We start from the raw sequence: 72,089 nt of genomic DNA, 5'->3' as shown, positions 1-72,089 counted from the left end.
ACAAACATAAAATCTGAGAAAAATGGAAAACTATTCACTGTGTTGCCACGAAATTTGGCACACAGGTACACTACAATGGAAGAAAGAACATAGACACATAACAACATGGAAACGATTTTAATTGGGAATTGAGAAACAGGGTATATCAAAAAGTGTTACATTATGAATCAGAGATAAAGCATTTATCTGGGGAAAAGCTTGTCTAATATGGAATGTGACCACCGTGCACTGCTATACAGGCTTCACAACGAGCTTTCGTACTGTTTATGAGGGTGTCAATAAATGCTTGGGGCAACAAAGCCCATTCTTCCAAAAGCGCGGCTTTTAACTCTTGGAGGGTATTAGGAGGGGGTTACGCTGTGCAATGGCTCTTCCGAGACCATCCCAAACATGTTCAATAGGATTGTGATCCGGAGACCTCGAGGACCAGTCCATACGTCGAATATCCTCTTCCTCAGGAAAAACATCAACGATCTGGGCTCTGTGTGGACGCGCATTATCGTCCATAAATATGAAGTCCCGTCCAAAAGCACCCCGGAACAACCTCACATAGGCTTCAAGGATCTCATCTCTATAGAGATGTGCATTGACAGTACCCGCATCGAAGACATGCAGTGGTGTACGACCGCCCAACATTATGCCATCCCAGACAAGAATTTCTCTGCCATCAAATCTGTCGATTTCTTTTGCGTAGGAGGGATGATAACGAGCTCCTCGCTCTCTCCAGATGAAGATTCGACGAATGTAACTCTGTGTGGTAAATCTCGACTCATCGCTGAAAAGAACACGCCCCCATTCTTGCTCTGCCCAAGACTGCTGTGTTAGGCCCCACAAGAGCCGGGTTTTTCTGTTGTATGCAGTTAAAGGGACGAACTGAACTGGTCACCGGGCATAAAGGGCCCTCTCTGCTAGACGTTTGTATACTGTTTGTCTGGAAATTCTTATTCCAGACGCAGCAGCAAGGTCAAGAGCAAGTTGAGGAGCCATTGTCAGCCTATGCCGTCGTGCACTTAACGCCAAATAGCGATCCTGTGCAGGCGTCTTTGTTCTGTGACGGCCTTGGCCAGCCTTCCTGGTTACAGTACCACTTGTTTGGAATTGATTCTATAGCCTGGATACCACTTTCGGTAACACTTGTAATCACCGAACCACCTCCGCTTGAGAAGGCCCAACTTCAAGCCTGCCGACGGTTCTCCATCTCAATGAATCGTCTAAACGATTATGAGAACTCATTCTCGCTGGAAACATGTTAATTTTTTGTTTTAATTCAATATTCACAAAATTTCAGACAAAAGTCCCAGATTTCTAAACGGTCTACTTTCAGTAGTTCCTCAAAAACTAATGCTAAATAAAAATTTATCTCACAACAAAGGTTAATATCGTGTTGCTGGTCCTTCACAATATAGAAAATATAATTTGTTTAAATTTTGCTGGTCGTCATTTAGAATTACTTTGAAAAACCTTTTTGTGACCTTAATTTTGGACATGAGTGTACTTAGCGAAAGAATTTCGTTTGTAAGTCTTAACAAAACTATTGTAGATTTCCATCAACAGTTTTTTTTAATCAAATTTTCAATGAAATCCATCTGAGTGAAAATTTTTCCACTTGTCTGTCCGAGTACAATTGGACAGTATTATTACAAAAGGTAAAATAGCAGACAGATAAAGGTGGTATACAGATTTAGTATCTAAAGTAAAAATGTGTATCAAATTTTAAAGTAATGTGTCGAGAAGTTGAACGTATGTCGGCTTTAATTTCACATGCATGTAAACATGAAAGATCGAAATTATTAAATAAAGGAAATTTGGCGTGCGTTTTTTTCTAAAATTGTAGATCTATGTAATTCTTGGTTTTGATCAATCAAAAAAGGTTAGGTTTTTTCAATATAATACATAGCACAAAACTCTGTTGTGAGAGAGATAGAATTCTGAGAACTCCTTGAGGGCACGGCCATGGTCAATCTCCACAAAGTTAGAAAAGAAGAAAACTCTTTTATTAGAATCTATGTGTGGAAATTGAAATTTTAAGGAAATCATTGGCATAGTTTTAGCTTATACTATTTAGTAAGCCGTTAATAAGATACTAATTAATTCAATTCGATTCATTAACCAGTAATGAATCAAAATATAATCAATGATGAAAAAATTATTAGTTAATATCATACGTCTTTCTCGACCTACTGGTTCATCGGGACTCTTGCACACTAAAAGTTTTAATTAAATATTTTGTATATCTTGATCTCTCAATAATTTTTCAGCAAAATTTTTTTAAATATTGATACTTTATACAACTTATAGTACGATAGAAGGCATATGCCGTTTCTGTTCATTGTGCTGTGGATCTCTTTAAAAATCACTATGTATACATGTATGTGCATGAAAATAAAATCCTAATCCAGATGACGCCATAAATAGGTTAAGGCATTTATTATCTACACAAAATATTATAAGAAACAGATAATACTTTCGTACAAACCAAAACTCTCCATTTACTAACTGCTCAGCAATTCTTTGTAACGCTCAATCGAAGTCACTATTTGAGTGACTTTCATATTTTACCCAGATCTCGAGAGAGTTTCTTTTATTAACTGGGGCTGCTCTTTCAGGTCTTAGAGAATGCTACCACAACATTAAGAACTGCAGAAAAATTCGTAAGGTAACTGAGAAGAACGATTTGAATCACTTTCAGAATGGTTTAGTTTATCAAAAGCAGTAAGACTCATTTGCAGAAGAATCACGTTTTTAGTGAAAGAATTAAGAGATAAATCCACTTTTGTGAAAGTGCGACTTCATCATTTCTTTCCACCTTTCTTGACTTTTACTGGAGCATTAATGGTAAGTTCATGATAGAGAAAAAAATAATACGGGAAGACTGGATAGGATACTATTAGAAGTTATAATATGGCAGTCGCAGCTTTTGCCTATTAGACTCTGTTACCTAATTACCACTGTTAAATTACCTAAGCATATTAGTATGTATATGTTATGTGCCATCTTTCAAATGCTAAAATCTATAGTCTTACAACATATATTTTTGATTTTTTTTTACAAATTTGAACCCTTAATTCTGCTGTAGATAATGTTTATATGATTAATATAATATAAAAAAGTTCAATACATCTGTATTATTTAATATATAGGACAAACAGTGGTGGACATTTTTGGCGAAAAATATCATACTTGATTTTACAAAGAGTAAGGTGTAATATGCATGTAAAAAGCTAAGCATATTACCAAATAATGCACTTTAATTGTATAATTATGAAAAAACTGCAGAAATTTGCGTTTTTCTTATGGATCAAATTTTTAAAAATAAGCTTTTTGAAGTCTCAAATTTATAAGGAATTAAACCGACAACATAACACTATGATTATATAATTTAAAAAATTCCAAGATTTTAATCACTTGTACGGAAAATTATCTTAATGAATTATATTATGAATACTTAGCTACCGCCATTGAATTAAATATTTTTCAATGATCTGTTTACAAAGAAAAATAATTTATTGATTATCATAGTCAACTGAAAATTAAATTATAGATATTTTTTTAAATAACAACTTCAACTATACTTCTTTTATTATGACTTCTTCTATTTTGATATTAGAACAGTAATATATGAAAAATCAACGACATCGATTTTTTTCTTTTTAGATTTTAAAACAATATATTTACAAAAAATAAAGGAAGATGTGTGTCTCTCTGTTGATGCTGCATAGAACAGACTGTATGAAACATAGCTGCAGTATTCAGCACAAATATATTTTTAAAGAGGGAGATATGCATCTTGGAAAGAGTTTTCAAAAACTTTTACCAGAATTTCAATTAATTAAAAATTAAATCAGTTTTTGTTGCTTTTCTGAATTGCATCAAAAAGTATTATTGCATAAAATAATTTTTAGGGCATGTTAAATTGAAAAAAAAAAAAGAAATGAATTTTTAATGTTAACCCATTTTTATGGCATTCAATTTTTTATTTTATCAACTTTTAGGCATATTTTTTTATTGTTGTTGTGAACTGCAAATAGTTTTCGCTTAGTTCATCAAATATATGAGCTCAAGTTTTTTATCCCATAGTTAAAAATATTTGTTTTAAACAGAATCTAAAAAGACAAATTTGAATGCTATGTGGAAAAAAAAGGAAAAGACAGACTTGAAAAAAATATAATTCAGATTTATTTATTTTTTTTAATAAAATCGTTTTCGAGTGCATATACTTTTATCCGAAGAATGCTTGTAACAAATTTAGCATTTTTAAATCAAACAACCTGGCACATACAAAAAAAAACTTGATATATTTTTCTTTAAATTTATGTATCACTTATTGTAATATGTGCAGTAGTTTCAAAAATATGATATTTTTAAAATCGGGTCATCATTTGAACTCACCCTGTATAATGCAAGTAAGGTTAAATAAAATGTATATAAATATTCTGCAGAATAAAAATTCGAAAGACATCATGTATTGATTCCACCACTTGCTTATTACAAGTGGTAGACTTGAATTCCAAAATGCTTCTGGAATTTAGTGGTCAAAGTAAAAAAAGAAATATTTATGTGTAGAAGTGCTTATTTTCTTGTGTTTTGAACCTTACAAAAGTTCTTTGTTTTTACCGTGTAGTGAATACTAATATGAAATGGGTAGTAAAAAAACGGCGTGTTTGAATGATATAAAGAAATAGCAGGAAACGAAATATTTATATCTGCAAGGGACCACTATTTCTTCTCTATATATAAATTTTTTTCTGTTTGTGGTTCTTAGACTTTAACCGCGAAATAGTAGTTTTAGAATGAAAGAGAAAATGGCTGGGGAAAAAATGAATAGAAGAAAATAAAAGAATACAGCAAGAATATCAGATACAGGTGGGTAAAAACTTTGACCAGGATATCAGTAATTACTGTGCTAAATTTGTTTTTTAAAACATAGTATGTAAAATTCTATTAAGACACTAAAAAGGAATAATTTAGTTTTACATTAGAATTTATTAGAGTATCTATTCAAATTTTTTTAACATCGAAGTGAAAGTTTTTTTTCTTCAGTTTTTGTAAGTGTAATTACTATGCATTTCTTGGAAAAAAATTCAAAAATATTTTTACAAAATAATTCATTAAATTGTTATCCGGAAATAACGACATCACATGTAATAACTTATTATAACCACACTAATAATTGTATAGGTAATATATTTATTTAAATCATTTTCAAAATAATTCAGCTGGTATTCAAAAAGTCTTAAATTTGAATACACTGGATATACCGAAAATTCCGCACCATTCTCAACTTTTATTTAAAAAAAAACATTTATACATGCAAGTGCTCTGTTCATTTTATAGTATTTGTCGTTTTATTTGAGAATTTTTTTAAAAAACATTTACGTATTTTTTAGTTTTTCTTAAACTTATTTGTGAAAACGTTTTTGAATTTGCGGTTAAAAAATTACGAGACAACTCTAACAATATTGATTATAGGTGGCGCTGCATTACACTTATACGCCGATTTATTAAAAATGGCGCTTCTCAAAGAGAAAGTGCCACGTATGACAGGGTTTATTAAAACAAAATTTAGTATTCGAAAACAACGGAATTATGCATTTTTCTTATGATATGATTAAAAATATTTTAGGTTGGGCTATCAGCTGACCTGTCATATTTTTGACTGATAGCAGTTTTTAGTTATGATATCACAAAACATCCGTCTTGTTACTTTAAAACTGAAAGTTAATTATAGTAATTACATTAAGCCAACTAACTTAATTTTATTTCTTTTGAAAAAGTCTTACGGAACAAATATGTAAAAAATAATAATTGTTTGAACAAACGTTATTAATATCAATATTAAAAAATGTATCATTAAAATTTAGTATTAATAATTAAACATTAATTATCTTTTGAATTCATTATTTTTTTTAATTCAGTCACTTTTTCTAAACTAATTTGTCAAGCAATTAATCTAAGCTTAGAAAATAAAAAAAATCGAAATAAAACAATTTCTGGCTAAGAAATTAATTTCAAAATATGTGTTAAAATGGAAGAACTATTTAATTTTTTTAAAGATTTGAATCAAAATTTATATTAGAAAACCTAGTTTATATCAAAGAAATGCTTCATTGGAAATTTATGTCTGAAATTTCTTTCATTTGCATTTCTTTAAGACTTTAAAATTAAACCTGACGCTTTTGAAAGCCTTTTTATACAACAATGGCTTAGCGTAATTCCATGTGACATCAGGGCTTACTTGAAAAACCCAGTAAAAAGTAAAAGAAAATTTAGTAGAAAGGCAGAAAACTTAATGCTAGAAAGCTATAAAGTTCATGAAGAAAACGAATGCATTAATTTGAAAAGTTCCGAGTTCAAGAAACTTTTGTTTTCAGATAAGTTTCTGTTGTATTGAAATAATAGAATGTAAGTTTTATATTAATAAATACTAATAAAAATTTAATAATAAGTTTTAAAAATGCAGATTGTTCTAAAGAATAGGAATATTATAATTATATCTTACTCTTTATTTTTTTAATATTTATTTTCTTGTTATGAATATTATGGATCTTTAAATAGATTTTTTTTGTTGAATTCACCAGTAGGTGGAACCACAAGAATCAAAAAAAAAAAAAAAATACTTAATCAATTATCCTGTAACTTACATTTCTGAAAATTTTATAATAAGGCGTTGTCATCGAGAAAAGAAGAATATTAAAATATTCAAAGTTTAGGATGCCAGGAAGTGGTTGAAAAGTTGTTGACAAAATTTTCTCTATACTTACAAAAAATGATGTTAAGGTAAGTAAACGTTTCAAAAATTATTTCCTTAGACACATTTTTATTAATATACTAAATTTGTTTAAGAGAGAATTCAATTTTTCTACTTTATTGTTAAGGTAAGTAAACGTTTCAAAAATTATTTCCTTAGACACATTTTTATTAATATACTAAATTTGTTTAAGAGAGAATTCAATTTTTCTACTTTATTTTAATCTATAGAACATTTGCATAAATGTTTGGGAATTTAGTAAACTTTTTTTTTCTCTTACCAGATTGCGAAAATCGTGTGGAATTGACTGTTAAATTAAATTAATTGATCAAACTCGTATTTCAATAAAAGAAAAACATTAAAATATTATATCGCAATTCAGTATAGAAAAGTGATTAAAATTTAAAAAAAAATCTATTGCGAATTTTCATTTTTATAGAAGCAAAACAAATATAAACGTAAAACAAGTTAAATAGTTAAATGAATATATAGAACCTCGAAAAGAGGATGAGATACTACCCGCATGATGGTTGAATCTCGCCACCCTGGTGGGTACATAAATAGGTGGGGGATCTGGCTCCTCCCATCGATGACGGAACGTGGTTCCTTTGGGAAGGGTTGTACCGTGGTCGGTGATGGCCCTTAGGACTCAACCACAGTTACCGCCAATGTTGCTGTTGCGGCGGTCCGGTTATTCACTTTTCTTTATCTGTGTGCCTTCGGGCGGGTCGGAGAATCAGTTATATGACTTACTTGAACAATTAGACTGGAGCAGTAAATTCATTCAGAACAAGAGTCTGAGTGGAGTTTGTGAAAAATTTAATAGCCATTTTTTCGACAAGATCTCATACCAGATTTCATTTACCTAATTCAAATCGGTTTTGAGTGACCGTATCCACAGACCTTCAGACATAATTGGAAAAATTGGTTATTCCAACTCTGGAAGGCCGGATTCATATAGATTCGGTAAAATCTGGGGTTTGAATTTTGTATTGACTTTTACTCTGTATTGTAATTTTGTATTGTACTTTCTTTCTGTATACTTCATATACCAGAAAGTAATTTTTTTTTCGTACAAGGAAATCTAGCATCTAAAAATTCATTAATATCTCGAGACTGATTTTTTTTCGCTGAATACAATAGTTTTTCTTCAAATACTTTGTATGCAGGAAAGCAACAGAAAAAAATAGATGCTTTTTATATTTAAAACTGAAACTACAAAGGGGATCTTCGTTTTTTTATATGGTCTCTTCAAAACCTTTAGGGACTTCACTACAATAGTAGAGAAGATATAAACAGTTTTCTTGCAGAGTCAGTGAGAATTTCAAAGACTGTATTGACTTGTTTATCGAAAATAGTTGAAGTAAAATTGTTGTAGGGTCACGTTTGCTGAGGGCCAACTGAAGAAAGATATATTGATATGCTCAAAGGGTACTTTGTTACTGTTGTTTTGTCTGAAATATCTTGACTTTAACCGTGGAGTGAATGGGAATGTGAGGAAAAAGAGAAGCAACTGAAAAAATATAAACAGGAGTTTTCAGGAGACTACAAAACGTGGTGCAGAATATAAAAATATGTGTGATAAATTCCGGTTTTTGAAGTTATATCTTCATCTTAAGTAAATTTAAGAAGCATTTCATCATCCAAATCAATGAATGCAACTAATAATTTGATATTAAAAGGCGTAATGATGCCTTCTAAAAGCATATAATTATTTGTAGAAAAAGTGCACCTTTTTTGAACACTGAGTTGTTTGACTTACATAAATATATGTATTGAATTTCAGATAAATCTGAAAAAAAAATCTGATGTCAAAAGAAACAATAACAATGTTTGTAGAAGCAATTTATTAAATCTTAAATGCGATCAAAAATATTTGGAAAGTATAATATTGTAGGTCAGGTTTTATATCTTAACAATTGGAATTGAATTGTTATGGAATTGTGATACATTACATCAATTATTATTATTTCGGTTTCATTAACTTGAACTGTAAATTTGTATTATATTTCTTTTTGTCATGGGCTTTCATTATGTCTCATAATATAAACATAACAGTTATTTAAATTTTAAAGAACTGTTATGTTTATATTAAAGTTTAAAATACAGACTGTAAAATCAGTAGATAACTAGCTGGAGTGTCTTCTCAAAACTTTCTCGCATACTTGTTAATAAATACCGAGAGCGCCTTGCATGGCATTGGCGTACAAAAGTTATTAAATGTTAGCCTTTGGAGTGCATTTAGCAATTTTACTGAATCGATCGTGCCATCCTTGGCAAGTTATTTGGCAATTAATACCTGGTATGCGGTTAATACAAAAGTATCCAAAAATCGAATATGGGATTTTAGGTGTGTTTTTCCCAATTATCTAAAACATAAATTTGGCAGAAAACTACACTTGTAGTCACAAATTTGAATACCAAATTTAATATATTTAACTCAATGCGTCTTTGAATAAAAATGGCGCTTACATATTTCTGAAAATACGGGCCCAATCCCTTGCTAAATATGGTTCAAAATTTGGAAAGTGTCTATATTATAGATGAAAATTCCGTATATCAATTTTTTTCTAACCAGCTTCCTTTGTTTTGTAATTATCGTGTTAAATTATATTCAAACAGTTAGACAGACGGACTTCCTCTGAATGGATTTTGCTCAACATTTGATAGAAATCTGCAAATTTGGTGTAAAGACTGTATGCCAAATTTAATCCATCAAATCCATGAAGTTTTTTAGTTATCTTTGTCGCAGACAGACGGACAGTTTCCAAAAATGTATTTTTCGAACTTAGGGAGGTCTAAAATGTGGAAATTCGTGAAAATTTTGGAATGCGAATTTTTATTTTGATTATTCTACTTTCTCTATACTAGTATACGAAAAATTAAAAATGTATACGAGTGTGCGTAATTACTCATTTGATAATGATTTGATTGAAATAACACAGAATAAGCGATAGGGAAAAAGAGTTGCTGAATTTTAATTAGCAATTCAAAAACATTTAAATCAACACACACTTCAACGAAAACAAAATTAGTTGCTCAGAAAATATTGTTTGCTCCCGATTCTCTTTCTAACGTTGATAAACGTATAAGGGGTCATAGTAGCTGTTTCTGAGGGGGGGATTCAATTTTTTTAAGTCTTTGATGCTGGGAAGTATCTAGAGATAGAATAGGGAGAATGTGAAGGCCACCAAAGTGGTCTATCAATCCACAAATCTGAGAATGCTTCATTAAAAAAAAACTAGGGATGACGAATCATTTTACGAGCGGTTATTACGTAACCAATATCAAAAAGTCACAAATACCAGTGATCAATACTTTTCAAAGACGGGTGTGATTCAAATCCTTGATACGATCTTACTGGTGGTATTTCGATTACAGGTCTTGCATCACGATATTAAGTAAGAATCGATACTGTCTGTGAATGGGTTGAAAAGTGAACGAACCGGTTATTCTTGGAATCATCGTATCATTGAATTGCATATCACTGCTCCACTTCATGGGAGTGACCTTGACTCGCCGATATTCGCATTTGATGATGCACTATTCCATAAAGATTATTTTTAATGGCTTGTGACATAACTGCATATATTCTGGTTACTGCTGGCGCCACCTATTGGTAGTATATAGAACTAAAGTAAACATTTTAAAGAAATGACATATATTTTTAATTCAAATTTTTCAGAAAATTGTTTACTCCAATAAAGAAAAATAAATAGTTTTGAAAAAAAATCAAATTTAAGAAGTAAGCTGAAATAGATAAATTAATTCAATCGCACGGTGCTTAAATTAGTAAATTAAGTATTAATTATAATGAGTAAATTTTATATTTAATACTAATTAATAATTTTTAATTAATAATATGATTGAAATAACAGATATTTGGAACCGATATTGAAAAATAACAATAACAAAATTATTTGTTATTAAAAAAATCATGGATTATGCATCTCTCTAAAAAAAAAAAAACGGCAGCGCTACCTAGAGGCAAACCATATCCGCTCTCTTGAAATTGTTTTAATCATATTTTAATTAATTGCTCGGTTCATTAAATCCATGTAAGCCTCTATAGAGTGGCCTCTGAACTATTCTTAGAAATTTCGCATCCCATGACAACAGAGCTTACCTAACTTACTAACTTACCTTAAGAGAACTTACCTGTTTTTCACTGCATGATGCTGTCTCGTCTATACAGTAACAAGCATTCCTGTTGCGAAACGTAAATATGAGGGAAATTGAAATTTATTGAAATAAAGATTATACAGATATATATCTCCATTCTAAATATTTGGAAACTTATGTTTCAATTTAATTTTATTATCTTGGTCAATAATTAGGGTCACCTCATAATTCAATTGCTAAAAAAATGAAAAAAATCGAAATAGAAAATGGAAATTTCATGACAAAAGAATATTTTTGACAGGTACTTGTTCAAATCGCATATTATTATATCTACCGTATAAATTCTCCCAAATTTCTATTCAGCTTTAAATATTGCAACTCTATGCTGTTTTTTTTTTTTTTTTTGCGTGTGTGTTTATATGAATTGAGTATTTTGAGATATCATTCATAAGAAATGTTTATAAGATTCTTAATAATATCTTATCATAATCTTAACTGCTCATCTCCTTAAGAAATTCAATCGATATAATCTTACAATAAATAATTCACTCTCATTCACTCAAAGAACTTGGATTCCCTTTTAATACGTTCTCAATTCATCTCAAAGTAGTTTATTTACTTCATGATTGTTTTAAATTATTACTTCTGGAGGGAAACGGAAACAATGAAGTTTTTTTTTTTTTTTTTTTCTTGTCCTTAATGCTCGAGAGAGTTTTCTATGTAACCGCTATTTTTCGATTTCCCAGATGGCGCTGCAAAAGTTGTTCAGAAGAAATGGATATATTTCTTGTTAAATGTCAACTCATCTACTACATGCCGTGCCTAAATTTTCCATTTGCATTACTTTTTGAATTATATTTTTGATGTAAACAGAAAAGTAAGATGGAGTAATCTTAAAAACTTAATAGTTATGGAAGTTTTCCATATTAATATATACTTTTCAAGTCCCAGGAGAACATCATTGGCCAAATGAGGAATTAATCATTCCTTGAATGGCAACTGGAATGGTATTCTGAATTGATTTGTTAGTCAAAGGATGTGAGGATTGAATTTTAGATACACCATGTCGAAATGGAAAAAGACATATTCATATGTAAGAGGGATTCATTTTTATTTTCTATATCTTTCGAAGTTTCTTGAGTTTAATTGCTGTGCCAATTGGGAACTCTCCCAAGACGGAAAATGAATAAAAAATAAGAAAAATGTTAAAAACGATATAAAAATACAGAGTAGGCTAGTTTTTATTCATAGCATTTATATTTCCTAAAATATAAATGAAATAAATTAGTTTTGGAACAACTTGACAGTTGCAGTTTATTGTAATACTGAAAATCCATTTTAACTATAATTCATTCGACATAATCTAAAAAAGTGGTATAGATTTTTCTACTTTAATCGAATAGCACATTCTACTCTATATATTTCCCATATACTTGCAGAATATTTACCATGATTCGCAAATGTAGCAAATTTTACATTTGTGCAAGAATAACGGTCTTTTTTCTCCAAATAAATAATCTGGTTGTGCTTCAGTCAATTGACTGATCATTGTGATCTAATATGAGATGACTATATGGGTTGATTATAAGAACAAAATGAAATTAATTATTCCACAAATGATTAAGACAACCTATAGATTTTAACTTACAATTACATAAAAAGTGAGAAAGAACATTTTCCTCCCTCTCACAATTAGAAGATATTTAAATTGTTCTATTGCTCGTTATCAAAAGATAAAAATAATTTCATCTTTAAAGGACAAAATACTGTGGGGAATTGCATATAAGCCAGTAACAGCGCTTCTACCCCAACACCTGTTTTGGTATAATCGGTTACTTACTGGGCTGCTAACCAAAAGGTCTCAGGTTCTATCCTCCCGCGTCTCATACCGCTAAATTGGTAACCTCGGACGCTGAACCTTCATCCTTCATACAGCTGCTGTGGCGCCATCTACCCGCAACTAAAGTCGTCAGACTCACGTGACGCAGCAAATTAAAGTCGTCAGGCTCACGTGACGCAGCAACCCATAAAGCCATCAGACACACTTGGCCCATCAGCACCCACACACGCTCGCCATAACGCTTGGCGCTATTCAAACTGGGTGCAGGCCCAATAAGACAACAGCTACTAATAATAATAACTCAATACATCACCACTCAACATCCGCATCGTTCGTCTCCCCTTCGACTCACTGGAGGGAGAGTAGTGGTGAATTGCATATAAGCTAGTAACAGCGCTTCTACCAGAACAGCTGTTTTGGTATAATCGGTTAGTTACTGGACTGCTAACCAAAAGGTCCCAGGTTCTATCCTCCCGCGTCTCTTACCTCTAAAATACTATCATATATATTTTGCAGCAAACATGCATTTTTACATTTGCGATACACGTTTCTTAATCTTTATATGATTTTAAAAATTTATGCAATATCTGTAACTTTATTAAATTAATTTCAAATATGACTGTCTACTTTTTATTCTGAATAAAAAGGGGAACATTGTGTGATCTAGAGTTATCAAATCTAGAAGAATAAAAGGAATTAAAAGTAATTTTTAAAAAATTCTATTTAAAATTATTAAAAATTAAGCAAAATGTTGGTATTTTTTTAGTTTAGTTTACTTACATTAACGTCCCGTTTTAAAGCAAACTATTACTATTATGAAAAGAATATCAGAATTTTGAACCACGGTCAAATGATGAGGACGACACCTGAGCTGTCACCTCCCTTCCCAAATTTCCACATCATACCAGTCGGAGGACGTTTGGACCGACAGATTTAACGTGCACCAGACCCGCTTACACGACAGTTCTGCGGTAGAATCGGACCTCGAACTTGAAATTTTCCCATACCGAAATCGAGATCTTGCCACCGCGACCTCCTTGGTATTTTTTAATTATAAATTTTATTTCTAAATCTTAAAAAGTTTTTTTACAAATGCTAATATCGAAAATGTTTTTTCAGTAACACCAAATGAGCTGCTGACTAATTTTTTCTCTCTAATTTCCATACAATCTTTATTTAAGTTGATCTTCAAACATTTATCTTGAACATTATTATCTTTCTGAAGCAGTACCACCATGTTATGATTTTAATTATGACATATTTTGAAATTGAATAAATATATTTCGAATATTCAACACCGGGAGATTGAGACATTCGAAGACAATGCTTCAATTTCCAATTTCACTATTGTAGATATCACTTTGCAGCGGCCAAACAGGCGATAAATGACTGTTTGTTTCGCCAACTGGCAATAAGCGTCAATCATACCTTTGGAGATGAACTTTGCTCTCCAACGGATACGAGTAACTCACTTCCTGCCTTCGCCAACTGGCTTAGAACTTCAGCCTCGTGCTGGTCGATGGAATTACGGCCAATGTATCATATTCTATATTTGTTAATTTCATTTGTTATTTACATGGCTGGCAGTTTTCATTAAGTAAAAATGTTTTAATACTTTAATTTAAAGTAAATTTGGAAATGCGTGTTAAACGACGCACCAAAACTTCTAAAGTTTTAGAATTCTTCATAAAAACTTGTTCTTATTAAAGATGCAAGCATTTGCTTGAAAAATCTTGATTTACTCATCCTTATGTATGTGATGTACGTCATTAGGCAATAAAGTGAATCATTAATTGAAACACATCTTTAATTTTCTTCTTCAATCATTCAAAAACAATCATCTTCAAAATGATTTTAAAAAGCTTTACAGATTCACAACAATCATAGTAACATTCCATTTTAAAGCAACACTTGGGGAATTTCGAGGAGACCTCATAAATTTGAACCACGGACAGAAGACGAGAACAACAATTGAGCTGGCAGCAATTCTTCAAATCTCAGCACCGCACCAGCTGGAGTACATTTAGCTTAATGGATTTAACACGCTCCTGGCTCGCTTACACGGTAGCTTTTGAATGGAATCGCGCCCCAACTTGAAACTCTTCCACCTCGATACAGGGATCTTTCCATCAGGTCAACATAACACTGCTACGTTGATGATCCTGCGAAGTGTACTTATAGTATCAACGCAGATGATAAAAAAAAAGGTACTGGAAACAGATTTTAACTTTTCATGTTGTCAAGAAGGAATTTTCCCAGTAAAAGAATCGACCAGACATTTCTTTGAGATTTGTGATTTTTTCATGATGCACAAAACAATGATATATAATCATATTTGAAGTAATTAGACTAAGAAGTGTAAGAAATAACTAAAGTCAACACACTTTAGATAGAAAATAACATAGCTTATATATTTGAATTTAAGTGAGAAAATTAATTTTAAAGTCGATTAAAGTTAGTTTACAAATATATACAAAAGAAAAACAAATTTAAATAAATATAAAAAAGAATTGAAATATCCTCATGAAAGAGGTATTATATAAAGACCATCTTATAAAAGTAAAAACAAACTGCAGAAAAAAAACCAAAAAATATCTATAAAAAAGATGTTTTGATTACTTTTGAAAATCGTGTCACAAATTGATATCGCAGTGCTTCAACTGATCTTTATTATTTTTGAAAGTGACATTCTCATTTTATTAGCTTCTTTTGAGTTTTTAGGAGAAAAAAGGAGTAAAAAAAAGAGCACAGAAATAATAATAAACAACTGAAAACATTTCAAACTTTATTCCAGAGGAATTCTTTGTGAAATGTTAGATAGCTGTCAAATAATATTATCAGTTAGTGGCACTAATAAATGTCACAAAAGAGTAAAATCACTACATGAAATAAAATAAATCGAATGGTCATATGTAATTTTGTTGATTTCTAGGTATGCAGTTTTCAAATATGTAGTTTTCTGCTTCTTTTTATTACGAAAAAAATCGAAATATTACCAATTTTGGTTTGAGCTTCAGAGTTTTATTAAACTGTATTCAAGAGGATTGGAATAAGTTTCATTATCATTTTGACTTGTTTAAAAAGGAAGACTTCGAATCGGAAATTATATAGGGATTGTCTCATTCTCTGGTATTTTCGAATCGCTAGAATATCTGGGAACAGAATGTAATTATGAATTTTTGGACATTGTTTCAAAATAGAGATTTTAATAAAGTAGCAGTCAAATATTTATGAACTGAAAATTTGTATTTATTAAAATTTGATTAAGATATTTTCATGTTGTTGATTCTAGTCGTAAAGGCTAATTTCCAAATCGTTAGAGATAAATAGATGTAGGGTCGTGTTCCCAATCGAAAGAAGACTTCATGTTTGCCTTTTCCATATTTTAATAGACGAACACAGGACTACACGAACATTAAGCAAAAGAACAAAAGTATAGGATTGGTTGCAGTTTAGGCAAATATAGAATGGCTGTTATCATTCAACTCCGACGATCACACTCTTCCACTCCAAGCGTCTCCTTTCTGCCGTTTGCATCACTTCTCCGTCTAGTCGGAACACTACTGCCATCTACAGGCGACGGAGAGAGAATACCATAGGGGCTCATACTACATAGATAGTTCTTGTTTAGAATGTGTGTTCTTCAATCACTGAAGGCAGTTCTAAAAGATTAAAAAAGAATCCAAATTTTTATACATTTCTCTGGTTCTATCAATTATATTAAATAATAATAAAAAAAATGGAACATTGATGTGTTACTCTCTCTCTCTCTCTCTCTCTCACCCACACACACACAATCTGAATCTTCTACGATCAGAACTGAAAAAAGAAAGACCCAGTTATAAAGATTTGAATATTAGTGATTTAGACCAATTAGTAAACTTCTCAAAGAAATGGAGTTATTTCATTTAATGACCCTTGAAGGGAGCATTGGAAGAATCTAAGATATTGATACTTAAGACTTCATAAGTCAGTAAGTTTGTTTGTAATACGAATGCATTCATATGGATTTAAAGAAAACATATATTGAAATCAAATATCACATTCCTTAGTTTTAATATTTTGCAATTGAAAGCAATAATTAGTAGAAAGCAGATTTATTGATATACTAAATTAAAATTTTGCCTTCAGAGGTGTAATGAAAATGAAGTATGCATTTTATTTGTTAATTTCAAATGCTGTTCTCAGAAACTTGTGACATTTTCAAAGACTTTGTAGATGGTTTAGGTTATAAAATATACACGATTGGGAAACCTTACGAAAGCAAGTTGTTTATAAATTTGCTTCAAGTAATATATAAGAAAATAATTAGACACTCAGAATGTGTTGTGTGTAGCTATATCAATAATTTTTCATGTTCTTGTGATTATTTTGTAATGCCCTGATCTAGACTGATCAAATAACGAAGCAGAATTTCCAGACAATTCTTCATTTTACAGCCCTATATATACAAAGAACAACTTGTTCTAATCTTTGTTAAATAAATAGTTATTTACACCGGTAGTAGGAGATACAAAAGGTCAAAATCGAAGGGTTTCTTGAAACTCAGTTGGTTCACTGACTCCGAACTCGTGGGCGTAGTCCAACAGTCTCCTGCAATTCGTTTCTTCTTTCCTCATAAAAAAAAATATCCGCGCTTTATTTCGGCGGCAATCTCCGCCTCTTAATTTACATTAGTCATTTGAGCTCTCTTTCGGCCAATCGGGGTTCAGCAATATGCTCTCTCAGCGGCGCCAGTGGGTCGTGGGAAGGTCCTTTCACAAAGAGAAACATCTAGCATCCAGATGTTTGCACACCCCTTTCTCTTTGAAGGTACTATCAATACCTCTTGGACGAGGCATTCCACATGTGGTCTTTCATTGCAGCCACTAATGAGCAAATGCGAGACCACCCAGGTGTAAAGATCCACCATCTGGCTATCTCGAGGCGTTTAGTAAGTAACAGCGACGACACAACTGGCTGTATATGTCTTACCAGTACTGGGAAACGGACAATGTTACAATTTTCATATAGAAGAAGAAAAATATGCTTTGCAATAGGAAAAAAACCCCTCTACTAGGAGTTATTAATAAAAATCAACAATCAACATGTTCGAGGTTCTTTTGGATGCAAAATGGCATGAATAATGGTGCAGTACCGAAATTTATAAGATACATTAGCATGTGTGAATCCTATATAGACTTTTTTTTTTCAATATTTCAGTTCATATTCTTTACAAATTAAAGAAATAGCTTCTGTGTAAGAAAAAATTGTTCGAAATTTTTTCCGGATGATTTTGAAATCAGAAAATGGGACATGCTAGTAAAATAACTAAAAATAAAATAAAAAATATATACAAAATATGCAAATAATAATAAAAAAAAATTACTAAAAGTAACTATTTTTAAAAGGTTAGTGCAAAATATATGCCTATTCAGTAGTCAAAGGAATAATGTATTATAGAAGAAAACTCTTGAAGTTATCTCCCCTAAATTTTTACGTATATTCTCTAATAAATATATTTGTATATTAATAATTGAATGCCATTTGCGAACAATAATTATAAAACCACATGCAATCACGTGACCTTCAGAAATGTTTCCGTAATTAATCTAGGAGTGCGGCTAATACACAGGTATCAAAAAAAGAATTGCATTTTAGATGCCTTTTTTCCGAAGGATTGAAACCAGATTTTGACACAAAATTACAACTATTATCATATCGCATAAATAATTTCATATATTTAATTCCTTACGTTTTTGAGCTATCGCGTTTATATGCTCATGAAAGTAACGACATACATACTATCAAATCCTTGACGGTTAAAGTTCTAAATTTGAGGGATATATATATATATATATATATATATATATATATATATATATATATATATATATATATATATATATATATATATATATTAAATTAAAATAGTTTAGATTATTACATTTTATTTGACGAACTCGTTGCATTCTGTAACTATCATATAAACTTACAATCAAACAGAAAGCCAGACAAAGACAGACCTCCTTTAAAGGAATTTCGTTCAAACTTTGAAAGTCTACGAAGTTTGTTTAGAGATCATATAATAAATTCCGTCTGTCTAGCTTAAAAATCTTTTGAGCTATCGTGTTCTAATTCCAAAAATATGTGTTTAGAACTGAGGGAAAAATGTGGGGGATTTCTAAAACATAGAATATTTATCAGAATCTCGAATCCGAGGGGTTTTTTTTCTTTTGACGATTACAATATTTTCTTATTGTATACTTCGTGTACGAAAAAGTAGAAAGATCAATTCATGTTGTCATAGTGTGCGCAAGACGACAAAAGTCGGGTAAATTGCTAACAAGGAAGCAAAACTGCTTAGTTCCTTTTATTTATACATAATGAGTAATTAATGTACCTAGTGAGTGGATAGATGAAATTAAATACAATGCTAAAATATGTCTCTTTCTGTGCTAAAAAAAGGATTAGTTTTCTTTTTTTGCTATATATCAATAATTGTTTAGTTATTATTAAAATAATATGACACTGGAAATGCATGATGTCGTGATTTTTATTGATGCATTTTGTTTCCCATTCCTTTTCTTTTAAGGATACATCTTTTCAGTTAATAACACAATTTTTGTTTAACCCTTTCTAGGGCCGTGGGAAGTATGCTTCCCACCAAATTTATGAATCTTTGTATGAAATTATGTAGGTTGGTATAAGTTCTGACAAATTTTTTTTAGTAATTCAGAAACTTAGATGCTTCAGTTCTTTATCTCACACAAAATGATGTGTCTTGATTTGTTACTTAACTATTAATTAACCAAATTAATCAAATTAAATTTGTCTAATAAGCTAAATGAATCCCTTTTCTTATTCTAATTTAAAGTCTAAAAATATTTTAACATAATATGACTAGAAAAAAGTGGCCCTTTAAAGGGTTAAAAAATGTTTCAAAATTGTATCGATGTCTATTACGAATACGCTCATGTTTATTATCAATAAAAGTACATTTAGTATTAGTTTTTAATGTATAAGTTGTATTATCACTAAAATGCTACTTGGGACAAACTTGATGTTTTACATCAATGTTTAAAATGCTGTATAAAAAAATTCGGAAACCGAATTTTAAACGCAGTGGCTTTTTAGTTATTCAATATTCACTAAAAACTATTTTAGGATTTTAATTAAATTTTTGTTAAGTTTTATTTAAAAAACTAACTTTTTTTAATTCAGTAACTGGAGTTTCCTATTTCACAAAATTTTTTTACACCAATAACAAATTCAAAATTAAGGTGCGTTTTTTTAATTATCGATTTTATTTTTACGGTATATTTTCTTTATTTTAAATTGAGGGCATTACTTGTATGTGCTTTGATTACTTGATTCGCCCTCAGGCATGTTGCGACAATACTAAAAGTATTTTTTTGCAATATGCACAACAATTAAATTTTTTTAAAATTAAATATAATTAAATGCTTCAAACTGTTTCAGAACGATTGATTCAATAAAAGTAAATTTAAAACGCAAATCAATATATATATATATATATATATATATACATTGCTGAAAATAACCCATTATAATAGACCGAATTTTCCCATGTTTCTTACAAATGCTGAATTTTGATATTTTGCAAATACTTCTGCTGCAGTTAATATTGTGTTTCATGTATTGAATGTACGGATTCTTGACTCAAAATTTGAATATTTCCTCGAATTTTTATAACATATCAGATTATTAGGTGAACAGGTATTTACGAATCGATATTTGAGAGATATACTGATGGCATAAAATTATGCACGAAATATTTAAAATATAATTTTGAGAAATGTTTGTCGTTCAAAAAATATTAGGTTATTCAAACAGATTTCATTTTAATCGAAATATACAGGTTCCTCTATTGGAAGCTGGAAAACACTAAATTGTTTATCAGTTTTAGATTCTTCCGGCTCCATATTTTAATTTTGAAGCTTTATCATCTTTGTAAACGTTAATATTTCCCATGCTTTTGTAAATAGCGAAAAACTAAATTCAATTACTTGAATTTTTGATAACTTACTCGGTTAGAAGAATTAAATTTGATGTTTCAAGTTTGAAAATTAACATAATAAATCTGAATGGAATGGCATGGATTAAGATAAATTAACGAAACATTTTTAAGCAACACTGAGGTTATTTTAAGACAGATCACATTTTTGAGCTGTGTTCAGATGAAGAAAATGTCACCCTCTTTCCAATATTTAACACCAATTTGAGCATTTGATCTCGACGGATCAGACGCGAACCAGACCCCACTAACCCAGCAGACCATACACGGAATAGAGTTTGAAACTTGAAAATCTAATCGGTGCGCAGCAAATGGGATGGAAGGGAATATTTTCGAATTTCTGCAACGTAGAAGTAATATCAACATATTTCCGATAACTAGGCATATTATATTCTAAAAATGCTTCTGTTTTAAAATACAAGAAGTTTTGGTTTTGGAATTAAGAACGAGTGAAGGGTTTTCATACGATATTTCTTTACTTCATTTTAAACGACTTCCACAATTGTTGAGAATCGTCTGCTCTTGATTTATCGCCAGGCTGACTAACTTCAACCGTTTTTATAATTTCGATTAAACTATTTAAAAAGCAAATAATCTTGGATAGCTATTACTTGTCCATAAATTTAATGGATTCTTTTCCGATTTAAATGAAGAATATACAAGAAATTTTTTTGGGAATGGTAGAAAATTATTTTACTTTTTAACAGGTTTGAGTTGAAGGGTTCCTTAGTTGACATTTTTTACCTCCGAATTTACATAAAGATTTCATCACTTTGACCATTTATCAAGATTTTAATCTAACTCAAAATATGTTAAGTATTCAAATGTAATTATATATCTAAGGTTTAAGAAAATTTGCATCTCTTAAATGAAATACACAAAATATAAAAAAAAACCTTTATTCGATATACAAATCAAAACTTTAGAGAAAATAAAAATACAGAACATTACACATATATACAATAATTTCATATAACATAAAATAAGCATTGCGTTAACATATCACAAAACACTTCACAGTTTTCACAAATGAGAATTAAATACCCATGATATAAAAATTGAGTAATTAAGAAAATATCGGCACATTTATAGGAAAGACAATTCAGGATATATTATAGTCAAATAATAAAAATAGAGCAAAAATGATTGAGTGACTGAATAATTACAAATTTTAAATTCATGCATTGACAAAAATTATATCACCTAAATATGAATTTATCCGATTCCGTTTATACCGAAAGAGATCCAGTTACATTATTTCATATTTTTCTTTGTAGAAGTACAATTAGATGGAAATAAAGGGAATAAAAATCAAATTTGTTCACAAAATTTAATATGCTGCCTTAAATTAATTAGTTTGGCTCAATTTTTAAAAAATATATTTAATATATAAAATAATACTTAAGCTTTTATAATATTTGTATATACCGCTGAATTATGAATAATTAGATCTGGAAATTAGCAGTGATGAAATAATTAAAATCCATCTTTAAACATTAAAGTAATTAACAAGAATTTTAAATATTTCCAACATTTTATGTTCAGATCAATTTCCCTGGAACTTATCACCAACTGAAGTAATTACAATCAGATCAATTTCATTAGTGTTTCATTTATAAACTAATTCTGAAAATATTAAAACAGTTTATTACTACCTCCATAATGCATATTTAAAAACGGAAGGACATTACAAAGTAAAAGGATAATTGAATTCAAAATTATCTTTATAAATAAGAAACTAAACAAAATGTAAAAAGTACTCAAAAGGCAAATTTCATGTACACAAAAGAATTTATCGCATCCATTTCTTTATCTTTTAAAAAAATTTTATTGTGAAAGCCGACGCGTATTTAAAATTCCTATTTTCTTTAAAACAATTTTAATTATTCCGCGTCAAATGAAACACACCGATCACCATGGTGATCAGGCATGGTGATCGAGTAGTGTTTCCGTAGAATCGGAAGATACCTGAATCGTTGGCCGGCCGAACCATTAGTTACCTTCCGATCCATGTAAGATCCAAGTCTGAGAAAGCAGAATTTTAAGGGATAAAGTTAAATTTCTAAAAAGTAAAAATTTCCTGGGAAATAGAGGCACAACTCTATTTCGGATATAGAATCTAAAGATTTTGAGTAAATAAATGACATTTAAGTTTAATTACAAATAGAAAATTATCTGAAATTACAAATGGATGCGACAAGGATGCTCTAAAATATTAACATGGGTTTTACAAACAAGACACAAACAAAAATGCATAGAAATTTACAAAAATTAAATTTCGGAAATATCTAATTTTATATTGATTATTATAACAAAAGTTTTCTAAACCTTTCAATATGCATGAAAAAGAAAATTCAAAAAATTACGAAAAAAATTTTTTTTGGAAAATTATCAATGTACTAAAAAGCAGAATTTAATCAATTTGAATATTTGAATTTTAAAATTATAATTCATTTCTATAGTTTCTCAGTGGAGTCTTTAGTTTCTGAAACTTAGCACCAGACAGAGCACCCAGAACTGAATGAAGATTTAAATTAATAGATTAATCCATAATAAAGAAACTGCCATCAAGAAAATTTATACAGAATTCCATGATTTTAGCGCGTTAGATCGTGAGAAATACCTATAAAAAATTTCCAAGATTTCAAATATGAAATAATTGAAATTAAACAAATGTGCCAATAATAATTTCTAAACATTTCTAAAAATACATTCTTAGGCCTACACAAAATTCTGAATATTTTGCAAGAACATATAAAAATATACACTTAAATATAATAATTATCACATATATATATATATATATAGAATTATAGTAATTATATTATTGTGTATCAAAAATATAACAAATGACCAAAATGATAAAAATTCTCAAGGTCTTTTTAAATTTAATTAATAAAATGCAATAATTATTGATCGAAATTCAGAATATTTTAATCTGAAATTGAAATTAAAATCATGTAAAAAATTTCCTTAATTCTTTTATAATCTTTATAAATGTTAATTCGTAACAAATAATAAAAAATTAAAAACAGACAAATGATTTTTTTTAAATGCACAAGGAATAAATTTCTTATAACTAATTTCATAATTTTATTCTTGTGGCTTTATTTGGTTCAATTAAAAATTGCACTGAATTCTGTAAACGCATGAAATAAATACATTAAAAATCAAGCTAAAACACTTAACTGAGAATATAAATTATATCAGTCTTCTGGTTGATTCAAATATTTAAGAAATCCGTAACTTATAAAATTTGAAAACAATATACAGATTTCAATGAATGTAAATTTTGTAGTTTTACCTCTAAAAGTGGATTTTATTGTTCTTTAATGTTACATTTAATGAATACAGCTAATTTGTTGTGGAGATATATTGACTTAATATTGTTCGGCAACAAAAACGAAAAAATTCTAACAAACATTATACATTATAAACAATTTTAACAAAATACTTTAAAGATTTATAGAAATTACGAGGCTACTTTATATATTCACTTTATTTGGATGAGATATTCATATATTGTTAATTCAGTTGGAAGAGCAAATTCAGTTTCTGCATTAACTTCTTTCATAAAATGATAAAAATGAATTTATAAAAAAATCTGTTCATTTCTTTATAATTTTATGAATGCAGAAATAAACCAATTACTTATTTAATTCATTTCCACTTTTAACATATTTTAACATTTTCATTCGTGTAAGCTGCCATTAAATTAAATGTAAAGCCAGCAATGTAAATTTGAAGAAACATGAAATCTAGAAACACAATGTTTCAGAATTAAAGTACAACTTCCATAAAACTAGAAATATGCTGAATAACTCAAAAAGCAAATTGAAAAACGATTATTCTAACTAATCATTTAATGAACAGTTTCGTATAATTCGATCATTACTTTCAAATCCGAAAGCTGGTTTAAATATAGTAACTATTTGTTTATACATATAGTATAAATGTTTTACAAAACTGCTCTAGAAGAAAAGTATTTGATAATTTATCAAAACTTCCATTACAGTACTTTAATGTATAAGATAAATTTAGAGAAGAACGTTTTGTGTAATAAGAATTTTCCAAATATAGCAGAGAAATCATTGTTCATACAGCTACGGTCCTTAAAATGATGGAAACGAGATGATTTTTGTACTACGATCCAATTTTCCAAGACTTAAAAAAAATTGTACACGAAATAGTGCATTTGTATATCTTGTAGCAATAATGGTTTCTTTATATACGGATCAGTCCAAGTAGCAACGAGCTAATGACGTATTCACAACATGGAAGTATTTGAAGGGAACGTTTGTAGAGAAATGGAGCCCATGAATTAACTTTAACCATTTTGTAATGACAAGAATTATCCAAGAACAAGTTACACACTTTTTCACAATATCATTCTTATTATGCTGGAATCACGTTCGTGTTCTAAAGAGGTGAAAACTTAAGCGTCATCTATAAAGAAATTGTGTAGATAAGAGAGTGCATAGCAGTAGATTGTTTAAAATTCATTTTTTAAAAATAAATCAAAATGTATATCAACATTTTATACAATCTAAACCAGTATTTATCCAAAAAATTCACTTTTGATTTCAATATCGATGCAACCGCATACAATATAAACTTTCCTTGTATTGAAATAGTTACTCAAGTTTGTCGGCATATTTACTGTGAATTTTCGGAAATTAATGATGCGCCGTTTCGACGTCACAGTTTCCACTTTCCACAGTTCCACACACTTTCCGTCACAACTTCCTTTCATTTCTCATTTCAAAGAACGACCAAGATCTGTAAAAGAACAATAAAGAGCAGTTTAAATACCGGATGGTCATTAATTGTACCATTCATTAAAGCATCTTGTTTTCTATTGTAATTAAAATTCTCCTTGACAGTTGACTGTACAAATTAGGAAGTTTGCATTGTTATTTCTAATTTCAAAGAATACGCTATAAGAACCAAAGAATATCTATAAAAAAATAGAGATGTTTAAATACCTGACGGTCATTAAGTACCATTCATTAAAACATCTTGTTTCTATAATAATTAAAATTCTACTTGCTATCTTCTTTCTATGGTAGATGGCTGCACAAGCTAGGAAATTTGCTCCATATCTAATTGATTCACATGAATCAATTAAACCAGATTCGTTTAGAGATTTAGAAGGATCGCTGCTTGAAATGAAATATTTTAAAAATCCATTCAAACTTATTGAGATTTTAAGGTAACTAAACGTATTCGATATATTTTGGCAACTCCTTCAATGCACAACATCAATTTTTCATATTCTATTGATATTTTAGGAATTGTTTGAGACGCGAGTTTTTTTTTTTTTTTTTTTTTTTGAACTTTTAGAGACATATTTGCCTTCATATTGCAAATCAAAAATTGCTGGGATACTTTACTCTTGAAAATCATTATATTAATATTACTCTTGAAAATTATTAACTATATTAAATATATGAAAATTATTTAACTTAAAATTATTTTTTTCATTTTATCATTCATAAGCATATCAGATCCATTTTTTTTCTTATTCCATGTCCAAATTTATTACATTAAAAATTTTCAAAACATGTTCAGGGACGAAATAAGATTCATTCTTAAAAATTACAAACACAGAATTAAGAAAATAGATGATATAATGTCTGAGAATTTGGCATTGAATTCTACAGGTATTGGAAGAAATTGATCAACAATAATTCTATGACAAAAATGTTACACTAAAGATTTTCCTCTTTGAAATGTTAATCTCAATGTCTTTCTGAACATTTTGGAATTCAATTTAGGAACAATTTCTCAAGAGTGCTTATTACATCGATTCCAGATGCAAATATATCGAAATTATTAATTTTTTTTTGGGCCGGCATATTAAATATTTACCTATATTTATAAAACAATGCATGTGCTGTGGCAATACTCAATAGTGTTTCTTCAGACACAGAAGTCAAAATATGATTCAAGGCAATGAGTTAAAATACTTATATTATTTATACATAAAGACTAATTTCATTGCTCACGACTTAAAATATTGCTGAAAATATTTTTCATTTTACTTTTCAATATCAAAGAGAAATATTTCAGCTTCTTATTTGACATGTAAAATGCATGTCTTAATACTTCGATTTCTAATTTTTATAAATCTATTGAAAAATTCACTATTAAATAATTGCTTTTACTTTAAATAATAAATAATTTTTAAATAATTGCTTTCTCACTATTAAATAGTTGCTTTTTAAATATTTGTTACATGAAAATTTCAGAAATTTCTTACGAGTAAAAATTGCTGAATGAATTAAAGCAATTCGAGAATAGATTTTAAAAAAACGACTGTCTACATTTAAACGCAATTTTCCCTATCATTTGATCATTACTTTTAAAACCAAGTCCACAGTATATTTTGGGAATAAATACTACATTTGCACTGCTCTACAAAACTGCTGTGGACGAAGAGTATTTCATATAATTTATCGCAATTTCATTTCAGTTCTTTAATGCGTACTGCAATTATGCAGTGGTTTGTGCAATGGAAGCTCTGTAATAGTTGCAGAAAATTTATTCAACGGATTTACAATTAATGCACATAAGGTCTTTTAAATGGTGGAACTTAATTTCTATTGCTATGTTGCTATTTCTAAGATGATCCATTAGAAAATATATAGATGAAATAGGGAGGCGCTGTACCTTGATAATAGTCCAAGAAGCAAGTTGCCATAATAATATATTCAACACCTGTAAACATTTAAAGCCAACACTCACTATCAGGATTTGAAGCTCTTGTTGGTAATTTGACTTCACACATCTTGACCTGGAATTGCTCAAGAAAAAATTGAACATCTTTTCACAATCATTCTCATGCTGGAAATATTCTTGGTCTAATCACATCAAAACTCGAGGATTATCTGTAAAAAAAACAAGACGGGTAAAAAAAAAAAAAAAAAAAAAAAGGACTGAACAAATTAATTAGTGAAAAAGAATTAAAACGAATATTACTGTTATTTTGCTCAACCTAGGTCAATAACCGAGGAATTTAGCTGAAAACGAAATTAAATTGATTTGTATATTGATGTACTGTTCGTTTCAGTATTCGACTACCACTTTTCGACCAATCCATGTCATTAATGAAACGAGACGTGGAAAGATGAACCGTTTCTGGAAGTCTTGTTTGAACTAATTTCTGCTCCATTAGATATTTCTTTGTTCATTTTTTATGCGTGTATGCGAGTGTCGTTTGTGATCGTACTATTTTATTTTATTTCAAAATTGCCTATTAATTTCTTATATGGTTAGTTTAAGTAGAAGAGCTTTCAGGAGTAGAACGTTGAATATTTTGCACAATGTTAGTGATCGGGATTATCCATAGTTATTAATATCAAAAATATAAAAATTCAATAAAAAATATTTCAACATAAAAGTCACTATTATTTTGTAAAAAAAAGTAAACTATCAAATTTTATGGAAATAAATCGTTCATTTATTCAACATAATTTAATTTTTTAGATTGTTAAGATCCCTCACAACAAACAAAAAACTGCTCTATAGTATTTTATGTGCATTAATACTTTTTTCTGACAATATTACGAATTATCCGTAGTTTTTAAGCCTACTAAATTCGCGAATGATCCGAATTCACCTCATTGTTAGATGTAAACACCTTTCTTATATCCTTTCATCCCTTCGACTAAATAAAATCATTCTGACGTATAAGTAAAAGTGTGGAGGGATTTCAAATTCATGAACGAACAATAATTGAATATAATACTTACTTGCCTTTGTTTTCGAATATTAATTCAAATGTATCGCCATCCTGTCTATGAAACATAGGAAATGAAAGAATAAGCTGTTTCGAAGATACGTTTCCTACCAGAAGTGTCTTCGAAGTTCCGAGATCACAAATATTTCTCATTTAAAGCGAAAATTCACAAAAACAAAGAATAACTGTAAAAGACAAACAAAGGATAGTTTAAGTATCAAATGGCCATAAATTACCATTCATAAACTGCAGATTTTATAATATTAGTAATTAAAATGCGACTTACCATATCCTTCCTATGAGAGATGGTTGCACAAACTAGGAAATATACCATGCCATTTCTTGTCTCCGTAAAACAACTGGTTCGGGAAGTTGCATCAGTGAAGAATATCAATTCCTGTCATGATGCCATTCTCTAATCACTAACTTTAAGCGAATTTGCATTGCTACCTGTCACATGACATCAACTAAAGCAGAGTCGCTGATATTTGGATGTATCGGCGATTCAAATGGTAACTCAAGCCATTATTAAAACTTTAGACAAAAAATGTCCAATAACAACATTTAGATTTTGATTCTAAAATTAGCTAAAGTTCTCTGAACATGAGGTCAACTCTTTCTACATAAAATATCTACCATTGCTATTCTATTCAGTTGTAAGATATGCTTGTGAAAATTTCTGGCTGGATCTTCTCAACCATGTTGGCAACAGCCTTTTGCTTACCTATATACCGTACTATTTACATTCACCCAGTGATTATTCGTATTCCGATTCATTCATTGAAGATGATTGTGAAATATCAGGTCTTTTAGCCATGCCTTTCTACACAACTCATTACTTTGAAATTTATCATTAGGTTATTATTGTTCTGCAGCACATCTGAGTAATTTACTTTCTTATTCAAATTACAGTCCTATTGCATTAATATATATATATATATATAAAATGGAACAATCTTACAACTGGCAAGCAAAGCACGGCAAAATCATCAGATCAAATAATATCCGAGAAACTAGAAATGATTTCTACTGGAATTGGAAGAAATTTATCTTCATTTAATAATTTTATTACAAAAAATTACTCTAAAATTTCAAAATTGATGTTATTTTAACTTCCCTTAATTCCTTTCAACATTTTAAGAGGTATTTTTTGTATAGTTTTGCAAGAATGAAAATTGCTTCAATTCCAAACGAAAATTTATCGGAACTAAACCTCTTCTGTAGGAATAGATACTGAACCAATATTTTTGTCGTCAATTATAAATCCGTATATACATTTAATTCCAACTGCTATATCCATTTCATTCACAGCCAGGAGTTAACTTGGATCATCTTCTAAATTATTTGTATTATATTTTACGTTAAGATAAAATTTTATTGCTAATAACTTTATATATTTTAAAGTAACAATTTAAAACACTTATATCTTTCAGTATTTTCATATTTCTTTAAAATGTACATCATAAGAATCAGATTTCTTAGAACCGGAACTCTAAATATATCCATTCCTGTCCAGTTCTCTTTTCAGTAATTTAGTTTGTAGAGTGCAGATGATAGTTACCTGTAGAAGCAAGTGCTATTGGAAAAATAAAATTAAAAATACTGAAGAGAAATCTTATTAAAAATGGAAAAAATAAAACTATGCCGGGCTTTTAATTACCTATCGTCCATTTCTTTTTTAATTGCTCATTTACCAAAATTTCAATTTCTTGAAATGGAAAATTGCATTTTTAAAATATTGCTGAAATTGAACCCAAGACTATGGAATGAAATTTTTTGTTTTAGACGTTGCTTACTTCGAATTATTTTTTGTAAACAAAGCAATATTAAAATACATTTTACATGTGCCAGTTACTAGATTCCGCAAAAGTTGGCAAAACCTTGGACAATTGGCAAAGTTATTTACAGAGCTGGATTAAGATCTAAAAAATAACAAAGATCGCAAATAATGTCAAATATTTTAAAATTCAATTATTGATTTCAATTACAATTTTACTTCTGCCTGAATGGCACACTTAGTCACCAATAGCTATAAAATTGTACCGAACATATAAAAAAATTAATTCATGCCTTCGTCAAAAATGCAGCTGCACTACTGTAAGATTATTTCTATAAATACAACTGCACACAACAGATATAGAGTAGGTTTTGTGAAAAAAATTCGAAGCCGATTAACTATTAAATGTTTGTGATAAAAGGTTATGAAAATTTCTGGAAATCAATTTTTTTTACACATTACTATGTTTTGCCACAGGCTTTAAATCTTAAAATCTTCCCATTATAGAATGTGATGCTTAAAATAATTAAGACTTCAAATATTTTGCGATACAAATTAAAAATTAGTTATTTAGAAGATTTTAACGTTAACAGCTGTAAGTTTAAAATTTTATTTTAGAGTGGAAAAGTTTCAATCTATATTAGCATTGGAAATTACGGACTCAACTTTAAATAAAAATTCAGGTGTAAGAACTCAAATATGTTATACTGCCAGTTTCTCCTGAATCCCCTTCTACAAAGTAAGTTTCTTACACGCTAGTGACGAATAATGTTGAGCTATTTTTCTCAAAATCCTTATTGAATTGTGCATGAAAGGTATTTGGATAGCTATGCCTTAAATAGATTTCATTTTGAGCACTAACGATAATTTTTTAATTCAAAGTACGATAGATGGAAACTGGTTCATTCAATTTAGACCAAATCAAAAAAGAATTATTCAGTACTTTGATATCATTTATTCTTTGATATAAATTTCTAACTGCACATTAAATCATTTCTGGGAGGATTTAAGAAAAATATGAGTGCAAGAAAGTTGTAATAAATCGATTTGAGCTTCAATATATAAGATGGGTGAAATAAGACTTCAATATATTTTTTTGTTTAGGTAAAGAGAAAGCTAATATTAACCATTATAGCTTTGACATTTAAAATACAGATCTTGTAACAGACTAGAAATATTTAAAATAAAATACTGATTGCATAGAATTCTTCGTAACTGACTTGCATTATGCCGTTTCCTAAATAGTAAAGGATGGGAATTCTTTACAAGAGAATGCTGCAGATGTGCTTACACTAATCTGTTGATTGTAATCTATTTATAAAAATACCGTTACAAAAAAGGAGGAGAGAAGCGCGATACTTTAAACAAGGGTCAGTCTTATCAAATTGTGCAAATGTCTTCCAAAGCAAGTTGCAGCTACAGTATGCTTCGAGAATATTCTTTAATGGTATACTTATTTTCTACCAAAAATCGATTCATCTATATATATGATTATATATGCTATATTATACATAAAACGATACAACTATTCTATAAACTACACTACTACCATACACTTATACTCTATATAGTACAATACTATACACTAATTATACAATCCTAAAATTAGAGCAAGAAATAAATAACTTGAAATAATTAGAAACGGTAAGAAGTAAAATTAGAATTATTTATCATTATTTATACGAAAAAAATGCATCAATTTGATTTGATCTCGAAATATGATCCGATAAAATGAAAACAAACAAGGAGGAAATAACATTTTCAAACTAACTACCAAAAGTATGTCTGCGTCTCAATTTATCCGTTTGAAAATAACACTTGCAACACTTAATAAACGGGCTGTTAATACAATAAATTTAACTTAAAGACTAAACAATTTACTTTAATTTAAACATTCCATTCGGTAACTTCTTATTTTTCCTTCCACAAATCACCCAATACAAAAACACAAAATTTACATACTCTGCACATAAAACCTTCAATATCCACTTAGACAGAATATACATCCATCCACTGCATACATACACTAGATCCACATATTACTCATCACAACACAAAACCTTCCACTAGACTCATGCATTACTCAGTCAATTGCAAAACTTCCAATCACTCCAGTCATTACCATTCCACCAAATTACGAAACCTTCCACTCGATCCACGCATTACCCATTCCATCAAATTACAAAACCTTCCATTCGATCCACTCATTTCCCATTCCACCGCAATGCAAAACCGTTCACTAGATTAACCATAACCCATTCCACCAGGAAGCAAAACCTTTCACTAGATTCACTCATTACCCATTCCACCAGGAAGCAAAACCTTTCACTCGATTCACTCATTACCCATTCCACCAGGAAGCAAAACCTTTCACTCGATTCACTCATTACCCATTCCACCAGGAAGCAAAACCTTTCACTCGATTCACTCATTACCCATTCCACCAGGAAGCAAAACCTTTCACTCGATTCACTCATTACCCATTCCACCAGGAAGCAAAACCTTTCACTCGATTCACTCATTACCCATTCCACCAGGAAGCAAAACCTTTCACTCGATTCACTCATTACCCATTCCACCAGGAAGCAAAACCTTTCTCTAGATTCACTCATTACCCATTCCACCAGGAAGCAAAACCTTTCTCTAGATTCACTCATTACCCATTCCACCAGGAAGCAAAACCTTTCACTAGATTCGCTCATTACCCATTCCACCAGGAAGCAAAACCTTTCACTAGATTCACTCATTACCCATTCCACCAGGAAGCAAAACCTTTCACTAGATTCACTCATTACCCATTCCACCAGGAAGCAAAACCTTTCGATAGACCCACGCATTATCCATTTCCACTATAGTACAAAATTTCCGCTAGACCCACGCATTATTCATTCCACTATAGTACAAAATTTTCGCTAGACCCACGCATTATCCATTCCACTATAGAACAAAATTTCCGCTACACTTACGCATTATCCATTCCACTATAGTACAAAATTTCATCTAGTCCCAAGATTATCTATTCAACCACAATACAAATTTTTCACTGGACCCACTCATCAACAATTACAACACAAAGCGAAACCACCGCCATACCACCAACTTTTCTATTCCAGCTCTACTGAGAATTCCCACTCTACTGAAAATTCCCACTCTATCCACACATTCTCTATGAATCCATTTCGCAAAATTCGCCCCATCAATGCACACAATTTCAGTTTACTCCAAGTGCTTTTGAAGTTTCTACTAAAACCATCAACACATGGGGCGTTGCCCGCCAACAGAATATCGACTCCATAAAGTTGGTTGAGATAACTATACAGATTCTTTGCATTCCAAAACCGCCCACTGCCACCAACTAAATTTTGCTTTCAACAATACGTTAACCATACATTATTCCACTACCCAGTAGAACCATTCCCGCTTTTAAATCCCGATTCTGTAAGACTTCCAATCTGAAGATGTTAATTTAATAAAGATGTTTTCTTTATTATTTCATTTCTCCTTACTAGATCAGTTTATAATTATACAAATTTTTAAGAAATTGCCCTTATATTAATTCAAATTACTTATTATTGATGTCACTTGCGTTCATAATTCCGCTGCAAAACGAATTTCTATTAGCTTAATATCTTTTCAATACTGAAGTACGAAAGTCCATTTATCTCTGTCGTAACGGTTCTATAAAAACTATATTACATCTAAGATAACCGAATTTCTCAGTCTCGATAATATATAATAAGGCTGCTGAAGTAGCCTTCGACAGATTCTACTGAATGCTTTTTTAAAATCATTCTCGAAAGGTTGTCCATAAGTGGAAGTATCAAGGTCCTATCTCAATTTTTGCCAGGTAGGCTCTGCTGTCAAACACGTGAATTTGTATTAAAGAGTAACGTAACCGATAAAGAAATTAATTAATACTTTGTGAATTAAATCCAAACTGAATAGATGGCAATACAGATTAGGCTTAAAATCTAAATATTAATGAAATTGAAATCTATCAAGACCTTGCATTTCGAATGTAACATTCACAGAACGATAAGTTGTGAAGAAATAAATATAATAGCCAGAATTCGGTAATTGATATACGGAAGAAGTTTACATCATTCTTTGTACATTTTTTGAAATTATGTGAAGATAGCTAGCTAATGGTATTGCAAATATATCTGAATTTTATTCCTTTAGTTTTTATATCTCATTTCTCTTGCATTTATATACAATCAATATTAATTTCCTATAATATAAAGAGGAAATTTGCTGCGATAAAATAAGTTTATACTTTAAATGGAAATACTTTGAACTAACTAAAAGGTTGAAAAATTGCTAAAAACGCACGCCACAAAAAAGTTTTAATATATTTGTTAATTCATATGTCACTTTCTGGTATTGAAACATTTGGCTAAAATTTAAGAGCTAGATAGAAAGAATTACGCTTATTTAAGGGAATATCTGAAATTTTAAATTCCGTTCTTTTATTATGGTAATTTTATATAACAAAATTAACTCCTAACCCAAAGATTTTGTCTCCTGGAAACACGTATTATGATATATTAATAAATGCGTGACAGTGGAATTATGAGCGAAATTTATTATCTAATGTTTACAATTGCATTCATAGAATGACCGGTGAAAGCACAGAATTTTTTTTTGTTAAATAGCCATCAGAAATTACATGAGCTAAGTTATGAAAAATAAATCGAAATAAATTTTTTAAACGTTTTTAGAAAATAGAGCATCTATTTGCAATATTATTTAATATTTTCACGCCTTTTTCAATATTGCAAACGAACGGTTGATCCGGCGACTTCCTAGTTTTATTAGATTTATCCCTAATCAGAGGTAAATTATTAATTAATGGCATTGCTGACTTGATACTTGAATTACGATCTTAAGGATTAAAAAAGAATAACGTGTGGTCTATCTCACTAAACGCTTGCTAACTTTCATGATGCTTGTTCAAAGATTGCCATTTTGGATATAGGGGGAAAAAAAGAGTGCGCTTAATCATTCCATTTACAACTTCAGTGGTGCAATTAAAGTATTGGAAAATTGTGTCTGTTAAATTAAAATTTCACAATGCTTTACTTTGAGAGCATACATTTCTATTAACGGCTTTGTCTTCTAAAAATTAAAACCTATATTTTATATATGGATAGTTACATGAATTAGCATTTTAATAATAAAACAAAATGCAAAAGGAAACGATTAACTGCTTAGATAAATTATCCATTTGCTTTATATCTGAAAGGATACATTTATGATTTAACAGAAGACACATTTAGCTAAGTTTACTTTCAAATTATATTAAAGTTTCGTAACACAAAAGTATGATAATCGCCAGAAATATGTGAAGGAAACATTTGAGATATCGGTGCACAGTGATACTCAGACACTAGAATTATTTTTAGGAAAATAAAATGATTTCCTTACTAAATTATCACGACGAAATGTTTAAGGTGAGATTGGTAAAATAAACTGATGAGTTCTTAGAATTAAGTATTAAACATGTTTCAGAACTCAAACTAAATCTGGAAAATTTATTAAATCTATTGTAACATTGTATTTCTTCCAATTGCAGTAGAACTCGTTTTTAATTTCGCAGATATTTTTAATCTGAAAATTTTAACACACTTTGTTAGTTATTTTGAAAACTAATAGAATCTAAATTTCAGACTATTTAAAAACTTTTTAAATTTATATTGATTAAGGTCTTTATATTCTAAACGAATTGGAGATACCTCCCGAAACGGTCACAATTTCAACACGGTTAATTGAAGGTCAGAGATATTCGACAGAGTTTCACTTTCTATCTGGGATAAAAATAAAGCAATGCATAATGAGATGTCGGCTGCATTGGATCATTTCTCTGTGGACTCAAGTCTCACAATTTGAAGCGTAGGAGGTCCTTCCTATGAAATCACAGCACCATAATAAATTAAAATTACATACTTGATTGTTGCATAAACTTCAACTCATTCACTTCATACCATTCTTTCTCTTGAAAAGTGGAAGCTGAAAAAAACTGGAATCAGCAACAGAAGCATTTTGGATTCAAACTAATTTGGAAAGAACTGTTGCGATATGAAAAACAGCATATCATAAATCCAAGCTCTTGTAAAAGAAATGCATAACTACGCAAAAGGTTAAAATATTTTTTCATCAGAAACTACAAATGTTTAGGCGCAAGTATTATTCTGGTATAGTATCATTTCCAAGAATAAACTATGTTCAAGATTTAAATAACATTTTCATAAAGAATTAAAATTCACACAAAAAAAATCAAGTCGAAGAAATAGGACCTAAAAGGAGAAAGAACGAAAATAATCAATTTCTAAAATCAAGTGTAGAGTGTAACATTCAATCTATACTTATAATAAAGCTCAATGTGTGTGTGTGTGTGTTGGCGCTCTACAGGCCAGGTCATTTGACATACAGCTATCAAATTTGGTACATGTATACTTTAGAGGTCCGGAATGTGCACCTGGGGTCCCTTTATTGAAATTTTAATTAGAATTTTAATTATTAATTAAAAACTAACTTTCCCGTCAAAAAAATCTTCCATTTTCCCCACCGCCAACCTTTCCGCCAAAAAAAAATCTTCCATTTCCCCCACCGCCAAATGAGAAACGCTTCCGTTTCTTTTTTCTCCCAACAGTAATGAGGCTAGGGATAATATTTTTCGGCGGATTGTTTTAAACGATTCTGTTTATTTTCTTAATGTTTTATGCATTTAAAATTAAACATTGATAATGAATCCATGTTTCAGATTCATTCTGAAGTACTTTTGAATTAAAATAACACAGAATATAGAAAATTAAAAATGTATAATCTGCCTAGCGTTACCCCAACTGGCGAAGAAAATTCACGCATGCGCATTGTTCTGATTGTTGTCATGACAACCGCTTTCAATGGACGATTTAAATTTTTTTTAGGTTAGTTGCATGCTTTTGTAAGTAAATTGTATTTATGTTAGTTAGATATTTTTTGTATATGCTTATAGTTTTAAATACATCGTTTTTTAAGTAGTTTTTTTTTAACCTGTTTTCAATGATTTAAATTGTTTTTAGGTTAGTTGTGTACTTTTGTAATTAAATTGTATTTATGTTAGTTATATATATTTTTTGTATATGCTTATAGTTTTAAGTACATCGTTTTTTAAGTAGTTTTTTTAAACCTGTTTTAGACCGATTATTTTAAACGATTCATTTTATTTCATAGTGTTTAATGCATTTAAAATGAAACATTGTTCATTAATCGATCTGTTCATGATGAATCTGAGAAAATTTTGTTGACAAATTCTTGAGATATTACATAAATTAAGAAAGATATTCTTTAGTGCCCATAAAGTTTAAACGCTCAGTGACTCTATTATCAGTAATCATATTATTAAAAAAAATGCTTTGTTTCAGTAAAAAATATTATATTAATTGCAGATTAATCATTTACACTTTAATTTAAAGCATAAATTCTACGAGAGGTAACAGAAAATGAGAGAGATACATATCACGTTATAACTGAAGGCCTTTATAATATTATGAGTGAATTATATGACTATCAAAATTTGAAGTTTTAAAATATTTTGATAAAAAAGCTATTAAAGTTGGAATTGCATAAAATATTTAATTATTAAAATTTTAACGAACATTAAGGTTGGCGAACCGGCTGGTCGCCAAAGGCGGCTAGTATGTTATAAAAATGAAAATATCTGTTAAATTGGTATACAATGGAATTAAAATATTGAATATTTAATTTTGCTTTCAGAACTAAGACAATTAACATTAGTCTATTATTGATGAAGCATCGCAACTATAGCTGCACGGCTAATGGTTCTATAAAAAGTATATATTAGTAGGAAATTCATCAGGGCTCAAACTAGTTAAAATAACATTATTTGTTCTGCTCTATTAAACTGCTCTGGACGAAGAGTATTTCATAAAATTTATCGAAATTTCATTTCTGTTCTTTAATGCATACTGCAATTTTGTAGTCGAGTGATTTATGCAATTGAAGTTTTGTAATAGTCGAAGAAAATTTATTCAATGGATTTACAATTAATGCACATATGATCCTTTAAATGATAAAAATGACGGGAATTTCTATTATGATGTTGCAATTTCTAAGATTATCGATTAGAGAATATATAGATGAGATTGGAAAACTATGTACCTTGATGTAAAGATGGATCTGTACCTTGATAATAGTCTAAGAAGCCAGTTGCCATAATGATATATTCACCAGCTGGAAACATTTAAAGCCAACACTCACCATCAGGATTTGGAGCTCTTTTCGGTAATTTGAATTCGCTTATCTTGACCTGGAACTGCCCAAGAATAAATTGAACATATTTTCACAATCATTTTCATGCTGGAAATTTTATTGGTCTAAGCACATCAAAACTCGAAGGTTATCTGTAAAGAAACAAGTTGGGTAAAAAAGGATTGAAAAACCAATTAGTGAAAACGAATTAAAACGAATATTATTGTCATTTTGCTCAACCTAGGACAATTACCGAGGAATTTAGCTGAAAAAAATTTAATTTGTATATTGATGTACTGTTCGTTTCAGTATTCGACTACCACTTTTCGACCATTCCATGTCATTAATGAGCCAGACGTGAACGGATGAACCGTTTTGGAATTCTTGCTTGAATTAAGTTCCGCCCCATTAGATATTTCTTCGTTCATTTTTTCTACGTGTATGCGAGTGTCGTTTCTGATCGTACTATTTTATTTTATATGAAAATTGCCTGTTAATTTCTTATATGGTTAGTTTGTGGAAAAATGGCTTTCAGGAGTAGCATGTTGAATATTTTGCATAATGTTAATTAAAGAGATCGGGATTATTCATCGTTGATAATCACAAAAACATTATAAAAAATACAATAAAAAAAACTATTTTAACTTAAAAGTCACAATTTTGTAAAAAAGTAAACTACCAAATTGTACAAATAGAAATTGTCCATTTATTCATCATAATTAAATGGTTTAGATTGTTAAGAACCCTCACAGTAAATTAAAAAAAAAATGTTCTAAACTATTTTATTGTGAGTAAGTATTATTTTCTGACAATGATTTCTGTTAGATGTAAACACTTCCTTTCTTATACCCTCTTACCCCTTTGACTAAATAAACTCATCCTGGCGCATACGTAAAAGCGAGGAGAGTTTTCATATCCGAGAACGAACAATAATTGAATATAATATAAACTTGCCTTTGTTTTAGAATATTCATTCAAATTTATAGCCATCCTGTCTATGAAACATAGGAAATGAAGGAATAATCTGTTTCGAAGACTCGTTTCCTACCAGGAGTGTCTTCGAAGTTTCGAGATCGCATCTCTCATTTGAAGAGAAAATTCCCCAAAAAAGAATCTTTGTAAAAGAAAAACAAAGTACAGTTAAAGTATCAAATGGTCATAAAGTATTTTATAAACTGCAGATTTTTTTTTTTACTGTTGTAACTAGAATTCGACTTACCATATCCTTTCTATGAGAGATGGCTGCACAAACTAGGGAATATACATTTTCTTTTCTGGTCTCGGTAAAAAAAAACAGGTTCGGGTAAGTTGCATCAGTGAAGAATATCAATTCCTACCCAGCTGTGTTATTCTCTTATCACTTACATTAAGCGAATTTGCATTCCTACCTGTCACATGACATCAACTAAAGCAGAGTCACCGATGTTTGGATGTATCGCCCATTGAAATGGTAACTCAAGCCACTGTTAAACTTTGGACAAAAAAATTCCATAACATTTAGGTTTTGATTCTAAAATTAGCGAAAGTCCTCTAATCATGAGGCCAACTCTTTCTGTATAAAATATCTACCATTGCTGTTTTATTCAGTTATAAGAAATGCTTGGGAAATTTTTTGGCGGGATCTTCTCAACCATGTTAGCAACAGTCGTTGCTTCCATATATGCCGTACTATTTACATTCACTCAGTGACTATTCGTCTTCAGAATTCATTTTATTAATGGTTGCGAAATATACGGTCTTGTTTCAGCCATCCGTTTCTACACAACTCATTCTTTTGAAATTTATCATTCGGTTATAGTTCTGTAGCACATCCAAGTAATTTCTTTTCTGATTCAAATTACAGTCCTATTGCATTAAAAATTTCTAAATATTTTAAAACATATGCTGAAATAGTCTTACAACTAGCAAACAAAGCACTGCAAAATCATCAGATGAAATAATATCCGAGAAACTAGAGATGAATTCTACTGGAATTGGAAGAAATGTATCTTCATTTAATAAATTACAAAAAATTACTCTAAAATTTCAAAATCCATGTTCTTTTAACTTCACTTAATTCCTTTTAACATTTTAAGAGGTATTTTTTGCATAATTTTGCAAGAATGAATATTGCCTCAATTCCAAACAGAAATTTATCGGAACTAAATTTTTTTCTGTAGGAATAGATACTCTACCAATATTTTTATCGCCAATTATAAATCCGTATATACCTATCATTCCAACTGCTATATCCATTTCATTCACAACCAGGTGCTAACTTGGATCACCTTTTAAAATCACTCGCATTATATTTTACGTTAAGGTAAAATATTATTGCTATTAACCTTAAAATATATATAAAGTACCAATTTAAAACACTTTTATATCTTTTTCAGTATCTTCATATTTCATTAAAATGTACATTTTAAGAATGTGATTTCTTATAATCGGAACCCTAAAAATATCCATTACTGTCCATTTATCTTTCAAATAATCTAATTTGTTGAGTGGAGATTATAACTACCTGTAGAAACAAGTTCTATTTGAAAAATAAAGTTAAAAAATACCGAAGAGAAATCTTATTAAAAATTATAAAATGAAACTATGCCGGGATTTTAATTAGCTATCGTCAATTTCATGTTTAATTGCTCATTTACCAAAATTTCATTTTTTTAAAAGGAAAATTGAACTTTTAAAAAACTATTGCTGAAATGGAACCGAAGACAATGGAATTAAATTCTTTTGTATTTGGTTCAGACGATGCTTGATTCAAATGAATTTCTGTAAACAAAGCAAAATTAAAATGCATTTTACATGCGTCAATTACTAGATTCCGAAAAGATGACACACCCTTGGACTGTTTGCGAAAGTTTATTTACAGAACTGGATTAAGATCTAATAAATAAATATTTGACATTATTTGACACATTTGTTATTTTAAAATTCAATTATTCATTGCAATTAGAATATTACTTTTGACTGAGTGGTGCACGTAGTCCCCAATATCTATAAAATAGTACCGAACACAAAAAAAGTTAATTCACTGCATTCGTCAAAAATGCAACTTCACTACTTTAAATTTACTTCTATAAATACAACTGCAGACAACAGATGTAGAGTATGATTTGTGATAAACATTCCAAACCGTTTAACTATTAAATGTTTGTGACAAAAGGTTATGAAAATTACTGTGAATCGATTTGTTTTCACACATTACTATTTTTTACCACACGCTTTAAATTTTAGCTTCAAATCTTCCCATTATAGAATGTGACACTTATAATAATTAAGGAACTTCAAATATGTTGCGATACAAATTGAAAATTAGTTATTTATCTAATTTGTTAACAGATTTAAGTTTAAAATTTTATTTTAGATTGGAAAATTTTCAATCTATATTAGCATTGGAAATTAAGGACTCAACTTTAAACAAGAAATCAGGTGTAAGAACTGAAATATGTTATACTACCAATTTCTCATGAATTCTCTTCTGCAAAATTTAAGTTTCTTACACGCTAGTGACGAACAATGTTGAGCTATTTTTCTCAAAATCCTTATTGAATTGTGCATGAAAGGTATTTGGACAGCTATGCCTTAAATAGATTTCATTTTTAGCACTTTCAATAATTTTTGGATTGAAAGTACGATAGATGCCAGTTGATTCATTAAGTTTAGACCAAATCAAAAAAGAATTATTCAGTACTTTGATATCATTTATTCTTTGATATAAATTTCTAACTGCACATTAAATCATTTCTGGGATAATTTAAGATAAAGAAGAGTACAAGAAAGTTCTAATAAATCAATTTGAGCTTTAATAAACAAGATAGGTGGAATAAGACTTTAGTACATTTTTTGTTTAATTAAAGAGACGACTAATATTAACTATTGTAGCTTTGACATTTAAGATACAGATCCTGTAACAGCCAAGAAAAAAACAATACTCATTGCATAGCATTCTTCGTAGAAAACTTGCATTATGTCGTTTCCTAGATAGTAAACGTTTTTGAATTTTCTTAGAAGAGAATGCAGAACGCTGCAGATGTGCGTACACTAATCTGTTGATTGTAATCTATATGAATATACCGTTAGAAAAAAAGAGAAGCTCGATACATTAAACAAGGGTCAGTCTTATCCAATTGTGCAAATGTCTTCCAAAGCTAGTTGCAGCTACAGTATGTTTCGAGAATATTCTTTAATTATTTTCTACCAAAAATCGATTCAGCTATATATATGATTATATATGCTATATTATACATTAAACTATGCAACTATTCTATACACTACCATACACCAAAATTCTACATAGTACAATACTATACAATACTTAAAAAATACTAAAATTAGAGCAAGATAAAACTTGAAAGAATTAGAAGCCGTTAGAAATTTAATTAGAATTGTTTATCATTATTTATATGAAAAAAAATGGAAAAACTTATCCGTTTCAAAATAACACATGTACGACTATAAATCGGATGTTAATACAAGAAATCTAACTTAAAGAGAAAGCAATATACTTCAATTTAAACATTACATTCGGTAACCTTTTTTATTTTTCCTTCCACACATCACCGAATACTAAAAACTCAGAAATTACACACTCTGCACATAAAACTTTCAATATCCACTTAGACAGAATTTCGACTGACTCCACTTCATACATACACTAGATCCACATATTACTCATTACAACACAAAAACTTCCACTAGACACATGCATTACTCAGTCAATTGCAAAACTTGAAAATTCACGCATTACCCATTCCACCACAAGGCAAAATCCTTCACTAGACTCACTCATTACAAAATCCACCGCAAGGCAAAATCCATCTCTAGACTCACTCATTACCCATTCCACCGCAAGGCAAAATCCATCACTAGACTCACTCATTACCCATTCCACCGCAAGGCAAATTCCTTCACTAGACTCACTCATTACCCATTCCACCGCAAGGCAAATTCCTTCACTAGACTCGCTCATTACCCATTCCACCGCAAGGCAAAATCCTTCACTAGACTCGCTCATTACCCATTCCACCGCAAGGCAAAATCCTTCACTAGACTCGCTCATTACCCATTCCACCGCAAGGTAAAATCCTTCACGAGACTCGCTCATTACCCATTCCCCCCACCAGACAAAATCTTTTACGAGACTCACTCATTACCCATTCCACCACAAGGCAAAATCCTCCACTAGACTCACTCATTACCCATTCCACCGCAAGGCAAAATCCTCCACTAGACTCACTCATTACCCATTCCACCGCAAGGCAAAATCCTCCACTAGACTCACTCATTACCCATTCCACCGCAAGGCAAAATCCTCCACTAGACTCACTCATTACCCTTTCCACCGCAAGGCAAAATCCTCCACTAGACTCACTCATTACCCATTCCACCGCAAGGCAAAATCCTCCACTAGACTCACTCATTACCCATTCCACCGCAAGACAAAATCCTCCACTAGACTCACTCATTACCCATTCCACCGCAAGGCAAAATCCTCCACTAGACTCACTCATCACCCATTCCCCATCACAGTACAAAGTTTCCACTAGACTAGCACATAACCCATTCCCCATCACAGTACAAAGTTTCCACTAGACTAGCACATAAGCCATTCCCCATCACAGTACAAAGTTTCCACTAGACTAGCACATAAGCCATTCCCCATCACAGTACAAAGTTTCCACTAGACTAGCACATAACCCATTCCCCATCACAGTACAAAGTTTCCACTAGACTAGCACATAACCCATTCCCCATCACAGTACAAAGTTTCCACTAGACTAGCACATAACCCATTCCCCATCACAGTACAAAGTTTCCACTAGACTAGCACATAACCCATTCCCCATCACAGTACAAAGTTTCCACTAGACTAGCACATAACCCATTCCCCATCACAGTACAAAGTTTCCACTAGACTAGCACATAACCCATTCCCCATCAGAGTACAAAGTTTCCACTAGACTAGCACATAACCCATTCCCCATCACAGTACAAAGTTTCCACTAGACTAGCACATAACCCATTCCCCATCACAGTACAAAGTTTCCACTAGACTAGCACATAACCCATTCCCCATCACAGTACAAAGTTTCCACTAGACTAGCACATAACCCATTCCCCATCACAGTACAAAGTTTCCACTAGACCCACGTATTATCCATTCCTCTATAGTGCAAAATATCAGCTAGACCCAAGAATTACGTATTCTACCACAATACAAATCTTTCACTAGACCCACGCATCAACAATTACAACACAAAACGAAACTTCCGCCATAAACACAACTTTTCTATTCCAGCTCTACTAAAAATACCAACTATCTACACATTTCCTCTGAATCCATTACATAATATTCGCCCCACCACTGCACAAAATTTCAGTTTACTCCATTTGCTTTTCAAGATTCTAATAGCACCATTAACACATGGGGTGTTGCCCTCCTACAGAATATCTACTCCATAAAGTTGATTGATATAATTATACAAATTCTTTGTATTCTAAAACTGCTCACTGCTATCCACTAAACATTGCATTCAACAATACGTTACCCATACATTATTCCACTATCCAATACCACCATTCCCACATTTAAGTCCCAATACTGTAAGATTTCCAATCTGAAGATATTTAATAAAGATGGAATAATAAAGAAAACATTTCTCATTACTATGTCAGTTTATACTTATGCTAATTCTTAATAAATTGTAATATTAATGCAGATTACTTATTATTCAAGTCATTGTAATTCGATGCAAATTGATTTTCCATTAGCTTAATATCTTTTCAATACTGAAGTACGAAAGTTCAATTATCTGTATTGCCGTAACGATTTTATAAAAACTATATTACATCTAAGATAACCGAATTTCTAAGTCTGGGTCATATATAATAAAGCTGCAGAAGTAGCCTTGTACAGATTCAACTTGATGTTTCTTTTTAAAAATTATTCTCGAAAAATTGTCTATAAACGGAATTAGCAAGGTCCTATCTCAATTTTTGTTAAGGTAAGCCCTGCTGTTTAAAAACGTATAAAATAATCTAAATTATAAAACAACGTTGTATAAAAGAATAATCTAACTGATACAGAAATTAATTAATACTTTATCAATCAAATCCAAACTGAATAGTTGATAATATAGATTACTCTTAAAATCTAAATATTAATGAAATTGAAATCTATCAAGACCTAGCATTTCGAATTTCTAACATACATAGAACGATAAGTTGTGAAGAAATAAATCAAATCGCCAGAATTCGGTAACTGATATACGGAAGAAGTTTACACCTAATTCTTTGTACATTTTTTAAAAATTATGTGAAGATAGCTGGCTAATGGTAATACAAATATATCTGAATTTTATTCCTTTAGTTTTTATGTCTCATTTATGTTGCATTTATATATAATTAGTCTTAATTTCTTATAATATAAATACGAAATTTTCTGCGATAAAATAAGTTTATATTATAAAGGGAAATACTTTGAACTAAAAGGTTAAACTGCTGAAAATGCACGCCACAAAAAAGTTTTAGTATAAATATTATGTTAATTCATATGTTATTTTCTGGTATTGAAACATTTAAATAAAATTTAAGAGCTAGATAGAATTACGGTTATTTAAGGGAAGATGTGAAATTTTAAATTCCGTTCTTTTATTATGGTAATTTTATATAACAAAATTAACTCCTAACCCAAAGATTTTTGTCTCCTGAAAAAACGTGTTATGATATCTTAATAAATGCGTGACAATGGAAGTATGAACGAAATTTATCTAATAATGTCTACAATCGTATTCATAGAATGACCGGTGAAGGCAGAGAATTTGGTTTTTCTGTTAAATAGACATCAAAAATTGCATGAGCTACGTCACGAAAAACTGTAAATCGAATTTTTTAAACGTTTTGTGAAAATAGAACATTAGTTTGCAGTTTTTTTGTTTTTTTTACAAATATGTACACGCTTTTTCAATTTTAAACGAATGGTTGATCTAGCGACTTCCTAGTTTTATTAGATTTATCCCTAATCGGACGTAAATTTGAAATTAATGACATAGCTGACTTGTCACCTTAATTACGACCTTAATGGTTAAAAAAGAATAACGTGTGATCTCCTATATCACTAAACGCTTGCTTACTTCCACAATACTTGTTCAAAGATAGCCATTTTGGATATAGGAAAACCTTTCTTAATCATTAACACTTAATCATTCCATTTCGAACTTTAGTAGTGAAATTAAAGTGTTGAATAATTGCGTCTGTTAAATTAAAATTTCACAATGCTCTATTTTGAGAGCATACATTTCTATTAACGGTTTTGTCTTCTAAAAATTTACTACATTTTATATATGGATAGTTACATGAATTAGAATTTTAATAATAAAACAAAATTTAAAAGGAAATCATCAACTACTTAGATAAATTTTCCATTTGCTTTATATCTGAAAGGATACATTTATGATTTAGTAAAAGACAGGTTTAGCTAAGTTTACTTTCATGCGAAATAAATTAACATAGCGAAAGAAAAGATTAAACTTTGCTAACACATAAGCATGACAATCGCCAGAAATATGTGAAGGAAACATTTGAGATACCGGTGCAAAATGATATTCAGACACTAGAATTATTTTTACGAAAACCATTTCCTTACTAAATTATCAAGATGAAATATTTCAGGAGACATTTGTAAAATAAACTGATGGGTTTTTAGAATTTAGTACTAAACATGTTTCAGAATTCAAACTTTTTTCGGAAAATTTATTGACTCTGGTGTAACATTGTATTTCTTCCAATTGCGGTAGAATTCATTTTTAATTTCGCAGTTATTTTTTATCTGAAAATTTTACCTCACTTTGTTAGTTATTTTGAAAATTAATGGAATCTAAATTTTAGACTACTTAAAAACTTTTTAAATTTATATTAAGGTCTTTATATTTTAAACGAATTGCAGATATTTCCCGAAACAGTCTCATTATATCGGGGATAAAATAAAGCAAAGCATAATGAGACATGGGCTGCATTGGATCATTTCTCTGTGGATTCAAGTCTCACAATTTGAAGCGTAGAAAGTCCTTCCTATGAAATCACAGCACCATAATAAATGGTAAATTAAAATTACATACTTGATTGTTGCATAAACTTCAACTCATTCACTTCATACCATTCTTTCTCTTGAAAAGTGGCAACTGAAAAAATAATCGGGAATCAGCAACAGAAGCATTTTGGTTTCAAACTAATATGGAAAGAAATGCGATATGAAAAATAGCATATCATAAAACAAAATTCTTGTAAAAGAAACTCATAACTACGCAAAAGGTAAAAATATTTTTTCATCAGGAACTACAAAGGTTTAGCCCAAATATTATTCTGGTACAGTATTCTTTCCAAGCTTTCCAAGAATAAACTACGTTGAAGATTTAAATAAAATTCTCATTAAAAATTAAAATTCACAGAAAAAAAATCAAGTCTAAAAAATAAGACCTAAAAGGAGGAAGAACTAAAAAAAAAAAAAAAAAAATTCTAAAATCAAGTGTAGTGTATAACATTCAATATTTCATAAAAATAAAAATATCTGTAAAATTAGTATGTGCTGCAATTAAAATATGGAATATTTAATTTTGTTTTCAGAACCAAGCCAATTAAAAGGAGTATTATTGATGAATTATCGTAACTATAGCTGCACGGCTAGTGGTTCTATAGAAAGTAAATGTTAGCAGGCAAGTCTTCAGGGCTCAAACTAGTAAAAATAACATTATCTACGGTTTAAACATAACAGATCTGTGGCGCAATCAAAACTTTCAATATAATCATTTTCAGTCTTGATGGACTTGGCCACTTTCGTACAACCTGTTTTCAAACGCAATTATCTGCAAAAGGCATAGTGATGCACTAAAATTCAAAACTCAAAATGTTTTTATTTTCACTACTTAGAAAATGTAAACTGCGCTGATTCATACATTTTATTACATTTCATTTCATTTAAAAGTGCGGTTTAATATCACCTGAATGGAATGATTTAATAATGTCTCCAGTAAGCATTAACTTGGGTTAAGAATTTAGTAAATCCGGTGCGCATTCTTCATCTACGAGGAAAGAGCATTGAAAACAAGCGCTAAATTACATATTACACGTAATTTCTTTATTCTGAAATTTATTAAAATTACATTTGTCAGGAAACCAATACTTATTTAATTTTCAAATTATCCAATCAGAAATTTTAGGAATTAAATATGTTTAAAGAAACCCATATTAAAAATTATAAATTTATTTTGTAATTGCATCTATGCCAACTATCTAAATTCAATATATTCAAATACTTTTAACAGAAAATGCTGATTTAAATATAAACTGTTGATTTAAAAACAAACAAACTATAGTCTCTAATTAAAACGCCAGCAGTAAAATTTATAATTCTAACAAGTAACATCTCAAATTCCGTATAAATGCGAAATCCATAAGTGATTCAAAAGGCAGAAGTACAAAATTTGTGTTTAATTTTTTTGTTCCATTATCTGTGGTTTCTCAATTAAAATTGAATTAAATAAATTGCTCGATTATCTGTTTTTACTAAATAATGGCGCTTTTTTAAAATAAAGTAACAGTTCAAATCAATTTCATATGCTTTCATTGGAACTGATGTTGACAAATAAGACGGCTTTGCACTTTAATTTTCGTCTAAGTCTACTAAGATTATTCAATGTCGTAATAAAATCGGAATTTAGACCATCTTTAAATATGTGCAATTTTAAGCAAATTTTTATGTTTAATGTAGAAAGGCGCCGTTTCGGCATTCAAATCTGCTTGAATTTATCATTGAGTTTCTTTTTCCTTTCAGCAAAATACACAGAAGCATCTAAAAAGATTCAACACCGTCCATAGAGTGCGAAATTTTCGAATTGTGTAAAATATCTTTTAAAGTAATATGTGAATGTCGCAATGCCAAGTTATATCTTATAGTTCACAAACTAACCTAAGCAATAGCAGAATAATTCACCATAATAACGGGAGTATATCAGGCTATGTCTTTGAAACAAACTATTATTTACACATTGAGTTATCAGCATCAATTATAAAACAATGGTCCAAATTTGTTTAAAATATTCGGTGCACAACCAGAATTTTAAAATTAAAATTGATAAAGGAAATATATTTTATAGTTTAAGACAAATTATCTTATCAGACACTAAAGTGAATTAATAAAAAAAGAGAAATTGCAACTTCGATGACGTAAATTAACCGATAATTCGATACTTTTATTGCGATAAGTGCGAAACATTTTTTAAATATTAATTTTCTGAAAAATTCCCCGATTTTTAAGTTATTCTCGAAGAAATATTTATGAAAATAATCTAACGAAACTGAATGTTAAATTGGTGCTAGCCTACGAAACTCAAAGATTGCAATTTTTTTTTTCAAAAGCATGTTACATTTCATTATAAAAAACTAAGCCTTTAATTCATTTTATAAAAATAAACCAAGTTCTGTTTCTGAAATAATGACCAAGAATTTTTCAATTCAACTTTTAATTGCACATCTAAAGACATTATTCCCATTGAATAAAACCGCTTTGTCTAATATTTTGATATTTCAAGTATAATTGGCGTTTTGGATAAGAATAGGAAGGCGAAAGATATATTTACAGACATGAACTTAGAAAGCTACGGATATAAGTCTTTAATAGTGAATATATACATAATAATTATTTATAACAATTGCGATACTTTAATTTCATACAAGGAAAAAAAAATCTTTATTTCCAAGAAAGATAACTTGAAACTACTTGCAACCAACTGTTCTTCACTAATTTCAATTTAAATATATCTTTCAAAGCAAACTTCTTCAGGTTTTAATAAATTCAATAGTTGATAAAAATGTTTCCATACATTTAATAAAATATTAATCAGAATACTTACCCCATTATTAATAATTTTCTTACTTAGACTTGTATATTGGCAGATTTATAATTACTGCAGCAGCATGCATACAGTATTCAACTTCGCACATTATGCCCTAATGTTTTACACTAAAATTTATAAACCAACGCAATAAAATTCATTTCCATAATATCATATGCCAATATCTTAAATTATTATTGCAGATATTCACGCAAAATTATTTAATCTTTTCTCGAAACAAAAATAACACAATTAACCAAACTTCTCGAAGAAGCATTTGATAACTTTCAAGTATAACTAAAAAATAAAAATTACAGCTTCGAGTTGACTTCAAATTCTCATACGAATGAGATTACTTTGCTTAAGAGCGGAAAGCAACCATAAATTATGTGGCATTATCTTCTTCCAGATGTCTAAGCAAATAACAGCTACTCATTTGGCATGGGTGTCAAAATGACAATGACAATAATATGAAATATTTGGATTCAAACGCTAATTTACATTATGAAATTTACACTGGTTTCATAAACTATAGGAACGAACATATGATTTGATTTTGAATAATTATTAATCCATATTAAATTACCAGGACACTATTAGAACTATCACTAGCGTCACAACAAATCATGTCGATACTGCTTCTTTCAGTATTGGCATGGTGGTCGGATGTGTCTAAAAAGAAGAGACATCACCAGCTCAACAACCTTCAATACAACCTAAGAATTAGAGGGTTCAATTTCTAACATAATATTATGTATACACCATGTTATAAATCAGATTTGTTTAATGAGAGGGAGTTTAATTCAAGAATATTTTATTTTAAAGTTAACATTTCAAATTTACATCAGCTGCTCGAACCTGGAAGGAATTGAAAGAAAATAAAGAAGGATCTTAGGTCATTTCTCCAAGTTTGGAGCATATTTAGAAATAAAATGTTTGGTAGCTTCCATCGATTAATAGAAAAAAAAAGGAAATTAACTGGACAATCTAGGAAAAGTTATCTATCATTTAAAATCAAAATAAAAACAGAAATATAGTCATTTTTTTAAAGTATCCAAACCCATGTCTGCAGCAACACAAGGATTAACAAAAATATTCATTTACAATTTTTTAAAAATTGGGTTCAATTTAATTTATTGAATGGTTTTAACATTTTCTTAAGCTCTGCCGAATCAAAATTTTACAAGATTTGGAATTTAGATAATGTGACTATGGTTTTGACCTTTATATGGTAAGTTTCAATTTTCCATCGATATAAGCAGTTGGAGATAATGTTAAGCAAAGATGAGTGCAGATTGGATTAGGCCTGGATTTTCTCTAATCTTGTGATCTCGATTCCTAATCAAAATGATTTTTCTTAAGATTTAATAGATGAAAGATATCCATCTTTTTGTTTTCTTTTAATATTTTTTTAGCTAAATTATGCTTGTATATCAGATTCAAAGCAAATAAAGTGGATTCACCCCTTTCATGAATCCACTTTCCAACAGTCTAGACCTTTGCTGGAAAGGTACTGATTCAGAATTTTGACACTGAGTGGCGCTATAATCAGTCTCATCAAGTATTGCAGGGTCGCTTTACAATACCAAAATATCACTTTTGTCATTATGAGTCTAGAGTTCTGAAGTCTAAGAAAACTCTAAATATTGGTCTTTTATTAAAAGGGTTAACTTTTGCGATTCTAATACATATTTTTCTAATCCTATCTTGTATTTTAAGTATTTAAGCTCTTATACTGGTCTTTTATTAAAAGAGTTAACTTTTGAGATTCTAATAAATATTATTCTAATCCCGTCTTGTATTTTAAGTTAAATTATTCTTGGAAGTTATGAAAGAGTGATTTACTCTTTTCATTAGTTCGATTTCAATAATATTCTAGTTTAGTTCAGTTATATTAACGTCCCCGTTTGGAAGCATCAGTAAGGTTATTTGTGAATGGACTTCGTAATTTTGAACCTCGCACAGATGATAAAGACAACACCTGTATTGGAACTTCTCCATGCCAAGCTTCCGTCTCACACCAATTAGATAGGATTTAGTGCATGACGTGACGTTTAGTGCATGATTTAGTGCATCAGTAAGGTTATTTGTGAATGGACTTCGTAATTTTGAACCTCGCACAGATGATAAAAACAACACCTGTATTGGAACTTCTCCATGCCAAGTTTCCGTCTCACACCAATTAGATAGGATTTAGTGCATGACGTCACATTTAATGCCTTATCGACTTGCGTACATGTCGAAATCTTTCATGGAATCGAGTCTCGAAGCCCGGCCTTACCACTAGGCCACTGTTGCGTTCAGTAACATTCTATATTTTCATTTTAAAAGTAATCTAATACATTGTAATAATAAAAAGTGATAAGCATATTTTGGATTCGCTAAACAAGAGTAATTGGAATTGAAACTATATTTTTCTTTGCAAGTCAATATTTTTTTATAACTTCTGTGCAGCTGCAGATAGGTCATGGGGGTTTGGAAAACAATGGCTATAATTCTGTTTTATTTTCGATATTAAATAAGATACTATCTTTCACTCATACGTTCTGGTTCTTTTCAAAATTATTTTATTGCATATAAATAGGTGAAATTTGGCGAGAATTTCTTTCGGTTTTCTAAACTTTAACAAATAACGATGAATCATTTTTATTTATATATACTTAAATAATTAAATAGGTGATGTGATTTTAGAATTTTTCTTTGAAATTGAAAAAGTAAGGATTAAGGATTATTTTGTTAGTCAAATGCGCTTTATTTTTTACCTGAGGTGCACTAAATATTAATTCGGCATTCGAACCCTCTCATTCTTGGATAGTGTATAAGGTCACCTAGTCACGGCTTTGACGGCGTCCAAGTTATTTGAAATCTGTTAAAAATGAAGCCATTATTCTGAATGCACTGTTAACCGTATAGGCCATGTGAATCTTCGTCTGAATCCAGATACTTCATGTAACAGTTTACTTTAGTAATTACGTCAAACGAGCAATAGTTTTGTGTATATTTTTGAATGAAGATGTTGCTGGGTAACTCAAAGCTGTTTTCTAGTATTCATTTGAGATTTAAAAGATCGCTGTCAAAATCTACTTCGTTCTTACAGCAGCACAAATAGGTAAAAATATTCCTGAACTTCATTTGATAGTATGACCATAAGAATTCTTGCTTTTAATTCTGAACTGTGATTCATATTTTATAGTTATGTTTGAATAGTACCAAACCCTTCCTTAATATAGTTAAGTTTGAATCCATTATGAGTTTCTCTGTTTTAGAAATTGTTTAGTATTATTGTGTGAATACCTGTAATAATAATTTCATCTTGACAAATGGATTCATGGAAAATCAATTATATTGAATTGGTTTGCTAAATATGAATGCAAAACATTTAGAACATTGACATGCAAAGATTTATATTAGATGTGTGTGTTGACATGCTACATATGTTAATTACTAAATTGCAAATTACATCTACCAATTGAGTACGTATTTTACTTCAAAATTATATTAAATATATGAATAAGTTAATGTGAGATATTTCATACTTTAAAAATAGAGGAGTATCGCTTTAAAATACGTCTATATTGAATAATGATCTGGTTTGGCATAATCTTAATTTTTTTTTATCATAAAATAAATGTTTTTTTCTAAAACTCGGGATATATAATTGATACTTTTCTACAGAGATGATCTCTTTTTAAAAAGCATTTATATTTTCTATATTAAAGATTTGATTCCAAAGTTTTCAATGAAAATTTCAAATCATATTTCCAAACATTTCTTTTTTGTGCTTTCTTATTAAGAATTTTTTTTTTCTTAAAATGAGTTACAAAATATTAGATTATTGATACGTTACTCAGAAATAAGCTGCATTTGAAACATTAATGGCCATTTTTGTGATATACATTTATTGCAGTTTTCAAATGGATGTTGGAAATTAAGCATGTTATGTTTCGTAGAACAGAATTGGTGAAATTATTCGATTTTTTTGTCAGTTGCAGTTCTTTCCATAAAATTTCTGTGTGTATTGAAAGGTAGACAGTAATAGAATTGAATTGAATTTCATTATTTACTAATGCAATTTAAATAAAAATATTTTTTGGGAATTTAAATAAAATTGTAAAAAGTACATTGTTCTAACATCATATCAAATCAAATCCAATATATTATTATTTCCCTAGAGTTGAACTTCAGTTCTTTGTTTACTCTACAACTTAATTAGGCAGTACTTTTCGCTTCAAAAATGGTGCTCAACTAACTCTGTATTATGCTTAAACTTCAAACTCGATGTATAACATAACTGAGCGATTTAATTTCAGTTCAGTTTAAGTGACAATTTGATGCACTTATTTCATTCATATTTGGCGCAGATTTTAGTATCTTAAAATTCATAATTTTCAAGATCGGAACAAGTATACTCGGAACTTTTAGTCAAATAATATTTCCAACATATATTATAAATGCTGCATGTATTACATGCATAACATGCAAATTTTAAAAACTATTTTTTAAAGCAGCATTTATTTAAAATGAATTACAAAGCCTTTTAATGCATTCGCATTTTAAAATGCTGACATAAATTGTCAGAAATCTAATCTTTTTTTTTAAATTTAGCTTATTTCCCTTTGAAGTCTAGAAGCTTATTTTTGTTACCGAAATATTTCAATTAGTTAAGAAAATCATAGTTACCTATTTTTAAATGCGGAAGCTATAGGGCACAAGAACTCGGGAGGAATAAAATTCAAATAAATTTGTAATACCTGAATAATTCTCAAATGGTTGCAAACTCTTCTGCCGAAAACTTTGACCTCCGAAACTGTTGAATTTTCATGAATACATTTAATTCACCTTGTTGTTTTGTGCATGAAAATTCCTTTCGCGAACTAGGTCTTTTGTTTTCAGCATTTGATAATTTCTGAATAAAAAGCCCGACTGGAATCTAGAATCTGTTAAAAAAAAATATTTGATCCCTTAATATCAGATTATTTTAATAGAAATTAATTGCGGCCCATTCAAATATTTTCGTGTGAATTTGGAAAAAAAAAATATACAATTTTCATGTGCTAATGCATCCAATGAGTTTCAATTTATCAATGTTTGAATGAAACAAAGAATTGTTTATCGAACATTTGGTGCTTCAATTGGATTGCAGACAAATATTAACCAAAATAATTTACCTTTTTGTAAAAATAACCTAACCACTTCCAAAATATAATTTTAATATACTGATTGCTTAATTTTTACTATTGAAAAGTTCATCTTATCATTTTTTATATAAAAATAGAATCCACTAATTGATTGAATATTTAAAAAGTACATTTATCTATGTACCGCAACTAATTTCACATGGAAAATATAAAACTGAAGAGAAATACTCGTTGTTTTTTACACCAGGGTCAACCTAATTAGAATTGTGATTGGACCATGCTAATTGAATTTGTAAACACAGTTTTGAGAATGAAGTCAAACAAATGTGAAACCTTTTACTAAAGGTCCTTTCAACAGCCATATTCATGCATTCAAGTTCCTACAATCAGAAATTCGGTAATATTAAATATAGCATAGTTTTTTTAATACTGTTATAACAATAGAAGTAAATAATTTCTCGTATTTCAATATTGAAAAATAATAAGCCAATGGCATCTCATTCATTTTACAATTGAACAATAAGCACCAATATTACAAGAATTGTGGATTAATATGAAGACTTTAAACAGATTTTACATTTTAACTATTTTTGTGATGATAAATGTTAATTTTTTGAGAAAGATTAAGAAAAAGCATAAATGCCTGTATTTTTTTTATAAGTAGCTTAATAGATTTGTCTTAGGACTCTCTAAACTGAAATGGCCTTGCATTTATAAGAATTGTCATTAAGTTAAGGAAGCGTTGAATTTTTCACCTCTCTCGAAAGATTGACTAGTGTTAAAATTACGTGAAGAATTAAATTAGCTTTTAACAAATTTCCGATTCTAAAAAAAATGAAAAAATAATGGGAAATAATTCTAATGCTTTCTGTTGGAGCTGCCGTTTCAAAGTTTACTTGGGTATTTCTTTATTATAATTAAGCTACCATAGGTAGTGAACATGATTTACATCTTCAAATGGTAAAACACTTCTCCATTTGAGGTTAGAATGCATTTGAATACTAAAAGGAATTGCGATCCTATTGGGTTTAAAAATCACATAGAGATGTTATTGGTAGAAGTACGACTTGAATAATTCTGAATTTCAGCTATCTAATTAATATATTTGTAACACAAGAAAAACCTTTGCACTTTCTTAAATAAAAGTGCTGCTTTTATCTTTAACTTGAATAGAGTTGGGTTAAACTTTTAGATTCGTATTCTTCCATCATCTGGATTTAAAACTGAGTATGCAGTTATTAGGTAATGTTGGCAATGAAATCTTAGACTGAACCAAATTGTAGTAGTGTGTAGTTTTCTTCGATTTCGACGGCAGGCTTATCGGGGCTCCCATACTCGGAGAAGGACTATCCCTTTCTTGATTGTGACTGTTTCGGCTACGGCTTTTAATATATTGTCATGAGTTTGATGCAAGGCGATGGTAACTTACCTCTGAAATGGAGATTTTAGTGGTGGGCAGTTAAATGAATGGAAATTGATAGTGTTGTTATTGCTATTACTGTTGTTGTTAATGATAGTCGTACAGATTGATAGATCCACATTACGGACATCAAGTTTTATATAGTAATAATGAGTAATGTACGGATTGGTTGGATATTTGCGCAATGTTCGTTATTGCGTGTAAAGTTTTGTAATGAGTAAATGTGTTCTGTAATGATAAAAGGCGTAATATGCGACGGACAGCAAGCTTTTTGCTGTTGTTATTGGCGTGATGGCGCAGAAGTATTGGCAAAAAATGTGAAGGGCAATGCATGAAATGAGACGAATGTAGAAGTTTTGTGCGCTAGTGGCGTGAAGTGCATCAATTGTGTGTGGAAGTTTTGTGCACTGGTGGTGTGTAGTGCATCAAATGTGTTTGGAAGTTTTGTGCACTAGTGGTGTGCAGTGCATGAAATGTGTGTGGAAGTTTTGTGCAACAGTGGTGTGCAGTGCATGAAATGTGTGTGGAAGTTTTGTGCAACAGTGGTGTGCAGTGCATCAAACGTGTGTGGAAGTTTTGTGCAACAGTGGTGTGTAGTGCATGAAATGTGTGTGGAAGTTTTGTGCAACAGTGGTGTGTAGTGCATGAAATGTGTGTGGAAGTTTTGTGCAACAGTGGTGTGTAGTGCATCAAATGTGTGTGGAAGTTTTGTGCAACAGTGGTGTGTAGTGCATCAAATGTGTGTGGAAGTTTTGTGCAACAGTGGTGTGTAGTGCATGAAATGTGTGTGGAAGTTTTGTGCAACAGTGGTGTGTAGTGCATGAAATGTGTGTGGAAGTTTTGTGCAACAGTGGTGTGTAGTGCATGAAATGTGTGTGGAAGTTTTGTGCAACAGTGGTGTGCAGTGCATGAAATGTGTGTGGAAGTTTTGTGCAACAGTGGTGTGCAGTGCATGAAATGTGTGTGGAAGTTTTGTGCAACAGTGGTGTGCAGTGCATGAAATGTGTGTGGAAGTTTTGTGCAACAGTGGTGTGCAGTGCATGAAATGTGTGTGGAAGTTTTGTGCAACAGTGGTGTGCAGTGCATCAAATGTGTGTGGAAGTTTTGTGCAACAGTGGTGTGCAGTGCATCAAATGTGTGTGGAAGTTTTGTGCAACAGTGGTGTGTAGTGCATCAAATGTGTGTGGCAGTTTTGTGAAATAGTGGTATGTAGTGCATCAAATGTGTGTGGTAATTTGTGCTGTGGTGATGGGTAGCATATATAGATTAATGAATGTGGAATTTTTGTGCTGTGGTAGTGGACAATGCGCGATATGTGGCTGAAAGAAAATTATAAGTGGTGATGGTGGGCAATGTACAAAGAGTAATGGAGTGACAGTTTTGTACATAAGTTGCGAGGGAATTTCGTAAAGTGCAATGAGCCTGAAATTTTCGTGAGTGATGTTGGGCCATTCATGAAGATCAGTGAGTATGGGATTTGTGTGGCGTTAAGCAATGCGTGTAGTGCAGTGAGTAGAGATTTTAGTGGCGTTAGGCAATGCGTGAAGTACGGTGAGTGTGGGATTTTTTAGTGATTTTTGGCAATGTGTGTGGAGGTTTTGTGAGCAGTGGGGCGCATTGCATGAAGTGCAGTGAGTGTGGAATTTTTGAATGATGATGGGCAATGCGTGAAGTGCAATAAGAATGGAATTTTTTTGAAGGGTCATGGGCAATACGTGTGGAAGTTTTGTGATTGGTGGTGGGCAGTGAATGTGGAAGTTTTGTGATTGGTGGTGGGCAGTGAATGTGGAAGTTTTGTGATTGGTGGTGGGCAGTGAATGTGGAAGTTTTGTGATTGGTGGTGGGCAGTGAATGTGGAAGTTTTGTGATTGGTGGTGGGCAGTGAATGTGGAAGTTTTGTGATTGGTGGTGGGCAGTGAATGTGGAAGTTTTGTGATTGGTGGTGGGCAGTCAATGTGGAAGTTTTGTGATTGGTGGTGGGCAGTGAATGTGGAAGTGTTGCGGGTGGTGGGGAGCAGTGGCGTTGGTGATTGGCTATGCATGATACACGATGGAGTGAAAGTTTTATGTTGTGGTCGTGGGTGATGAGTGAAGTGTGCTGGAGTGGAAGTTTTGACCAGAAGCTGTGATAGGTGATTCATGTAGTGTAGCGAGTATGGAAGTTTTATGCAACGATTGTGAGTAATGCGTAAATGAGATGAGCGTGGAAGTGTTGTGCTGCGCTGCGCTGAGAAGCAAAGCGTGATGGGTAGTGCAAATTTTTTAGTTGTGATCAATACCCGAATTACAGTATAGTGTAAGTTTTATATGCTGGAAGATTGATCAGTGCGTAAAGATGAGGTAAAAGGGAAGTGTCGTGGTGATATTGTTATGCGTGAAGTGTGGTGAGTAAGGAAGTGTGATACCGTAATAGTGAACAATGTGTAGATTGTTGTTGGATAAAAGTTTTGTCCTTTGATGGTGAGTAATGCGTACACTGAAATGAAGTTTTGTGCTATCTTGTACTTTTGAACAGTGCGTTTATAGGGGTTGAACTGTAATAATTGACGTGGATGGAAAATTATGTATAATGGTAATTGCAGAATTGAATGTTTACAATGTGCAGTTTCTTTTGTTTTAATTTGGATTCATTATATTAACATATCTTTGTAACGATAGCTTTGTTGCGACGGATCTCATTGGTTGCTATGGTCTTATGATAATTCTATTGAATAGTTTGAGAAAACTATTCCGGATTTTATAATTCTGATTATAATCTAAAACTAAAAATAAATGCATTTCGTATAAATTAACCGAAATAACGAATTAACTCTGATATAACTTTAATAGCTTTAAATTAACTTCTTGAAATTATTAATTGCATGTTCTAAATTTCGCTTGTATTATTTTTACATACGGCAAGACATATTTCACAATTCAGTTCTGTTTGCTTAACTCCCATCGCTGAGATAACAACCATTTTGATTCAAGACATTAGTCTTTTTATATAGATAGTAAAACAGTATCTTTCAGTTATCATAGCCTTGCAAATTAAAGCTTGAAGCAGCTTTGTTAATGAAATTGAATAAGACTCACTTTGAGCAAAACTATGTAATCAGAAATTGAATTCGCTACATTGACCCTCTATCATCAAAATACGAACCGACAGTACAAAAGTAGCTTTACAATTACTGGAAAATAATGCCATGGGATAAGTATTGAGAGATGTTAATTTGAGGCTCCATTGCTTGCAGCATAGTAATTTTTAAATTATTTAATAGATCAATGAAGTTAAACTACTTCCCGCATTGACAAAAGCTGTTGGGGTAATATTAGAGAGCTGAGTCAACTTGGGATGTCCAATGTGCCTTCGCTGCATTTCTTTAATTCTGGTCTTAATTCCTTTCACTAAGTCAAACACATCATCTGACATATTCAAATCTGTTTGGAGGCCAAGTCCTAAAACGTCTTGTATCTAAGATTGGATTGATTCACCCGATATTTGGACATGGTATGTAAAATTATCCTCATCTTGACTCGTATTTAACTTGAATTGTTTTATATTTGTAAATAACGAAATTTTTAATGGATATTGATCAATTCATGATGTGCCACAATTCTGGAATATTGTACATGTGCATTTTGAAAGGCAATACCTTTTCCATATTTTCTTAGTTATGAGTTAACAGATTAATTTAAATCTTCATTAAATTCTACTTGTCCCATCTGGTACTGAATTTGAGAAACTGAAAAGATTCTATCATAAAAGTATAATAATTAGTTTTATAATGTGTAAAAAAAATTAAATATAAGAATTCTGATTTTTAAGAATGTTCTATGTTTTTAGGCAGTTTTCTTAATTTAATTTTTCTCTCATATAAATGTGTTAAAATTTCTATAATAATACTTATTTTAAGTGAAAAATACCTTTTATATAAAATTAGATAATGTTTCTGAAATTTCATTTTCTGTAAATTTGTATTTTTAGTTATATGCTAATCCCAAAATGTGTACTAATCCGCTTTAAAGCATATGTTACATCCATTGTGATTAATTTTAGATAACATTTTTGATTCCAATTAAATTTTCTACCAAATGTTTTGACAAAATCTTTACTTTTTGAATGCGAAAAAGATAATTTAATTCTATTTTTAGATTATTTTTTATTTTTAATAAATTTATTAAATTAATCCCTTAAATTAAAATTGCTTTTTTTATATTTATAGGCATATAATTGTGTAAATACTATAGAACAAAGTTCTTATATCGGTGTATAGCTGATGGTTCGCCCGGCTAACTATTCTGCAATCCTCCAGATACCCCGAGGAACTATTAATTATTACCACTATTATCTAATATGAAAATAAAAAAAAATCTCAACTAGAATTAGTAGCATTAAACTATAAGTTATTTAATAAAATATTTCATACAATTGCAAAAATGAACTGATTCAGGAGTTTTAGACAAGTAAATGTTTCAGAACTTATACAGTTTAGAGTAAATTTCGTAAAATATTGCATTTTTAGTTCTTTAAAAAGTTATTTTTTTAGCTTTTAAGCATTATAAAAGGAAAAAAAAAGATGACATTAGTTGAAGCAAAAAAAAAAAAAAAAAAAAAAACTGAGTAGCAAAGAGATATTTGTTTTAAATGGGTCTTATTATTTGAGAATTCATCTTTATTAAGTGTAGCTCTCTCACCCTGTTAGTAAAAAGCAATCAAATAAAGATCCATTATTTCACAATATGCTGAAATTCTATTATATAAAGCATAGATACTCTTTAATAAGTAAAATGTAAGATGTGCTAGTTGAAGATTACTTTAGCATAGGCCCTGGATGAGTAGGAGAAATATAGCCGTAACAATTTCCTACGACTATTGTTTCTCAATTATCAGTTTTGCCTGTCACGTTCGTTTGTGGCAAAGTTTTAGTCTGATTACCACAGTGATCAATGTGCACCATTTGAAATTGCCACACAATAATAAAAAAGTTGAAACAGGCAATTTTAACAATGTGCAGTGTTTTAGGTAATTGAATTACCCAAAAGATATCAAATGCATGTGATAAAGTCTTTATTTTTGCTAATTGAACTTATATTTTTAATTATCTTCCTGAACATTTTTGTTTAATTTAATTAATTTCACTCGCTTTCTGATATGTTATAAATTTTAAAAGTTTATATATTAGTTTAATATGAATATTCAAGCTATTTCATCATTTTCTATGATTCATTAATCATTTAAACTTTAAATTTGATTCTGTATTAACTACGCCACCTGATAGAGAATTTTAGAAAAATTTATTTCAAGTTGAAAAGCAGAAAATGATAAATAGTTGCCAACTATACTAATAAATGTGTTGTTGTTTCTGATGGCACTTGTCATAGATAAGCCCGCTGACTAAGCTACCGAATTTAAGCCGAAATTCTTGTCTCTTGTTTAACATTAGTACCATCTAGGTGCAAGAGCACGACTTAGTTAATCACGCGTCACAACCCTTTTTATGGAGCGGGCTTTATTCGTGCAGTTCATTCATTCAACCACAGATTATAATTTAGACCTGTACCAAAGAACGTTCACCCCTGATCCAGTACCCCCAGTGGTATTACTCTCGACATGGCGGACTTTGTGACCACGACAGATTTGTGTGCCAGCCACCACCAAACACGGAGAGTCTTCAGTTGGCGGGTTCGAACCCACAATTCAAGGGATGCAAATCCAACGCCCTACCAACCAGGCTATCCCGGCCTTACTAATAAATGTTTTTAAAGATAGAATTTCATTTATTTCATCTGTTCGTTTCGAGAAATTTGTCCTGTTCTTTTTTTCTGTTCATCATCTGTTCAATTTTTACTTTAACGCCTTTTGACAATGCTCTTATTGACCTTGAAATACTGATTTATGCAATAATTATAAAGTAAAGACAGATCAAATATGCTGCCTTCCATATACTTTATCATTTGTGAATACCAATATATTAATACACCAAAGGTTAATAAATAAGGAAGAAAATAAGCTTTTAGTGAATTTTAAAAATCTTCTGGTTAAATGTATATTTTAATATTATTTAACAGCTGACGATAAACGTTTTTTGTATATTAACGTTATTTTAGACAAAAGTGTTTTTTTTCCATTAAAAAATTAAACATAAAGGATTTTGATCCTGAGAAAAACCAGTTACATCAACCAACGATGTGTTGAAAATGATTAACAATTCAGCAGAAATGATTTCTTGCAGAAACAAACCCTAACCCTACTTAGCTGCAGAATGAGAACTGCAATATTATGTCCTATTACTCTACCAATCCATTTCCTCGGTATATCATCATTTATTTCATCCAAATGAAAGGAACTAAGCATTTTCGTATTCTTGTTATTTGTTTACTAGATATTCATCGTCTCGCTCACATTAAGACAATAGCAAAGAACATTTTCTCCTCAATTTCCTTCTCGTTACTTATTATAATTTTTTTCTTATTCATAAATCAATCCATGCAGATGTCGAATGAGGTCACTAGCTTACAATAAATAGTATTTGTTTTTATTTTTCGATAGAACTCGCTTGCTTTCTGATAATATCTTATTGTTCACCATAGAATCAAAGATAACAAATTGCATGTGATATTGCTTTGATAGATTAGTCTTGTCATTTAAAATAAGTAAAGAAAGTAAATACTACATTTTCTAATAACTATCATGGGATAAGATATGAGGCAAGGTAAAAAAATGTTACAGATACGAAAGAAAATTCATTAGATTAAAGATATTAAATTTTTACACAAATACATAATGTGCAATGTTAAAGGTTATAAATGTTTCAAAAGGTACATTCTATTCTAAATTTTCCCTTTTTTCGTCAGCAATAAGAATTATTTTGTATATTTGACTGATAATTAAAAGTGTAAGTAGAAATATATTCATTTTAAAACAGTTGCAATTTTGAGAAATAATATTTATATATGCATGGATAAACTGAAATGAATACATCATTCCAAGTATTATTTTTTTTTCAAACGCAGGGAGGAATTAACAATCTATCGGCAAGTGGAAAGGTGAAATTCATGATTAAGTGAAAATAATGAATGAATTAGTTAGACATTATTTTCAATTGAATGATTCATTACAAAAATCATAACTGTATGGAATGCAATATCTTAATTTGAACAATGTAGCATTATTCATTTTAAATGAAAAATAAAAAGAACACTTTCTGTTTTCGAATGTAAAAAGCATTCATATTCCTCCACACCTCGATATCGATATATTTGTCCAATAAAAATTTGTTATTTTCTTCTATGGCCTTGGCAATAAACGCCAAAGAATGAAATCCGTGAATTATTTGAACATATTGGCATCTTCTGTATAATGGAGCTTGGCGCAATCAGAAAATCGCCAAATATATCCAAGGAAAATAAAAATAAACAATTAAGCTTGTTCTTCGCATGAATGAAATAATCGCAAGAACATTAAAATGTTTTTCACCTAATATTTTTAATAACCCTAATAATAACTAAAGAGGTTGGATTTTTAATTTTTTTTTGTTGTATGTTGCATTGGTATCTGATTTGTTTGAAAATATGAATTTGGATGAAAATTTCAATGTTTACTTCTTAATTTTTTTGCATTTTCAAAAAATAGGTACGTTTCTGTTTCCAGTGATGTCTTTGTTTTGTCTCTGTCAGTTAGAAGGCAGGTTATAGCAAACTATTGATATGTAAGTGATGCTTATTTATAAACTTTAAATGCATTTTATATTATTCTATTGTATGAGTATCATTATGTTATGCATAATGTAATGGACCATGGATTTGATGTTGAATTCTCAAGAAGTGGATTTAGAATTGTCTAATGTAAATATTTTTGAAAAAAAAATCCGAAATTTCAGGGACAATTTCATATTTTACACAGGAGGATTTTGTTTTTGAATATAATTTTTAGATAAGTTAGTTACACTCTAAGTTATATTAAATACGTAATATTAGAAAGTAAAAAGAAAAACCTTTTTGATATTTGTTTTCTCTAGAACAATTCTAGTTTTTGTCAATAAATACTAAAATTTACATCAATATATGGGTTTTCTTCAAAAGCAACATATGTATTTAAATAATTTCACTTTTATTCAACATTTGATCTTTATATTAATAAAAGAAACTTCATATAACCATTTTTTTTTCAGATCCCCTTCGAATGTAGACGGATAACTTAAAAGAAATTTATAAGTATTTTTTTCATTTAAATTTAATACTTAAGCGGCTTCGATTATCCACATTATTTCTCAAAAACCCTGCACTTTTCTAACAGCACTTGAAAAAAAAAAACATAATTTGCATTCGATTACAAAAAAAAAAAAAATGCAGACGATTTAATATATTTCCAGCAACAAAAGCAACTATACGTCTCTTATAACTGTCAATCATTAAGCTTTTCTTTAAAATCATGTAAATCTTTTTCGCATCGAGTTATGAAGCTCTGAATATCAATATCCTAGAATTCGCTATCGCCTTATTCTAATCCCTCAGTAATTGGTCTAAATCAATGAAATTTAGAATATATTTTTTTAATTCGGAGAATTCCAATCATAAATGATTACGCATTTTTTCGTTAAAAAAATACGATTGTGCTGAAATTTTTTTACTAAATGTAAGTAATAGGTCCGAGAAACTGGATTTCGTAATATTTTCCAGAACTGTATTCATTGACTGATACAACTTAAAATATAATTTTAAAAGTAATTAAACGTATAATTTTAAAGTAATTTTTATGTAACATTATTCTTGTTTAGAAATCAGCTATTGCAATTTGAATTGATATTCTCAAAATATTTGGTTCGGTTTTAATGAATTCGCAGGCATTAATGTTTTTCTTAGTGCTTTTTCAAATTTTGACACAATTTAAGAAAGTTTATTGCTGTTTTTTCAGATTCAGAGATCTACGAAAGTAAGGAATCATTTAAAAATTGAAATGTGTTTATTTTCAACCATATTAAGATTGAAGGAAACTTATTCAAATTCTTATAAACAGAAATTTTAAAATCCCCTTCAATCAAATTCTGAATGCCAAATTAAAAAGGCAAAAAATTCGATCTATTTTTGTTTTGGAAGAAAAAGAAATAAACAAAACTACCTGTGACCAATGAATGCTGTTTTCATTTAATATTTTTATACTTTTGTGATATTTATTGGCATCAACAACTGAAAATTTCATCTGACGGCTGTCTAATATTTCACGACGAATCCAGGTTTTTCTCTGCCTTTCTTTTCAATTTAGCTCAGATGAAGCTAATAAAATGAGAGCACGATTTTCTAAAATAATAAAAATGAGTTGAAGGGCTTCGGAATCAATTTGTGACACATTGCTCGAAAGTAATCAAAGCAACATTTTTTAAAAAGTTCTCTTTTTTTTAAAGTTTCTTTTTTAGCAATTTTTTTAAATCTTTAGAAACCACTTTCATGAAGGATATTTCTGTAACTTTTGATAGTTTTTTTCCGTCATTTTGTTGTTATAAATTATTATTTTCTATTTAATATCGTTTTATTCCAAATATATGTGCGTTGTAAATCAGCTATTTCAGTTTATTGACTTTTTCCATCATATGTATGTTGTAAATTAGCTTTTTCCATTGTAAAATTGATTCTTTTCTTAATTAAATTTCAATATACAAAGGCTATTTCTCTAATTTCTATATCCGGTTTTTCCTACATTTCTCAGAATTTGTACACTAATTTCTAACTTAAATCTACCCTTTTATGAGACAAACTTTCGAAGAAGCTTTGTATCTGCTGTTTTACTGGAGAAATACTGTTGTATGCATAATATTTATTTGTAAATCACTAAAATAAATTATGAGTGCATAAATAAAATTAAATTTGTTGATTTTTTTTACAAATAAATTAATAGCGTAGTAGAATTTTTCCGTACGTAACTTAGTTCTCATAATATTTGTTGCAGTGTCGAAATATTTTCGGATATTTTGAAGTGCCCAAGTCAATATGGTTGCAGTTTCATCTTAAAATATAACAACTATTATTATTATTTTGTGCATGAAGTACTGAAATAGAAAGTATTCTATCTTCAAAATTCTCAAAAAATTCATTCCAATGAATTTGATACATTTCCAAGCAACAGATTTATCCGAGTGAAAGTAATTCTTTGAATTATATTTTTCTATCTGTTGGCTGGAGATCTGTTTCTATCTGAATCACACTGAGATAAACTTTCGGTTTGGTATCAAAATTGTGGATATCTGTCAAATTTTAAGCAAAATCTAACTAAGGTTAATTTGTTGAAATTTTTGAGTCGGAGGAATTTATTTTGAACCAATTCTAACCTGGCATTAATCATGAAATGACTTGAGTAGGAATTTATCTCATTTGCAGTTCTGGAAGCACTAAGGGGGAATTCTCAGCAAAATAAAATAATCTGAAATAATTTATATATTTAATAGATAATTTACATATTCCATATTGCATCTACAAAAAGTAAACTACCCAAGAAATTTTAGAACATACTTTAGTATCTCCGAACCGTTCTTAATTACAGAGATCTAACTGAAAACATAATTACTTCAGTTCATTTGACGAGATCTATACTTCCTCGCAAGGATTTTGTTTCAGTCAAAGATACGGTTTTTTTTCTCTGAATGTTATATTTAGTTTTAAAAAATTATATTAATAATAATTTCTATTTGTTAGGTTCGAATGGAATGTTTTGCTTATATTTTACCCTTTAGAAGACATGGAAAGTAATATTTGGATTTTTGCGCTATTGGAAGTTCATGGGCAGTTTATACCATTTCAACTGATATTTAAAGTGCTTAAAAAGTGATATTTCTTTATTATTCAGAAAGTGCTTAGTTTCCTAGGAGGAATATAAGTACATCATTGATCATATTATATACGCAAAAGTGCTTTTCTCGAAAAACTTTATTTGAAATATTTTTTTTATCGATTTAAAACAAAATAAATGCCTCTATTATTTAAAGAAATCGACCAAGAAAGTTTATTTTTTATTTTTTTATTATTATTATTATATTCCAATTTGAACATATCGTAATGTTTAAAAAATAAGAATGTGCTACCCCGAAATGTGAAAGTTTAAAATCTGCATCCATACCTGTAAGTTGTTGTATCAAAAAATATTTATTATTTCGCATTTCCTTCATAGTACATTTGTAATGACGAATGCAATGTATTCAGTTTCTTTTTTACATGCAATATCATATATTTATATTATTATATAAAAATGCATATAAAATATTATTTTCACAATTTTTGTATTTCTTCAGAAATATAGTTATTATCTTTGCCGAGCCCAGGACTTAAACAGGCTGAATGAAGAGAAATCAATTTCTTTAAATTTTGATACAGGTGTTTTTATTTTTAAATTGAAAAATTGAATTTTCTATTGATATTCGTATTTTAATTTTTCAGAAGGGAAATTTATCTTTTGAGAAGAAAATATTATTTCTACTCAAATGAAATAATAAAAACATATATAACAAAATCTAAAAAATAAACTTCTATAGTAAAATAATTCAGTTTACCTTTTTAGCAGGTGAAAGCAATTCATAATCTGAATGTAAAAAATAAAGCATACTAACTTATTTAATTAATTTCCATATATTTCTAATTACTTTCTGTTATGTCATTATATAGGTTTGGATCTCACGTCCTTTTTAAGATACTGTATTAAACTGAATCAAATATAACTAATAAAAAAAAACATTTTTTTTCCCTTTATGCTCAAAATTTATAACCATTCTTAAACCATTTAAGAAATGGTCAATCATAAGTAGAAAAATACGTTTAAAATAAGGAGAAAATATATAGAGTAGGCATTATAATCATGTGCTATACTTAAATATCTAAGATTCTAATACCGATCCTAGCATTTAAGCATTCTTTTAGCATTTTAGACCGTCAGAAGGTGAGTTTTTTTCATATGAAGGTCTGAAATTTAAGAAAAAAAAAGGAAGGAAAAACCTGGCATATCATTAAATTTTTGCCTTTACAAGAAAGAAAAATTTGCACCCAAACTGTTATAACAGATTATAGTTTTCTTTCCATGAACAACAACAAAAAAGAAAGCAAAGTGTTTACGTGAGAAAAATCACTGCAACCCATTCATCTCATCGTAGAGTGAATCAAGTGGCCTATCCATCTACTTGTTTTTAGAGCCTTTTTTAGGGAAGTCGCTTCTAAAGAATGGGAAAATAAGTACTCTTTGAGCTATTGCTGCTCCACTGATGTGAGAGTAAATCCCATGGGTAAAGTTCTCATCTTCCCTTCACTTCTTCGTTCGAGCATTGAAACGGGCGATAAATGATTATATCATTCGTGGTATCTCTGAGATTGTTGTTGAGAAAGAATTGTATAGGGATTTGCTATATTTGGATATAGTTTTTATTTCCTAGCAATTGTTCAGTGGTCCCTTCAGTTAGAGAAATGAGGCTGAGTTTCTGTCATTTTGGAAAGTGCTTCCTAATACTATACAAGATAATTCAAAATGATTGCCGTGATTTCAGATAGCTACAATTCTCTTACAAGCCATTGGAATATTGGAAGAGAAATTGGGAATATAATACAGAATAAATTTTGAACTTCTTTAATTTCATTATAACTGCTTTATGAATTAATTATTCATGTCCTTTTTGGAAACATTTAATAGGCCATCAATTTCACTCCAGACATTGCGATGTTTCCAGTGAACATTCTATATGTGTTTATTATCCTTTTTATTTTCTCATACGCTAAGCGTAGAAAAATTCGAACTCGACATTTTTGTCGATTCCTCAAGTTTCAGATCTCCCTGAGTTTGACAAACACATTTTTAGAATTATCTGTCTCTCTGTAGACAAGAAAGCTCGAAAACACTCTTAACTAGACGGACTGAAATTTGGTATGTGGACCGTACATCGTATTTCTATATTTCTGTCTAATTTTGAACGAAAAGCATTCAAAGCAAGTCTGTATATCTGTCTATATATTCGAGTATAAGTGAACTAGATAGCTACAAAACGTAAAGAACTAGACAGAATAAAAAGTTGGTGTGCATGTCTAGCATTTGAAATTTAAATTTTTATCAATTTTTGAACTAAATCTGTTAGAGTTGAACATTAGTCAATCTATACTTTCACATGAAAGTTAATATAATGGCTTAATGAAATTAAATACGTCATATTATGATTACAACTGTTGATCTACATTAAATGTCAGTATCAATTGGTGGGAAAAAGTCGTCTAAAATACATATTCGCACAATGAATTAAGTAAAAACGCTTGATTTATGTAAAAAAAATTTATATTTGTAATTATTGCTTCTCAATCTCTCCCAAATCATTCTTTTGTCTTACTAAGATCAATAATGTTTTGCAGGGAAGAGATAGAAAAAACTTTTATCACGGAGATGCGAGAACGTTTTGTGGAGACCACTTCTACAGGTTTTAAATCGTTTTTCGTTTGTACTCGGTACATCATCCAGAGTCAAAAGGAGGATTAAATTCAAATGCATAAAATGTCCGAGCTTTGTAGCTATGCACGTGACCATCTAATTTATTTGATATGGTATATGGTACTTCATTCTTAAGAGCAAAGGAAATTAAAATTTAGTCATTATAAACTTATGTTAAAATTAATTAAAGTGTTCATAATTAATGTGATAAGGCTGATATCTTTTTTTAATTAAAGGAAAACTTTTCCAAAAAAATTGGAAGTTGTTTTGAATAAACGATTTTTTCCCCTCCAAATAAGAATCTATGGTATCTATGAAAGAATTAATTCTTCTAACCGCCAAATTTATCTGTACAAGTTAAGAAAGCTGAAGCTGAATGTAATCAATATGTATATATGCGAATTTGTCAATGCAAATAGATTCCATGACATTTTTTGACTATCTATAAGCTCCATTTCAAAAACTGATTAAACTTTTTAATTAAAATTCAAAGATTACCTGCATCTGATGGATTGTAAAGATAATTTTACAGCTAATATGTTTCTAAACAGTGTATCTTCAACCTTCTGAGACTGCAAGTGCAGCTTAAAGCTCATTTGTTAATCTGAAAAAGAATAAAATGAATAGTATAAATGCCTAGTGGCTTTTGTACAAATTTCGACAATGAAGAAAGTCTTAGAAATTCATTCATATTATTATCATATATGTATATATCGTATACAGATTTGTTAATTTCTCTTGAAATGAAATATGATAGAACAAGGTAAAAGGCAGGTGAATTGTATTGTATCCTCATTCTTATTAGAAACAGCGAAATATATATATATATATATATATATATATATATATATATATATATATATAATAGCAAAATTAAAAAAAATTATTAATGTCCTTGTGAAAAGTATTAGCAACTTAATCTCGCTTCTCAAAGATTATCGTCTAAAAATAAGTTTGATGTAAGGTGTATTTTTGGCTACATATTTTCTCATCATCACTTATATTTATCTTTTAACCCACGCGCATCCATACATACTCTTAAACGATAGTACACATATACACACACTTGGTATCAATATTAAATATGGAAAATTCAAATTTTCACTTTTTGTTATAAATATTCTAATTCTTCACATAAAGCATTGTGGAAAAACTTTAATTTTTAATACCTGTGTGTGATGTAGCAATTTTATATCGTAATCTCTCCACGCTGATCTAGAAAAGCAAGTCAATTTTCCAGTTGGAACGAATATGATAACCAAATAACATGCTTTTCAACAATATGCTCTAGATCTGTATTTTCAGAAGAATTAGCATTAATGCAATTTTACAAAGGTATATAATTCAGTTTCCCATTCATAAAGAATAAAGTTTTTATATTTGGTACTTAAGAAATAAACTTTATTCTAGTAAGCAAAAAAAAAAAAAAAAAAAAAAAAATCAGATCCCCCCTCAAAAAATTGATAAAATAACAAGTTTGTTTCTTGAGCCGTTATCAACAGAGATTTTCATAATCCAATTGAAAAAAAAAGAAATGAAATATCCTGAATGATTTACTAGTGATCACTTTACTTTTATTTTAACGCATAGGTTCCATATGCAATATAATTAAGATCCTCAGCAAGGCGTAATATCATGTGGATATCATTCTTTTATTTAACAGCTTAAACAAGAATATCGCTCATATCAAAGAGAAACTTATTGAAAAAAACATTTGATGAAAAAGTG

General features: G+C 30.0%; 1 long non-coding RNA gene across 1 annotated transcript; it reads left to right on the top strand.

Annotated features, from left to right (window-relative positions):
* Positions 1–53,301: 53,301 nt before the first annotated feature.
* LOC129957585 (uncharacterized) lies at positions 53,302–67,861 on the top strand. Its single transcript, XR_008782784.1, has 4 exons — positions 53,302–53,486; positions 60,196–60,425; positions 64,551–64,626; positions 67,604–67,861. It is a non-coding gene; the product is annotated as an uncharacterized LOC129957585 (long non-coding RNA).
* The last annotated feature ends 4,228 nt before the right edge of the window (positions 67,862–72,089 follow it).

This window comes from Argiope bruennichi, chromosome 11 (assembly GCF_947563725.1).
Source record: "Argiope bruennichi chromosome 11, qqArgBrue1.1, whole genome shotgun sequence".
Lineage (NCBI taxonomy): Eukaryota > Metazoa > Arthropoda > Arachnida > Araneae > Araneidae > Argiope > Argiope bruennichi.
The sequence above is the reverse complement of the archived record's forward strand: the minus strand, read 5'-3'. Positions and strand labels throughout refer to the sequence as shown.